Here is a 63,120-nt window from a genome sequence, read left to right on the forward strand (position 1 = left end):
TTTGATAGTACCCAGTAGAGATAGACAGGAAAGGGGGAGGCAGAGAGAGGGGGAATGACATGCAGGAAAGGGGTGCCCGACGCGGGATTCGAACCGGGGCCACCTGCGGCGAGGACTGCAGCCTCTACATGGGGCGGCCGCTCTAACCACTGCGCCACACACCGCCCCATTTATGTTTCCCTTTAAAAAAAAAAATTAAAGAATTGTTACCACTTTTTGCTTTTGTTTTTGAGAAATTTTACTACTTTTCTCTGGAAAAATTTAAACTTTTTTTTCTATCACTTTTTTTCTAGAATTTTTAAAAAATATATTTTTGTTTCAGAATTTTTACCACTTGTTGTAGAAATGTTTAAATGTTTTTAGAGAAATTGTACCACTTTTTTCCAGAAATTTCTCTATAATATTTCCAAAAATTCACGCCATTGGCCCTAATTTGAACATCGACTCGTACATTGACTAAAGATGTAACGTTCTTCAGTCTCAGAACAAATATTTGTGTATTTCTGACATTTGCTTCAAAACTTTGTCCAATGGGGGTCCGTGGTCTAATTTGTGTCAATTTAGGAGTCCTTGATGTAAAAACCTTTGAGAACCACTGAGTTATTGGACCAGTTGCATTTCAAGTGATGCTCTACAGACGGAAAGAAAACTGCTGATATTTCTCCTGATCTTATCACCATTCAAACCTTTAGAACAGGCACCACACTGAGACAAATATGCAACATCCCAGGAACAGGAGCGGCTTAAAAGCTGGCATTGGGCCAGACTGCAGTGGATGATCAATGTGAGGACATAGTTGAAAACTGCTGTCGAGCCACTGCTAACAACTGACATTTCAACATATTTATATTCTGCCTGGTGTCAGCTGGTTTCAGTTCTTCATCAGTTTGCTCCTCTCCTTCTATCTCTGCTCATATGCTATATTTTATTAATAATACGTTATTAATTAATACGTCAGTCAAATCAGTCAAAGATACATACAGTATAAAATACAGGGTGAGTTGTCATATTCTTTTCTTTTCATTTTCTATTTTATTTGAATTTTGCTAATTTCCTCCCCAAGCTCAGACCACTGCTTAATGATGTATGCTGCATTGTTGATATGTAAATTCAGAAAATAAAATAAAATCTGATGATTAAAAAAAATATACAGGGTGAGCAGTGATAGAAAAAAAATCACACACATACTACACCTACTTTTATCATGACAGTTAAAATAACTGTAAAAAGAAACGTCTACCTTGAGTGGGGTGTTTGAGAAGACACTGACCTTTCTCATGATCTTCCGGCCATAGAACATCACCTTGTCTCTCTTCCTGAAGCGATAATGAGGAACTCCAGCCTCCTCCTCTGAAACACAGCAGGCATGCTCTGTAAGAATGTCTGGCCTGAGTAAATCACCTTTCTGTCTACACTTTCCATCCCATGGAATAATTGAAGTTCATGCATGATTTATTTTCCTTTTGCATGAACAGAATGTTTTAATATACCATCCAACGACTGTGTTGTAACTGCAGAATGCAGAGTGGCATTGACAACTTTTCAAAGAACAATGTTCATATAGGCAGTGTTGTGGTACTGAGGTTTCAGATCTTGCTCTTGTATCGGAATCGATTACATATTTACTCTGTCTAACCCTAACCCCCTTGGTCTTGGTCTTGGTCTTGACTTGGTCTCGAGTCGACCCCCTCAAAGTCTTGGTATTGTCTTGGTTTTGGTATGCTTTGGTCTTGGGTTAGGTGGTCTTCACCACAACACTAAGTGTGAACTGAGCTGTGCCACCGTGCATCTGAAGCTGCAGAAACAGAGTGTGTAGGTGTGTTCTGTACAGCTTCTGTTGTCTGGAATAGAGCAGTGTGTGTACAGTGTGCAGGGCACTGACTTGACCGTTTGTATCTTCTGTAAAGAAGGAACACGACCACTCCAACCACTGGAATGACGGTCACAGCTGCCATCAGCACGGCCGTCCACTGGAAAATAAATACAGGCAAATTACTTTCCCCCTCTGTTCCGTTCAACCTTCAACAGCCTGAGCACTCCCCCCTGGTCTGGTTTCATCATATCAGCAGCAAAAAGTGTGAACAGTTTTGAGTTGTGTCTAAGCAATGACATCTGTGCTGTAACTGTGCATCATGGTGCACAATGTGTTTTAGTGAGTGAGAATGTGTTTGCAAAAGAGTGAAATGAGATCTGCAACTTGTGTGTATCTGGTGAAAATTGTTTATGTTTTTGCCAAAAGAGGGACTGATTCATTCAATGTGTTCAGGCCAGTGAGGATTTGGTTCAGACAATGGACATCAGTGTTTTGGCAATTCAGAAAAAACTGTCGTAAAAAATCTTAAATACTATGCAAAGTAATACAACATGTTTTTGGTAAATTGTTGTGCTAAATGAACACTTATATAAAACTAATGAACACTTATGAACTCGTGAACATTTAAATATCATTCCAAATGGCAAAAAAATATATTTGCACAGTCAATCGATTAGACAGGGGGTCAGAAATTGATGATTGAGGAATTGATTGCTGGCCATTACCATATTGGCCTCCGTCCTTTCTTCCACAAACTGCTGCATCCTGGCCTTAATCTCATTGCCGAGCGGAACCAGGCTCTGAAACATCAAAAAAGTAAAAGTCATCATCTTTCATCTTGAACGTAAAAACATGGCGACACCACATGGCAGCCAGCACCGAGCTTACCCGCTCCATGTAGATATGAGATATGAACGGCTAATTCAGAGCTGAAAGGAACACTTCAGTTTGTTGATGGGGGGGATTACTGATTATAAAAAACACTTTTGAACCAAATAATCGATTTTCCTGAATAGATAACAGGAGAAGTAACACAATGTCCCTTTAAGGAAGCAAAATAGAGCATAGATCATATGGAGAATGTCTAATGACTTTGCCATGTAGCCTACATTTTAGTTATGATCATTACTGCGTTGTAATGAACTTGTAGGGATTGTTGACAGTTGTTGAACTGTTCTGAGCTTCTCATGAATTAATTTCAACTCAGTGAGTTTGAATCACTGTTTGTTGACTTGTAAATGACAGGGTGGCTGTGTGTCAAGGTCAGTGAGTCTGACACATGATGTTCTGCCATGGCTGAGCAGCCAAGTCAAAACAAACCTCTCAGCACTGTGTTTAAATGTTGTAGCTTAAAGCTGTAGTGGCCCTGAGAGCTCAGCGTGCTGCAAATTCACTCCTACAACATAACACAACACAAGTGTTTAGAGTGGTGGGATGAGAAGAGGGAGATGGGGGATGGGGGTGTCACGAAGGCGTAACCCTAACTTCAGCAGCCCAGATTTGAGTCCAGCCCTTTGTGCCACACCATTGTATGTCTCTCTCTCTTAAGTCACAATCGGGGCCTTAAACAACAAGTTCCTGCCAGTTTCATTACTTTTTAGTATCTTCAAACACACTTCTGTTGTGCTTTATGAATTTCCAGTGCACGTGTTGTTTAATTAATGGAGAGGTTTCTTCAATTGTCAGTGTGTGAGTCTGTTTGCATGTTTTCTGAAGTTGCAGTGTGTTGCAGTCTGGTTGCCAGTATAAAATCGACAAAATATTCAGCTAATTTTTATCCTAAAGGAGAACAGATGAACCAATGGATGGAATATACATAAGTCAATTTAACAGTATTTCTTGTTCTGTTTATTATAAGAAATTAAGTAGATAAATTGTGTCTCATGGAAGGTTCTTTTTTCAAAACTCAGGCGTTCTTGCACGAATATTAGGCTATTCAATAATAATAATGTTATTGTAAAATAATCAATATTTTTAGAATACCATACAATACACACAAAAAGCCAAAGGTAAACTATAATTCATTGAACAATATGTTGCAAAGTCTCTGTTCTGTGTTGTAGATGTAATCAGCTTTAAATGGCAATTTAATCAAAGTTAATGTTTGTTTAATCTAAAGTGGTTTGGCTCTGGTCCAAAGTATCACTGAGGAACTGAGAGAAATGTAAAAAACAAAAAACAAAAAAACAAAACAAAGCAGAGCAACTGTCCTGAATGTGCTGAGCCCAAGTGAAAGCGCATTTTCAGACAGTGTAGTGCAGTGAATGGAGGACATACTGGGTAGACACTGCAGCTCTCCTCGTCATCGTCGTCCTGCTGCATGCCTGCAACAAATGGAAATGGAATCAAGGCCTATTTCTAAATGATTGTACATTTCAAATGGGTCCTGAAACCTTGAAGCTCAAAAGCTTAACCTTTGATTAAGCTTGTGTCATATTTCAATAACCGTCCGGGATGTGCTATTCTGCTCAGCTGACCAACAGGTCACAGAGTAAAATACTAACCACATACACAAGTGAGGAGAAAGAGGTCACAAGCTGAGGGTCTGTAACCTGACACTCCCTCCTGCACTTGTGCACAGCTCTGCTCCACAACATGAAACAACAGTTTAATGCAACTGGGACAAATGTCAGAATGACAGGATGACTGTGGAAGACTTTGATTTTTTTCCCCCCCTCCTGATCACAGACTTGTTGGTGACAACAGGGAGCCTGTGGTGGGACTGTTTGTTGACAGGAGTTAACTGCAGCAGTGTGGAGTGGGTGAAGTCCAACTAACTCTCTATACTTTGATAGGTATATTATATATTAAGAAGTAAATCTTAGAGACAAATAGCAGTAAACACTTTAATGTCAACATCAGTCCACGTTAACTTAACTCTCACTGACTGTCTGCGATCCGCTACACAACAAAAGGACAATCCAGCGCATTACAGGAGAAAAACTGGAGAAAGTCTGCACCTGGGAAACAAACACACACACATACACACGAACAGATCGACTATTTCAGAGTTAAAGAGAGCGAACAGATTTCCCACGTACCTTTCATAGTGTGTGTGTGCCTTATAATAGTGTAAAGACTGCACCGTAACAACAATCTGAATGTCCCGTCATACAAAGTAAAACCCTTATCGGCCAAACCGCTCGATGACCCCGCCGTGATGCAAGCATACCGTGTATTTAAAGAGACTCCAGCGGCTGGCTGCAGTGTAGCTCAGTTATTCACCTCAACATTAATTAAACTAATATAAATACGCAACATGTTATTGTTTTGCACATGGGGCGCGTTTACTGATTTATTTTGAAGGGGAATTCGCCTTGTTGAAGTGATCTCTGGCGTAGTGAGCTCGTTGGCCAATCATTGACAGATGAGCTCCAGTATGTCGGGTTTTGATTGGAGGACGACGGAGCTTCTCGGCGAATCGCGCGATATTTCACTGGACGGTCGGGACACATTCGCTGGCGTTGGACTGAGAAGTGTGCTCAAGGTGAGAGAGGAGCCGGTTTTATAAACAATGTGAAAAATGAATGACGAGTTTGGATTGTGAACGGTTAGAGGTGTTTATACTGTGGTTTAATAAATCGATAATTAGCCTGCTAGCCGACAATGCTAGTCTAGCATTGAGTGACCGCTAAAGTTACACTAGCTGCTCAGTTAGCTAGCTAGTAGCATCACAACACTGTCAAACTGCTATAGCTATGTTAGTCCCTCTGGTTTTCATAACTCAATTGCTTTACACGTAAAGTAAATGAATTAAGTGTAAATTAAGATGAGGGAACTGAGTAATAATTAGAATCATGTTGGTACGTGGCAGATAACATTCATTTCTAATTAACAGTTACACAATGCATACATTTTGTAGGTATTTAGTTGATGATTATTGTATAGTAGAAATTAAATATGCATGTTCTTCGTGATGGCATTGTTGCTACGTTCTTTATCACATAGAGCAGGGGTCTTCACAGACACAGGTAAACATGTACAGGAACAGTGAGTATGGGGCCATGCCACTGCCATTGATAAACAGACCTGATACCAATGCCAATATCATCAATGTCTGTCAATTGCATGATAATCATACAGACAAACTTTTCAAATTGAGGTTTTTATTTGTAACATAAATGTGGAAATGAAAAAAGAAGTTTAATCAATCCAAAATGTTGTGAACCCCCTGCAGTACCTCTACAGACCCCCTAGGGATCACGGACCTCCTGTTGAACTGGACCAGCTGGGACATTCAATTTAGTTAGGAACCTAATTCAAAAAGACTTTTTCACCATAGTGATTGGGCTTTTCTCCTCTCCACAGGTTTTCTCTGCTCTGGACGGAGAGAATACAGCAGCACCATGGGTGTGTTATCCAATCTGATGAAAGGTCTGGTCAGAGGAGCGGACAGGATGTCTGAGTTTACCAGCAAGCGTGGATCGAGGACTCATAACAAAGGCAGGGGCTCAAGACCCACCGGACTGAGCCTGCCCAGCAAAAAGTTTCTGTCCATAAGGGCCATGATCCCTGAGTTTGTGGTGCCCCACCTGGAGGGGTTCAAACTCAAACCCTATGTCTCGTACCGTGCCCCCAAAGGAACGGAACTTCCGCTGACGGCGCAAAGTGTGTTTGACGAAGTGGTGGCACCGCAGATAAAGAAAGACTTTGAAGACGGCAATTTCAGCAAAGAACAGCTGGAGAAATATGGATTTGAGCCCACACAGGAAGGAAAGCTTTTCAAGCTGTATCCAAAGAACTATGTGCGCTAAAGATGCGCTTGGTGCTTCATTTGTGAAGACAGGCACTGAGTGTTTACTGACTGTGGAACTTTGAGGAGACTCAGCACACAGGGGACTAGTGATCACAACTGTTCATTCCTTACTGTAAACTTCAGTTAAATTATTTGAGCTGATTATCAAGGGTTTATTCATGAGGGCTCACAATAAAATTCACTGCAACGACTACTTCTGTTTTTTTCTTTTATTACACTTTGATTGAACAAATATTCAACAGTCAAGATATGTACTAGTGATCCTAGAAGCTGTCAATGTAACTGTATTGGTCAGAAAGTGTAAAGATCATAACCAGCAGTAAAAGTGCCTTTGAGATATTTCCATATATGTAGTGCTGTGATGTAAAGTTTTCCAAAATCATTATATGGTGAAGGTCACCACTTCACACTGCCAGGGACACAGAGCCTGGAACAAGTGGAGGAAGCGGTTCTCTACAAGGGAACCTTAATACCATGCAGCCTTCATGCAGCTCGTCTGGGCTGGAATCATGTCACCAGCCACAAACTAGGAGCACTAAGCACCCAGAAGAGCACAGAGTTGCATATAAGGAGAGTTTCAGTCTGAAACTTTAAGCAGCTACTTGTACATTTCCCTATTGCTACACAGCTAATGTTAGCATTAAGCATTAAGCATCAAACTTCATTCCTTTACTCATCAACAGTTGTGTACAGGTTTATGTAGCTGTTTTCTTCTATTGAAGTTAGCATGCTAACTAGCTAGTTTTAGCCTGTTTGACTCATCTTGTTACTCTCTGACTCCAGATCAGTGTAGTCTTTTGTCAAAGGGATATTTCAACATTTTGGCAAATTTGCCTATTGCCATAATCCCTATAGTCTTAGGGGTATGTGCATTACCTTGAATTGTCGGGGAAAGCTGCTTTTAGATCGGCGGAGCAGAGACATGAGCTCTGCACGGTGCGCAGTATTTCCGGCTTTCCCTCATCAAACTCATCAAATCATCACGGCACAATTAAAGGTGATGAACCTACTACTAAGACTATAGGGATTATGGCAATAGGCCAATTTGCCAAAATGTTTAAATATCCCTTTAAGAGGTAGCTGCTCAGACGACATTTCATCACCTCTTCCTTGTAAGAAAGGAAGAAATGAAATGTTGATGCTAACAGTGGCTACGTAAACAACAGGGAAAATTTACAAATGGGCCCTTTAATAGTCATCATAAGCATTCACACACACTGCAGGGGTCCCACTTCGTGTAATAAACCTGTGCTGGTCATCAACATCACATCAAATGCCTTTAAAAGCTGTTACAAATGGAGGGGCTGCAGGTGAATGGTTGTACTGAGAATACACAGTAGAAGACTACACACAATTTGTGTTTAAATATAAGTTTATAAAAATCAGTATAATTATGAAAATAGAGGGTTTTGTTAATTATGACAACTCCAAAGTGACTGGGCCCACGTGATTGCTGGTCTGAATATTCAGCTGTACTTTGGTTGGTTTTAGAATCTGATGGAAGGTGTAGCTGTAGAGTCCTTTCAGCCCGTTCTTCCTCAGGGTCAGCAGCACTCGGCTTCTTGTGGAGCCTCATCTGGAGTCCAGTCCCAGCGCCACACATGGAGCATGTGGTCATAGAACGAGCAGCTCGCGAGCAGACAGGACATAGAGGGGGCGTCGTGGTCAGGGTTGAGGGCAGGGCCTGCGGTAGGAGGGGTAGGTGGCGCTGCCACGCTTTCTGGGATGTATTGTCCGCTGTCGTCCTCCAGGGAGGTGTCGAAGCTGGCGGTGGGAGACTCGTACTGAATCCTCACGTGTCCTCTGCTCTCTGCGAGGGTTTCCTTTGGTTCTGTAGCTTGAGGGGAGCAGGGGAGGGGACTGTCCAGGGACAGCCGGGACCAGTCGGCTCCGTAAGCTAAGGAGTTGTGGAGGATGTAGGAGGCTACGACGGGACAAGCTCCTCCGCTGCCACCTGGACAACGACAGGGAGGAAACACGGTTACACAGGCAGAAACAAACAGTCCTGACCACAGGTTTGTTCTGCAGGGTCTTTGCACATGCATTTAAAATTTTAAATAACATAATAAATACTACAACATAACGATATTAAAAAAACAAATTTAACAAAGAATGTCAAATAAAAAACATCTAGTAGAAAACAGGGTACTGAGTGTAGATGGAATTCCATTAATGGCAGAAATAAATCTTCTCTTGCTCTACCAACTGAGCTAAACACGTGTGAAAGTAGTAATATACTGTATATAGCAGCAAGCTTGGCCTTCATTTTTTAATATGTGACACTTAAGAGCTACAGTCTGCTAAATCTGACAACTGATTTTAAAGATCCAAGTTACTACATTTCAGAATACAGATCAAACATCTCACCCAGGGCCTGCTGGCAGTGGAGGATGTGGAAGTCGTTGTGCATGCAGGCTGCCAGCAGCAGGTCCTGATGGGCTGGATGCCACTTCAGCCTCCACACTCCTCCACCCAGGGCGCTCTCACTCAGAGGCTGCCGCATGTTCCTGCCGTCCCACAGCAACACCTGCTCATCGTAGCTGCAGACAGAGAGGTCGGTGACACCGAGTCAACCACACGAATCAAAGAGCCACAGCGGTTGATAGGAGTCGCCATCACTAAATTCTTACACAGCGCCGGGGTACGGCACGTAGCTCACTGGGAGATTTACCTGCCGGTAGCCAAGATGTGTTCCCGGTGTGGGCTGCTCTGAATGCTGCACACGCCCATCGAGTGCCTGCAAGAGGAACAGGCCAGATGTCATCGCTGGCCTTTACGTAAATGGACAGTCCAATGGAATGCATCATTCCTCACCTTTTACTGGTCATAGTGGGGCAGGAGGGACCCACTCTGAGATCCCAGCCTTTCAATTTGCAGTCGTCACCACCTGGTCAGGAAAGACAGATGGTTTATAAGAAACTCAAACTCACTAACTACAGTTGTTCCAGAAGACGAAGAAAGACAAACTCTGTGTGTGCGCACACTTCTATGGAGAAACACAACGTGATTCATGGTGAAGGGCTCATGGAAAACAAGGACAGGCAAGAATTGCTGCTACAGAGGATGTCAACAGCACAATTACCATCAAATGTATGTATCTAGAAAAATAAATAATAATATACTGGAAGTATTATATTATTGCTATGTTATGCAGGACCTATGTAAAGACCACAGTGAAAGAATAAATGTGTGATTATAATTATTCCTCTGTTGTGCAACAAGTGCTCACTGTTGTTGACTCTGTAACTGCTGCTCTTTGACATTCAGCCACAGTGGCCTGTGCTGCTGCTGCTGCTACTAACCTAGTTATTATTCCAAACCATTTGTGAACAGTCCATTTAGTTTCTAGATAACAATTTATAACATTTGCCATCTGTAAGAAAATTACTAACAACAACCTGCTGCACAGGTGCATCTCAATAAATTCAATAGTAGTTCAATTCAAATAGGGTTGAAACTCATTTATAATATAGATTCATTAAACACAGACTGAAATATTTCATGTATTTATGTCTTTTAATTGTAATGATTATGTCTTACATTTAATGCCAACCCAAAATTCATTATCTCAAAGAATGAGAATATAGTGAAAAAGTTTACTATTGTAACCTAATGGTGTCACACTCTAATCGGTTGATTAACTCCAAACACCTGCAAAGGTTTCTGAACCTTTAAATGGTCTCTAGGCCGTCTTTACACTACAAGGTTCAAGTGGCCCAATTCTGATTTTTTTCCTCTAAAGTGGCACGGATCAGATCTGTAACATGAACATGTAAACGGGGAAAACCTGCATGGAATCGGATACTGTCAGATCAGATCCAGTCCCGTTATATGTGAAAATATATCAGATACAAATCGAATATCTGCCAATACATCTGCAGTCTAAACAGACCGATCGGATCTTTCCTACTTTTCTTTCGTACATTTTTGTTGGTCTTTTTCCTCCAACATTCATTTCTATGCGGATCCAGGGCAGGCGAGGGAGTGTGAAAGAGAGAAACACCAGATTTCACGTTTGTCTACCGGCAAACTGAAACGAGCCAATTAGAAATCAAAAGGAGAAAAACAAACATGTACACATATGTGTCCAAGAAGGCAAGGCAAGGCAAGGCAATTTTATTTGTATAGCCCGTTTTAGGGCGACGTGGGATTGCACAGTGTCGCTGTCAGCTGCTCTGCTCCACGCCTCACCAATGTTTATAATTATTATGGAACAATAACGTGACCTAATAAATCTCCGGTCTTTAAAAAAAGTTCACTAGCTTCGTTCCTCTTCAGCAGGTTGTTTCATGCAGGCAAAGCAGGCGTAAAAGCAGATATCAGATATGGGTCATTTCTGATAGAACATGTAACTAGACAGTCAGAAAAAGTGGATATAGGCAACAAATGGGAATTGGGCATCAAGGCCTGTAGTGTAAAGACAGCCTTAGTCTGGTTCAGTAGCTCCGCTGTCATGGAGAAGACTGCTGACCTCCATCAGATTCTACTTGTGGAGCAGGATGTTGTTTTTTTGTTTTTTTAAAGTGTAATACAATGGAGAGGAGTGGAGAATTTGATGGTATATTAATTAAGTACCATACAGTGAGATGGGGGAAGTACAGACTGTTACCAGAGTAGATGAGCTGTGTGTCCCAGTAGGAGAAGGCTGAGATCCAGGCCTCAAAGTCGTGGGCCTTCCACTGTGCCACGGTGCTCAGAGCGCCGTCAGCCAGAGACAGCACGCTCACACATCCAGCAGAGTCGCTGCACACCACGCGCACATCGCTGCTGCTGACACAGACAGGGAGAGGGTGGGGACACACGTCACATGACCACGGTCACTCACTCTTCATCCAAACTTTGACACTGTTGCTCTGGCTCTGGATGACGCCGAGTATCTCACCTGTCCATCCTTCCGGTGGACCAATCCAAAGACAGAGCCAGCCGCTCCGCCCCCACCTCCAAACTGCTCAGAGTCTGCAGACTGCGGCTACCTTCCTACTGGATACACACATCTTTGAGTGCACAGTGGCTACCACAGCTACCACAGTCACACCCTAACACACACATCCTGCACTGGCCAGACCTCATCAGTTTAAACCTCCAGCCAACTAACCCTTAATCTTGCATTCCTCTGAACAACCACAACAATACTCCTGAGGCCTGTACTACGAAGCAGGATTTGAGCTTATCGAGGTAACTTCAGGGTACAGGCCCCCTGTCTGTGTACAAAGGTTTTTCTCAACACTTGAGTCCAAATATGATTTGCGAGATGTTTGTAAATTTGTTGTACAAAAAGCTAGAAAAGAGACTAAAAGGAGATGTATATCTGTTGTTGGAGTTAAACTATGGAATGACGCTAACATGGATTTACCAATGTGTAGTTCATTTTCTGTTTTCAAAAAAGAAAAAGGTATGCAGGGCAATTTTTGAAGGTTACAAATGTTGATGTTTTTTTTTTCTCTGTTTTCTTTTCTACTCTATATTTAAAGGGACAACGAGGAGTTTTGGAAAAGCGTTTTCACACTACATTTTGAGCCTCCGCACGCACTGTGAAATTCTTTGACCGGCGCAAGACAGACTCATGTTTTCATTCATCAAGAATTAAAGTCAGAGGTTCGAAGACGATCACATACCGTCGTAGTTCCGACCATAAACGGCGATTCGGCGTCATTATTCTCATGACTCGCCGCGAAACCGAAAGTAAGGAAACACTGGTCGGCTCGACCAACATTTCCGCCACCACTATAACAACCAAATAACGATAGAGACAAAACGATATATTTATCAAAAATGGGCCCATTAACAAGTGTGGGTAATGTAGATTCATCCACATTAATATGAGACTTTTTTATTGTCGCGGAATTTTTCGTTCTGCCGATGGAGAAACTCCTCGTTGTCCCTTTAATTACTGTTAACTTTGTTGGTTATCGTTTTTTTTCTGGTTTAGTTTCGTTTTTATGTTTGTTTGGTTTTTTTTATATTGTAAGAATGCTGGGTAGCTTCATTTGCTATGTAGGACAGGCATTAATATAACCATTATGCTTCTGCCTGTGCCTTTTCAGTCAATACCTTGTTGATACTGTTTGTAGAGTTGATAGTTGTTGTATTATGATGACTGAATAAAGAATTTCATCATCATCATCATCATCATTTTCATACACAACTACATATTCACCTCGCAAATACATAAACATATTCTATGCAGCACAGAGCAGTTTGATGTCTCCACCACAGACTGTTTAGATGTTTACTTATTTTTATAACCAAAAGACAATTTAATCCATATAGCACGTTTTATATATTGTAGCTGCTTAGTTCCATAATGAAATAAATAAGACAGGATTCACAAACAACACCTGTGTTAAAGAGACATTTAGTATAGTCTATGTTGTACCTCAGCAGTCTCACATTAAGCCAGTCTGTAACCAGGTGCAGCTCTACAAGACAATGGCACATGACTGATTGGAAGGTTTTCAACTGAAATACCTTGGAGACCAATGATATATTAAATTACCGTATGTCCTGTCAGAAACTGTGCATGCTGACTGTGTAAAGAAAAAGACATGGATGGCTGACCTGACCATCTGACATAGAATACAGCTGCAGCTCCCCTGTGGCAGCTGCTATTCCCAGCAACGCCTTCCCCGACACCGGCACATGGCACCTGAGAGCATGTGAAAGAGCCAGTGAGACAGAAGCTAAACTAAAATAACAACAACAACCACACAGTGAAAGCTGGTTTCTTACCATTTCATATCTAAGATGGCCACCGTATCAATGCACTGCAGCTCAGTGAGAGGAGGACCCATCGATTTCTCTCGGGAAAAGTCAAAGAGGTACAAGCGACCGGTCCGGCTGGGGGCGGCATCCTCTACCCCTGTCTACAGGGGAACATGGTAGAGAGCAGCAGCTTCATTAATATGCAGAAAGTAAAGTCACAAAAACTCATGAGAGACATTTAAAAAACACTGTTAATTCTTGTGAAGTTGTTTTAATCCACAACGACAACAACAACACTACTACAGCTATTGTACTGGAGATAGATCCTAGAAAGGTGCACTGCTGAATGAGTTTTAAAGTAAAGAACATTGAACAAGAGCATCCTGTTTTTAGGTCTTTTTTTTATTTTTAGGCCTGCCTGTGGAGAGTCAAAAACAATTGAAATATAATGTGCAATGATTTTATTTTCTAGAGGGACACAACACAGAACCACAGGTTCTAGTAGCTCAGGGTTGTGCCAACTGACCAATGGTTGCAGCCCATTCTTATACTCCATCATGCCTCTGGTTATCTCATTCCCAGTCATAAGATGAGCTCTCTGAGGCAAAAAAACAATCTTGGTGCACTATCAATGGATGTGTGTCCCACAGGTGATGTTATAATGACCCCATTTGTTGCTTTAAAGGACAATTCCGGGCAAATTCAACCTGGGGTTATAGTTTCCTAGTATTTTGGGTCTAAAAGAATTAATCTGAAGATTTCCTTTTTAATGTCTCATGTTTTGCAGTAGTTGTGTCTGTCGCCACAGCAGTGTATAATGGGAGCAGACCGATCTTAGGCTGTTTACATCCCACAAAACCACTTTTTTTTTCTTCCACAGATAGCGTCAGATGGCTTCAAACATACACCGAGGGGTTTGTTTACTTCAAGAAAGAGGACATGTTTGTAAACGGAGCTGTAATACAAAGTCTCGCCAAGTCCTGCAAGATCTCGCGATGTCTCGCGTGAGATTCGAGTTGACCTTCTCAGTATGTTTACAGGTCGTCTGAAGATCCTGTTTGTTTTATCAACAAAGGAATATCAACTCAGAGCCACAACGTCTTCGTAGCAGTAAGAGTAAGTCTGGATATTGTTTATTCTACCTATAAACATACTGAGATGTCAACTTGACTCTTGCATGAGACTTTGTATTACAGCTTTGTTCACAAACACGTCGGCTTTCTTAAAATAAAGAAACCCCTCGGTGTATGTTTGAAGACATCTGACGCTGTCTGTGGGAAAAAAATGCAGTTTTGTGAGATGTAAACAGCCTAAACAGAGTAAGATCGGTCTGCTCCCATCATACGCTGCTGTGGTGATGCAGAAACAGACATAACTACCGCAGAACAGACATTAAAAATATCTTCAGATTCATTAGACCTAAAATACTAGGAAACTATAACCCCAGGTTGAATTTGCCTGGAATTGTCCTTTAACTATAGGGCTTTACAACATAGTTTAGTCTCAGAAAGGTTCATCCTGTCGTCCTTACTCTTTCCCAGGTTTAGTACAGTCAAGGTTCAGTAGGTTAGACTTAAACAGGTTGCCACAACGCTAAAACTACAGAGACTACTTCAAAGAATAATTCACTTATTTTAAAGAGAATAATGCTAATGTCCACCACACATGACGGTTTAGTGTCTCAATATTGTGTGGTCAGTACTGTCTGTTTTTAATTACACTATAAACATACTGACATTAATCTGAGGATCAGTGACAGTCCATATGACAGCTGATGGATGGGTGTTGGGGGGGCTGCTGCTGTGTAACCTCACCCCTTTCTGTAGCTGGTATGTCCCGCAGGCCAGGATACTGTGGTTGGGGGCAACAGGACACCACTCCACCGTGTCAGCGCTCTGCTCCGTGTCAAACACTTGTAGACTGCGGGTCCTCGACTTCCAAGCCATGGCCAGCTGCTCCGCATAACATCACCGCGCTGGTGCTGCAGCTGAAAACACAGTCCCCGGAAGTGAACCCACATAAGTCCGGATAAGTCTATAAGTAGCACGTCCATCCTGTGTTATCTAGCTAACTTTCTGTAGGCTAACTGAGCTAACCGAGTCTGTTTGACAGCTAGCTAGCTAGCTAGCGAGCAAAGCTATGATTAACTGGCTGCAGCGCTGCATCGTTTCTGATGCTAAGCGGGCTTTAAAATGCGTAGCTCAAATGTCCGGAGTTAAAGTCACGTTAATTTAATACAAAGCAAACACACAACTCGCCGTTATCAACAAAACTCACATGGAAGTCAGCCCGGTGGAACCCCCGCACTGCTCGGGAGTAGTGACGGCAGGTCACGTGACCAATTAAAGCCCACGTCATGAGCGCTCCAGCAGCACGGTGGTGTCAAACGGTTTTGGTCTATATTTCTCTAAATTTTTAGATATTGAGAATCCTTAACTCATTTATTCTTCCACTGTGCTCAATCTATCAACTTTTGGACTCAACTTGAACAATATATAGTGTGTAAAATCAAGATAAACATTATAATTGACTGCAAAAGTGTGATTATGTTTTTGTCCATGAAGAAAAGGACATCACCTTTATTATAAACTTACTCATTTTGTACGGCAAATTTCACATTTTTCATTTTCATTAGCCTATATCATATCATTTCACATACATAAATGTAAACACTCCAAAACCTCACCCAACTTCAGAGGTTTCTTGCATGAGTTCAAAGAATACATGAAATCCCTTACACTAATTGACACTAAACAAAGCATCACATCCATAGATGTTTATGAGAGATTTTTCAAAGAATAAAGTAGAATATTAAAGCTTACACATTATATTTCCCTTTTTTTCCTTTTTTTTTTCTTCTGTCATATTATATGTTGTTGTTGTTCATTTATTTATTATATTTTCCATGATTTTATGTTTTCTAACATTGCTTAAAATAACTTTATTTCATTTAGATGTATTTATTATTTATGTTTATTGATACATATTGGAGCACCTGTCTGATGTTTCATATTTGATTGTATGCACAACCTTGTTCTCTGTACATCCGTTTGTATGTACAATGTTTTCAATAGCTAAAGCTCATTGAAAGAAAAAAAAAAAGTGTCAAACGGTTTTGGTGTCTAAAAGAGGTGTTTCGCCGTGGATGTAGGAGGCTGTGACAAGAAAAGGATGAGTCAAAGAGGAGTCTGAGGTTCAGTGATAGGCTACTCCTCCTCCGACTTTACACACACCACGTTAAGTAATGAAAGTTTCCGTAGAGACGGACCTCCCGGGGATTTCTATGAGCTCAACTCAATTGCTCATTAGGCTACTCAGTTTCTCACTATGATGGTTCAATGAGTCAATCGTAGGCCTAACTACTTCACTACCAGAATGCAAAGGGGATTTTCCCCATAGAATAGCATCCAGTATCTTCTTACGATTGTTGTAGGATTTACCAAGAAAATGTAAATAATATAGTCTCTGTGATTGCAGAGAAGCAATCTAGATTCATTAAAACACACACACATCTGAAATATCTCCAATAATTAACATAATTGACAGTGATGGAACAGGTAGCTACTCAAGTGTCTCAGGAGAGTTGGCTATTGACACTTAGAGTAACATTACTGCCTAACATATAGTAGCCCTGCTAAGAACCAAACCCCATACACTCAATGTAGAACCTTTCCAGCCAGTAATGTTATGTATGCCTACATTGACACATTGCAAATCATCCACTGCATGAACACCATAAAAAAATACACAAGTTTTCATAAATCCCTATGTTTACAATATTTGCAGGGTTTTTTGTTTTGTCACTCCGTTGTGTACCTTTAATTTTTTGCCTGGGACTTATTGGATCAATAAAGAGGCTGTGCTTTTCATGAGGATAATGATCTTTGGATTTTTGGAGGAAAACATGTTTCAGACATTCTATTTTACACCTTTCCTCCCATCAGGCCTGATCTTGCCACACAGAAGACTATCCGGTGGTCTCTGAAGGTGAGGGGTCCCACACTGCTGCTGAGAGATTCTAATGTAACCAAGGGCGCAGTTTCCATGGGGACAGGGGGAACATGTCCCTCCCACTTTACAATACCCATCAGACCAGACCAACAGCTCCACTCAACTCCACTCTATAACCTCTAGTTTTTAGCAGAGGAATGAACTTCACAGTCAGATCATTACCTTTTTATTTTTTCCCCTCACACAATCAATTATATGGAGAAACCAGACCTTAAAACCACTACAGCAGCAACTGTAGGCTACATATCAACTTATCCGACCAGGGATCAAGAATAACAGCGGCTTCAGTTGGAGTTTTGGCCTCTAATCCTGACTTCAAACTCAACTGAACCCTTTTTTAAATTAATTTTGAATAAATTAAGCTATAGATTTTGAATAATTGAATACATTTCTTACAAAACTTTCAGTCTATTCAGCTGTAACTGAAATATGTTTTTGATTAAGTTCATCCCCTTGCCCTCAAGCCCATACCAGTGTAACTCTATCAGCCAGACTTGTGGGCTATTTTGCATCATGAAGGTTTCTCAGCTTCACAGCTTTTGATCACTGTGGTCTGTTTGGGCACAGATTTTTATTTCTGAACCTACATCTTCTCTAAATATACACAGAGTGTCAAAAACATGCAGTGTTTGTCTCTGTTATGATCTGCACTACTTTCTCAGTCATAAAATTTCCGCGTTGCTCATACTGATAATGAGGAAGTGAGAAGTGCTGCTGAAAGCCCCAAAGAGCTGCACAGTCCACAGCATTATGAGAGGGGAAGTGTGAGCAGCAACACGGACTGAGACAGAGACAAAAAAGTTACTCTTCTAAACAGGTAAGACAAGACGCTTTATTTCTTCTTCAGTTTTTTTTTCTTTTCTTTTTTTTTTAACTTTCAATAAGAATGTTGTGAAGATCATCTTCTACTTGTGGTAGATTCTTTTTCTTCTCAACATTATATGTTAAGAGAACACTTTTGGTTAAAAAAAAAAGAAGAAGCAGAAACCAAAGTTTTGCCTTTGTAAAAATAGTTTAGTTAACTTAAAAAAAAAAAAACACTTTAAAATGAACAATCATGACATCCTTCTTTATTTATCTCTATTACAGCAGATATCAATTGTAAATAGATTACATAACATTTGATGTTTGATATATAATGAGATGAATGTAGACACACAGATATAGAGTTCCTAACTTAAACGTGTTATTTGGTCATTAGTTAAGAAGAGTTTTATTTTTTAAACTCAGAAGTGTTCTTTTTATATTTTGAGGAAGTTACAGTATTTCCACAGCCGCCCAATCCCCTGTGATGTCATCGGCAACATCACAACTAGCTACACAACTGACACTGTGGTTAACAGACAGTACTTAGATGCACTGTCGGTAAACTGAAACCAAACACAGGAAGTGAGATGTTTCACCAACGTTCCCCCGTAAGTGTGACCCACACGGTTTGTCACCCTGGAGACCCCCATCCACCATCCACCATCCACCCCACCCCCCACTGTTGGTTCTTCGCCTCCCACAGAAATATGATGGTAGAATTGTTGTTTGTTTGTCATTACAGGTCTGATCAGAGGTGTTGCACCATGGCTCAAGGCTGCCTCAAGTGTTTAAAGTACACCATGTGTGTCGCCAACTTCCTGTGTTTTGTACGTATGTCTCAATCATCCTCCGTCTGGCTCAGAGATGAGCCAGCGTTTATTTTTATCAAGCGGGGGCATGTGGAGAGGTTATGACAGGCCGCATCACTCATTATGATACACTTCACTACTAGCAACAAAACACAGCTTAAGTCTTAAAGAACAAGCCTCTTCATGTTTTTTCCCCCCCTTGATATACTTTTTATTGCAAGGTGCACATTGCATAGAATCCATTACTAACAAAGCAATCATGGTTTTACAAGTTTTTTTTTGCAATAGACAAAGATAAAGTAAAAATATGAAAGAAAAAAAAAAACGGCTGCAACATCGAACATAACAGTTGATTGGGAATAACAACTTGAGGGATTTCTATGCAAAGTGGGTACTGTAGCTAAACAAAGAAAGTGCAAGCCTGAGCTGGAAATTATACACTGCAAAAACTGAAAATCTTTCCAAGAATATTTGTCTTATTTTTTGTCGAAATGTCTCATTTCTAGTCAAAACTAATCTCTTTCCATTTAGAATAAGACTCATCGCCTAAAAATTAACTTGTTTTTAGATCATTTTCACTTGTTTCAAACAAATTTTTACTTAAAATAAGTAGAAAAATCTGCCAGTGAAAGCAAGTGTTTTGTGTGCTTGTAATAAGAAAGAAAAACTTGCCCCACTATTGGATGATTTCAAGTGAAAATATGCTTGAAAGAAGTTAGAAAAACAGGCTACTTTTTAATGTGATGAGTCTTATTATAAGTATAATCAGATTTGTTTTGACTAGAAATTACATTTTGACTAGAAATAAATATTCTTGGTAAGATTTTGAGTTTTTGCAGTGTAGGACACCGACAGCAGCAAAAACTAAAAGACGGATCTCCATATTAATATCCACTGTACACAACAGTCTGATCAACACCTGCCAATGTCTCAGAGTACCAATCTGTCATTCAATTAGTAACTCAGCTGGTAATTTATGTGATGAAGCAGTAGGTTCAAAAGCTGGATGATAGAGAAACAGAGAACTGAGAAGTAACTGTACAGGCTCACTATTTGACAGTAACAGATGACAGCTGCCTTTATTTATCCATATTATAACAGTCTAATAGTCTAATTATGAGAATTAAGTGTACCATTAGGCCTAACTGTTAGAAAAGCCCCTGTATCAAGCAGAAGAAAGCTGGATAAATGGTTTAAGTGGTCATGTTGCACCAGGATGACCCAGTGTTAACTTGAACTTAAACAACAGTACAATGGATTTCATATACTTGTTATATTTTAGAAACATGTAAAAAAACAAAAAAAAACAACTAGTAATAGTCCACCACTGGAACAAAGTGCCCTTGAGCAAGTTTTCTGATGATGAACAGGTCAGTTGTATGAACCTGCCTGTGTGTGTGTGTGTCTCTCTTCCTGTCAGATGTGTGGCGCTGCCGTCCTGGGCCTAGGTGTGTACTTGTCTGTGAATTTCAAGATGGCCGCCCTCGCCCCGTCCCTGGCCAGCTTGAACTTTGCCAACATCCTGCTGATCTGTGGCATCATCATCACCTGCGTGGCCTTCCTGGGATTTATGGGCGCCCTGAAGGAGAACCGCTGTCTCCTGCTGACGGTACGACACACTGCTGCTGTTGTTTTACTGTCACCTTAACAGGTTGTGGGTCGGAACAATGGGATGTTACATCATACTCTGATTCTTACTATCTTTAATAACTGATCCAGGTAGGACAAACTGGTGTGAATGTACAGGCTGTGAGTGGAGGTTTTGAAGAGAAACTTTTCTTTTCACATTAACCCATTTGAAGATGTTACCTCCACATCTGGACCAAGCAGACACAAGCACACACTGAAAATCCTCCAGCTGTCAGTCCATAGGGAGAAAGTTTATTTGGGTTGGGGCCGGGGAGGTTTTAATTTTCTCTTGTGCTTTTGATTGTTTTAAATGTTATTTTTCCATTTTGTGAGCAACAGAAAAATAAATTCTGTTCATCTCACTGGAAGAGAGACAGAAATCTCAAAACCTGAACTAATGCCACCAGGAAAAAAACATACATTATAGTTGTAGTCACTAATTTTTAACACCAGCTTGGTACCAAAAAGAAACATGTCAGTCAAAATGAAATTATATCTTGGTCAGTGTTGTTGTCATAAACAGTTCTAGTTCCCAGAGGAACTGTTCTCAGAGGAACTGGGAATATATACGTATATACAGTATATATAGTCATGTATATCTTGTATGTCTATAGTCATATAGCCTATATATTTATATAGATATATACTGTATATATAGCTTGGACTTAGTATTTTTAGGAGAAAGATTGGGGAAATGAGATGGGCAAAGGATGATCTCAGTCGGGTTAGGGTTCATGACCTGCAAGGCTAACAGCACTGTCCCCCAGCCTCAGATCTGCTTTGTCTTCACTGCTAATTAGCACATGTTAGCATGCCATCGCTCAAAGTTAGTGAACATGCCTCTAACCCTCTGTTGGTAATGGTCTGTTGTTCAGGTTTCGGCTTAGTGTGCCACGCAGAAGTATTAGTAGTACAAGTAGTAGTCAGGGTCCAGCGGCCCTGATGCAGTGATGCAGTAAGGTGACAAACTTCTGCTTTTAACAAACCTCTGAGGCCTCCTCTGCTGTGTAGAACTCAACACATCATACCAGCCACAGAGCCTTCAGAAATGAACCACTTGCTTCCCGTACAGCGTAAATAAGACGATGAGCCACCTTTGCTCGGTCTGGCCTGATTGGCTATCCTTTAATTTCTGTAAATATTGTGTGTCATGTCTGGATGTAAACTGACAGAGCTCAGATGTCACAGACTGGTTCAAACCTTTTTTTTTTTTTGCAGTTTTTCCTGCTGCTGTTCATCCTGATGTTGGTGGAGCTGACTGCAGCATGCATCCTGCTCATGAAGGAGGACGAGGTAGGGTTTTATCCATCGGTTCTCAGTTGTGAACACACACACATGCAGTACGGACTCTACAGAATTTGCAAAGTCTCATCTCTCTGTTTAGCTCGGCACTTTTCTGAAGGAAGATCTCAACAAGGGTTTAATCAACGCAAGACAACCGACTGCAAATGCATCTGATGTACGGAGTGAGTGGGACATTCTTCAAAACCAGGTAAGTCTCTCCGAGCAGAGACGCGTTGACCGCTCACATAGCGTGAGGATGCACCTGACCGCTTTGGTTTAACATGTTCATTCTTTCTGTTTGTGCTTCAGCTTAAGTGCTGTGGGATCCATAATTCGACAGACTGGGGGAATAAGGTGCCGCGCTCTTGCTGTGAGAAGGCCTGTGACACGACTGCTCCTATGTACTGGAAGCAGGTAGACACAGTGATTTAAAAGAATAGTTCACCCAAAATTCAAATTGCACTCATTATCTACTCACCCTCATGTCGACCAAGGGCTGGGAGAAGTTTCAGAGTTATCCGTGGCTTCTCTGAGTTACAGGGGGTCTCGGCGTAGCAGTGCATGTCCATATAACGGTTGCAAATGGATACCAACTGTCTTCGTAACAAAAAGACACATCAAAAAACTTAAATATATTTCAAGCTTGTTTGTAACGGCAGCTCCTCTTCCTGGTCCGTCCGGAGCTGCCGTTACAAACAAGCTTGAAAAATAGACTTATTTAATTTTTTTCGGAACAATTTCGCATTTCGGGGCTTCAATACAAGACGGACATTACATACGAGCAGAATGGAGGTATTTGGAAGTTTTTCGGTGTGTCTTTTTGTTACGAAGACAGTTGGTATCCATTTGCAACCATTATATGGACATGCACTGCTACGCCGAGACCCCCTGTAACTCAGAGAAGCCACGGAGGACTCTGAAACTTCTCCCAGCCCTTAGTCGACATGAGGGGGAGGAGATAATGAGTGAAATTTCAATTTTGAGTGAACTATTCCTTTAACTGTAGAAGAGTCAAACTGCTGGTTTTGTCTGTTGGTTTGGTTCATCTCGAACGTTTGCTCTCCATTTTTCAGGGATGCTTGGACACGCTCGTGAAGTTCTTTGAGGAGAATTTCCTGTACACTGGGGTTTCTGTCATCGTCCTCTGCATTATCGAGGTAAACTGATGGTGGAGCCACCTAATTACTGCGCACACTGACAACACAACAGCATCAGTGTTTCTGGTGCATCCTAGCATTGTACATCACTTTTTTCATGTTGCCCTGGAAACACTTCCATTGTGTTGTGAGTCTTTGCACAGCACGTTTTGTCAAACTGATGATTTTCTTTCAACAAGTTTGTGGGGTTTTTTTTCTTCAGAATTATTTTTGATCTTGAAATGACCCAGAGCAACAATGAAATACATTAACAACAACATACAAAGGTACATAGTTAGTACCTAGTAGCCCCCCCTTTGGAAACTATCACAGCATGTAAACAGTAAAATATCTTGTCTGATACCTTGGTCATAGTTATCTGAGAGCTCAAGTCTCCTGGGTTTCCCGTTCTTTTGCAGGCTGCTGCTTTGTTTCCCTTTTTCACTCTAAGATTGTAGAAAACAAAAATAATACACTGATATTGCTTAAAATATTGCAAGAGTGTTTCATGTTTAACTTTGTCTTTTAGCGACCATTTCATCTTCCACTTGATGAACTGTTCACATTAACAGAAATCTTGACCAGGAGTGCCCAAACTTTTGCATGCCACTGTATGTGGTTTTAATTCTATATTTTAATCCACACTCTTCATGCACTGTTTGATTAACAATGTTTACCAAACTTCACAATTTGGAATCAAGTGCCACAAATATTGATTTTTAAATTTCTACATAGCAAATTATTATTATTATTCAGCTTATTAAGCATCTGTCCATTCAGAATACAGCAGATGTTTTATAATAACACTGTTCTCTTTGTTTGTGGCAGGTTTTGGGAATGTGCTTTGCCATGACGCTCTTCTGCCACATCAGTCGATCTGGACTGGGCTACAAGTTATAAACCAGTGTGGCCTGTGGGGCAAATATGGGTCTTCCACTCAAATATGAGGTTGCACCATGAAAGCTACCTTTCACTGTTTGCATTGTTTTTTCCACAGATCTAATGTAAGCAACAATGTAAATAACAATCTGCTGATCAAAAGGTTAAAAAAAAGAACCCATCAAGTAGCGAAAAGGGATATATTTATGTTTTTCATCTGAAACATTTTTTCTAGACTGGGGAGCAACCAGCTGCTACTGTAGCTGATCCTACCTTTGTGGCAACAATCAATACTATAGGAAGCTTCTTTAAAAAAGGAAAAACCTTAGATTACACATAACCTGCGTTAGGTTTGGGATGTTGACAGTGCCCAACCTGTCCTGTTCAGAGATGTTCAGCACTCGGTGACCCAAAAATCTCACCAGGACACCTTACTTGATGCTGGCTTGTTGAGGAACGTTGAAAACATTGGTCCACAATTAACCCTGACTGGTTCATACACAGCCCAGGAGATTATTATTGTACGGTTCTGGTTTTGTCCTTTAAAAAATCCTGTGTTTGACACGTTTGCAGTGAGAAGTGAAACTCAGTTGTCTTCCAGGCGTGGTGGGGCGAGGTCAGGCTGTCAAATACTATTTTAGTCTCAGTTGTAAGAAATGCATTCAGATTTGTGTGAACTGCTCTGATGGCAAGTTTCTTTCATGTATATTTTTTATTAAGTGTGAATATATGTTACTGTAACAAAACTTTCTTCCACAAACTTTTCACTGACAACTTTTAGAAGTCCTATGATGTCCCAATAAAGTATTACTTTTTAAAATGCCACTGTATCCTCCATTTTGACTCTCTTCATGTTTTCAGATCATCATTTCCTGTCTTTTACTTGCAATGTAACCACTTCCTCTTTTGACCGTGCTCAACCATCAACCAGTTCCTCTAAAAACTGACAGCTGTGCTTCTGTTGTTATGGGAGGCAGCAAGAGTCTTTTGCGTAAGGTAAATCCATGGGTTACCATCAAGAAACTCCACACAACCTGTGAACATTGTCCCCCAATCCCACACAAGACTCACACACTCCAGAAAGACGCGAACCAGTGTGTAACACAGAAGAATTTATTTATTTAAAGAATAAATCCTGCATCAATAGTTTAAGACAAAAAAACTAAAAAAATACTAAGATTTCCTTTACACTTTAAAATAATTTTGTTCTTTTCGAAACCAACACACAAAAATAGAAACAAGTACAATTTTTGTAATTAAAAAAATGTAACTGTACACAGCAGAATATACCATTTATTGCAAACTGAATAACCCTGACACCTCATAAACTATGAACACAAGTATTGTAATTCACCTACAGATATGAAAAGACAAAAAACAACAACACATCTACTCTGATACAGCTCTCTCATCCCCTTCTGTTCTGAGACAAACGGCTGCGTTAAGACTGGTATTTCCCCCGCGGGTGGCTGGGTGCCCCTCCCTGTACAAGTCTCCAGAGACAGGACAGTGCCTTGTGTGTGTCATGAAGCCATTCAGGTGCATTGGACTTCCAGTAACTCCTCCTTTATATAGCACATGAGCACAGTCCTCTCTGGCCTTTAACAGTCCACACCTACAGAAAACTGAGCAGAGTGGCAACGCAAGCTATTTGTAAAACATTCCTGTTGTTGAACGATGGAAAAGTTAAAAAAGAAAAGAAAAAGACATTCTGCCCTTGCTATTGCTCAAAGGTTTTATGAAGCAGCTTGTTGAGAACAGGTCGATTTGTTCCGTTCAGCAGCCGTGAGGCCATTCAAAATACTTAGAAGCTACTCTTAAATATCACAGGACGAGGCTCAAGTTTAAACACACGACTCACCGAAATAACACGGTACTTTTACAGTATTCAGAAGTGTTGCCATTCATAAACGCTATTGTAGTGAAACCCTATGAACAAGACGTTGCTAGAAAGTTTGATAACTACTTTGTGCTGAAGATGTTTGAAGGTGCTGCATTGTATGTTTTCCTCTACCACCGAACATGGTGTCTCGCCAGGACCGGACGCCAGAGTGACTCGCTATATAAGACTATAGGGGGCTAGCTCGTTAGCATGCTAACGTCAGCAGAAGAAAGGAATAGGAACAAAAGAGTTAATATTGATGTTGCTTTTGCTGAGGGAAGGAATGAAGTTTGATGCTGAGCTCAACATTGCTTGGAGACTGGTTAGTAAAAACAGCTATTAATGCTAACGTTAGCTAGGTAGCGGTAGCAAAACCTTACAAGAAGCACCGTTAAAAGAACAGCTAGTACAAATGCCCCTGCAGTAAGTGGTACTGGAATACAAGTCGTCTGTAGGAAAAGACAGTACCGTGCCTAGAAGAAAACATTCTTATTAGAGACAGTGACAACATGGATCTCTCTCTTAACATTTAATCCACCTCATAGAGCTGCTGTTGCAGATGTTAACATCTGCAAAAACATCAATAAATAAGAGAAAGACAGAAGAAACATTTCCCCAACCTTGATTCAGAAACCCCCCACCCCCACCCCCACCCCCCCCAAAAAAACCCACACTCCTTAAACCAGAATCCCTCTAATCACAACCCACCAACAGAACTGGAATGAGTAAGAACATTTAGGGTTCCCTGCCCCTAGTTTGACAACTATTCATCATCAAGATTCTCTGACTGACACAAACATTAACATCTGTTCCACAAAGTCTCATCACATACAGTATACAGAGGTCATCAGCCAGTCACAACACCCACCACCACTGCTGCAGAAACCTATGACTCGTTAGCATCATGAAGCTAATACTCCTTATTAGTCCATATTGATCGACTCCAAAGCCACTGCTGTGAGCGACGTTCATGGAGCAAACAAGCTTGTTCTTTTTATAGGTTACTTTTCTGTGGAAATATATTTAAAAAAAAACTAGAAAAACATGTGTAAAGAGGATGTTATTTCTCCCATTACTCAGTGTGTGTTTCTAACAATCATGCCAAAAAAGGAGGGAGAAGTCTTGTGTTTTTAATAGAAACAGAAACCGGAAGATCATTCCAGCGAAAAATGACTTCTGTCGTAACCAGAAATGGTCTTCAACACAAGCTCCCAAAGAGATTCTTTCTGGAGTTTGGCGCTGATGCTCCCTAAGGCATGAGAGGTCCTTAAAGTGCTCGGAAAAATGAAAATCTGAACATCTGAATATCCACAACCCAACAGGCCAAACCGTCATTAATAATCATCATTATCCAAATCCAAAGCTCTGAATCTATTTAAATCATGTGAGGGCCTCAGACTCTATTGAAAGCTTTTCTGAAAAGACAAAGCAGAAGTCAGATGACATTGTGTTGACACAGTACGTCCCACTAGAGTGACAGATTAAAGAAGTTGAGAGGAAAAAGCCACAAAGGCCCGGCTCCATATAGACATGTCAATGGTTCTACACTGGTGGGATTATCTTTATAATCCATGAAAGGGATCAGCCCTGTCCCCAAACTGCTAATTATTCCCCGTTATAATTTAAATCCCATGATGCATTGTGCTCTTAATGGGAGCGGTGTTACACAAGAGGCTACACCCCCACAATCAACAAGGCACAGGTTGTCACATCCAGGAACTGGAGCAGCAAAGCCAGGTTAGCTGAACCCTGATGCTTTCCATTGTCAACCCAGGTTCATAGTCTCTGATGTCCAAATTTACAGCTGCACATGAAGGCACCACACACACACCGGTATGGCCTCCCTATCACCAAAGCCCGCCTCTGCTATCACTACTTAGATGGATCTTTCTGCAGATCTATCCTTACTTTGACCCTATCTGACAAAAGGCAGCTTTTTAAATTCATTTCAGTTGAAGTTATAAAACATCCACATTCACTGGAAAGTTATTGCATCATGAAACTGTTCGCACCTGAGTATCACCTGATCCTGAAACCCAAAGAAACTCCAGGAAACAAAATCCATTTACCAGGTTAGTCAGAGGACAACAGCCACTAATTACATGTCTAACCCCCAATTTCCACCGACTCCGTCTCCGCTCCGACATGGTTTAGCTCCGTTTGACGTCTGGGATCACGAGAGAACTACAAACTATCGTGTACAAAGTGAGATAAACAACAGGTCACTTTGCCTCTCTGAGGGTGATTTTCTGTTAGGCTACTTGTTGTATTTTTTAACTTTCTGTTTGTGTTCTTGTAAAGTGGGTGTGTTGTATCATAAAATATTGCAAGTTTTCCAACTCCATGATTAACATTTTTTCATCCATGGCGATTGATTGATAAGTTTTTGCTTGTGCCAGCCAGTGAAACTGATGTTGACAAAGTGATCATTTATGGTCGGAAAGTTTGTGGTTTTATTTTTAAAATTTACCAGATGCTCTCTGCGTTTTAACTTCCTGTGTGGGGCAATCTAATTGCCATGGGTCGGTGCATGATGGCTCTGTCATCCGGCAGAAATAAATACACCTGTTGCGTATTTCTGCCAGACCGCTGGAGCTGTGACGGACCGGAGACGGGCCGTAGTGCACCCGGTGGAAATGCTTTGACCGAATTGAATGGGAGCAAATTACTCAGGCGTTGGAGTAGGAGTAGGAGTCGGAACACAGGGGAGATGTTGGTGGAAATTGGGTATAAACCAAAGACTTCTCTTTGACTTGCAGGCAGATCACTGCTTGGGTCCATGATTCTTTTTCAGAGGTGAAAGCAAGAAGAGGTGTACTGACTGCAAACACAGAGTTGCCATTCCTTTACTGCGACACCGACTTCTCAAGATGATAATGTTTCTGTTCCAAAGATGATGACATGACTGCTGACTGCTCAACTGGCCAAGTGCCGCATGACCCTTATACACAGAATGTTTAAAACTCCCTTTACAGGAGTGGGTCATGCAATTCTCAAAGCGCTCTGACTATCACACTGGGTTGACAGCAGCTGTAAGGGTTTGAGCTTCTCTTTCAAGCTTGTTTCGTTCTTCCCAAAAATACTTTCATCGCATTTCAGGTTCTATTTTAATAAACGAGACTGTCAGCTACGGGGAAGAAGTGCAGTTCAGGGCGAGTTTGTGTGTTTGATGGCGGAAAATACAGTTGCTGCTCTGGGGTTTTGTATGAAGTACGTTAAGATGTGCAACAAACCCATGACAGGGTCATCTGTCTCCCATTGCCTTTACAAGCCAGGTGTCGGAGGGAGGGGGTTACTGTGAAGTAACAGCACAAATCACAATGCTCCAAATATTTGATGTTACATGAAGAGAGAGTGGAAATAAATCTCATAATGAAACAGTGGACAGATGTAGTCGGGGTATGATGGGAAATGTAGAACACTCAGCTTGCGGGTTTTGCTGGTCGATCACTTCTCACCGTTTAAAAATAGCAGTCCACAACCTACCCAGACCAACGCAGCCACAGACGGACAGACACAAAGTTATTTGCGTACTTAACATTTGCCTCGGTCTGAAGCTCACAGAGAGAAACCTGCACTGTGCTCACATAGAGCCCTTTTTGATTTCAGGCATGCTGTACAGTCTAGTTGATCGAAACCTTCCTGAGCCCTTTAGTGCGTGCATCATGCCATAAAGCCTCCACCACAACCAGAGTCTTTAAAAGACACAGACAGATATCTAGTAGCTAATCCATGATGGGATGTTTAAAGGAAATTAAGAATACATTTTAAGAGAGGGCTGCGAGAAACTCATAGAAGCTGTGGACTCCACTGCAGATCTGCCGTCACCGTGGTGTGGAAACAATCTGAGTAGAAAACTCATTCAACGTAGCAGCAAAACTAACCGTTTCTATTAAGACTGCACCTTGCTGTCAATTTCTCATCAGGCTGAAGAAGACCATTACATCAGTTGGTAAACAACGCGAGTACAAACCGTCTCATTTGCAATCCTGCAATCTAGAGTGTTAGGACATTCTGATTTAAAACTAGTGGAAAGGAATCTGTGGAATAAAGAGTCTTCATTGATCGGAAGCTGGTCTTTCTTTCTTGTATGCTATTGTCTTTGTGCTGGGGGTGGACTGACAAATGGGACGGTGTGTTTTAGAGCCACTCATCTGCATTTTCTTAATCATCTTATTGACATTTTACTATTCCACCAGGAGGTAAGAGACCTGGGCCGACCTCACTAACGTTAACAAAGGGTTTTCCAGCACTAGCGTGACTTGTGTGTGTCGGAAACACAGTCCATTTATGTTGGGGTTTACAGCAAATCACACCACATCCTGCTGGGTCAGCTGCTCAACTTCCACATGTCAAATGCTCAAATAAAGTCAAATATGTCAGCCCACTGCAGCGCCGGTGGAAACTCTGGTCGGCTGCTTGATGACATTTATCCCCATAAGTTTTTCCCAGCGCTGGAAGACGAGGTCTTTTGCAACGGCTCACTTCTGCTTTTCGGGTGCTTCGCTGCTGTGTTTGTATGTACACAGTTGTATGACTTAGCCAACTTATTTTTAGGCTTCTAAATGTTTAATTGCGTGCATATGAAACCTGTGACCTATTGGTAAAACGCAGTAAATACAGAACGTCCCCATTAAGACTGAGACTAAACGTCCTGCACACTCTCAAACAGGCAAACGCTCTGCTTTAAAATAACTCGCAGTCTGAGAGAGGGGGGCGCACTGAGCATTTGAAGTATGTCAGCTAATCAGGTGACCTCCACCAACAGCCCCTACAGGTCAGACTAAACTGATTAAATACAACTCCACATACCACCCAGTGGATCAGATGGATCGCCTGTTATGAAGGATTCTACCAAACGTCCATGTACAGACCATTCTTACACCTAATAAGCAGATTACTGTCCCTTGAATGAAGGAAAAGAAGATTCTCTATGATAGAAACTGACCAGAAAAAAGACAAAGACTCTGAGCTGTCCTGCGCTGCGTGGGACACAGGCTACTGTACGTCTTCTGACATTTAGACAGCAACATGTCTTGGGGCGTTATGATGGAAGTTGCTTTGGATAAAAGAGCCGGATAAGTAAATGCGAATGTCTGCCAAATGAGTGAATGTAAATGTGAAGGTGAGTGAGTTTGGTGCTGGGTGGTGGTGTGTCAGGGCAGCTGGCTGTGGCCTCTCTGAGGCACAGGAATGCTGTGGGTTTGGACAGGGTCACGCTGCAGGGAGCTTAGAGGGGCATCAGCCTGGTGGTGTGGAACAGGAGTGGGTTGAGGTCCTCTGCGTGAACGGCCCGATGGAGCGAAGGCTCTGAACGACTCCGCTCGATTTTTGGCAGCAGGTCTTGCACCTGCTCAATGGCCACCAGGATCTAATGGAGGGAAACCAAATGTAACAGAACTGTCAACAGAAGATTCAAGTGTGGTGCAGCTTTGATACTGTAATAACTGGAATTTCTGCGTTTCTGAATGACAGGTCTGATCATGAATATAAATCTGATACAGTCTGTATGAATTGAAGAACACACCATTAACAATTAGGTTATAGTAACTTTACATCATTAACCCTTGACGGTATAATACAGCTGATGGTGTTTGTGCTGCAGGCTGCAGCAGACAAAACACACCTGATACAGGTGACAGGTGAACGAATGAACTGGTCAGCTGGGAACTGGACATTTGTCCATGCATGTAAAAGTCTTTGCACACTCCGTCCGTTTTATTCTTATGCATTTTTTTAATCCGTCAACCGACAAAAATTGTTACGCACAGACGCCTTACACACCGAGTCTGATGCGTTTTATTTTCTGCTCCAAACTTCGGACAGGGAGATAAAAGTCAGCACGCAGTGAGAATGATTTTGTGGTTGTTTCACTTGTTGAGAAATCAAAAGAGAAAAAGAAAATACTGAGTGAGCATGTGTGTGTGCTGTAAGGTGCGCTATAATCAGAAACGGAGATGGTAAGATAAAATGTGTCAGAGAACCTTTTCGTCACAATAATAAAAAGGAAACCTGATGTCAGAGCTTTTCTGATACTCTGGTGGTTAATGTTCTGTTTAATACTGAGTTTCAGTGCCTGTGCCTGAACACAGCAGTGAGCTACACACCACTCACCTGTGGAAACAGGGGCCTCTCGTCACGTTTGAACTTCAGACAGTCAATGATGAGTCTTTTCATTGACTTGGGTGAGGTACTATACAGCTTACTGAGGTCTGGAGACAAGTAACCACGTCCAACCATAAAGATTATCTGAGAGGGAAAAACAAAACAGAGACAGTTACTGAAATGTGACAACGCCATTCAAGAAGGGGAAGAAAGCCAGAGATGTTTCAGCTTAGGTTAAGCTGCTAGAAAGAGAACAGACACACATGTTTGAGGTCAGAGCTGCTGAATGTAAGTGAAACATCACGTACTGTGATGACACAAAGGAGGAATCATGATGATGACTGTGTTGCTGCTCTGACTTTGCATCTTCTGCCACCATGAAATTAATAATAATGCTCTCTCCTCCAGACCTTTCGTCATGCTTGTCAGAATAACATTTGCAATTGTTCATACAACATTTCAAAATCTTAAAAAAGGGTGTGAAGTTGGCACCTTGCAACTGTATTAAGTGAAGTCATTGTCTACTCTTCATCCTCTTTTGCAACAGCAGGGTTCGTATACATTTTAGCCAACAAATTTCCATGACTTGGCAGCAAGTTTCCATGACTTAACATGACCCCTAAACGGTAAATGTATGCATGAAATATAGGAATAAAACTATGTAACAAAAAAAACAAACAAACAACAAAATCCTCTTGACAGCCACCCTCTATTAAATATAAAAAGAGGCTCCCACATACTTGAGCTTTACACTGTGGACTTGTATCATCAGAACAGACATGTCCTGTGATTTTCAGCCTTCTACCCATTATATTTAACCTACCCTTTACAGCTGAGGGTGGGGGGTGGCTGAGAATATTACTTTCTGCTGTTGTCCACCCTCTATTAAATATGAAAGGTGGCTGGAAATCACAGGACATGTTTCACTGCGTAAGACACATTTAGCTTTCCCTGGGTTCTCTACCTTCTCCAGCCAGGACTTATATTTCTGTGTGAAGCCATCACTGTTAAATGAACATTTTCCTGGCATTGTTGTAGGATGTTGTCACTTGATCCGACCTGAAGGTCTTCATAGCGTACTGTACCCTGCACCGCACATCATACGTGGCTGACTGATCAGATCAATGCGCGGGATTTGTCGATACAAAATTTGTATTTATCAATTTTAAATCAACCACATAGGCTGTTATTACTAAGTGAGAAAAAAAAATCCACAACTTTTCCTAAACCTTTGGGGTGTACTCAAGTTTTCAAGACTTTTCCAGGCCTGGAGAATGACATTTCAGATACACCACTGATAACAGCCCTAACACTGTGGTGTCTATGGTATGACATGACACTGAGGCGAGTTCAATCATCACGTAAGGTGAATAGGATAGGATGCATGGGACTGAGTGAGTGTTAACACAAAGCACAGTAGAGTGTGAGGTCACCTGGTCTCTGTTGTTGATATTGGAGTAAGGCAAGGTCCCTGACATCAGCTCAAACAGCACTACTCCATAGCCATATACATCAGACTGGAATGTATATGGGTTGGTGTCCTGCATTCGAATGACCTCAGGAGCCTTTGTGGGAAAAAAAGGAGGAAAGACAGAAGTTAGTTGATGTAATGATTCCCAGTGATTGCCCAACACTGGGTACACTTATTAGGCTATTATGTCTTAAGGGTTGTATACAGTATGTTTATCTACGTGGATGTGAGTTGTAAAGCATATATGCAGGATAATAATATGTTTGTCCATATTTACAAGAATATGTTTCCAGTATGGAGTCTAATGAGGTCATCAAATGACACAGATAAACAGCAAAAATAAAATTGTAAAAAAGAAGAAAAACAATCGGATGACCCAATGACATTATCAATGACGCATCAAATCAAACAGGCCAAAGAGACCACATAACACATTTATGGAACTGGTGAAATTCCATGCAGCACAGTGAACCTTTAAAGAAGCATTTACCATAAGACTTTAATCACATGGTTGTCACACAAAATTTAGCTAAACATAAGGAGCAAGTAAGGAGCGTTACCCAGGACATATGAGAACAAGTGGCCAACTGCTGTGACAAGTCACATTTGAACCACTTTTTCAGCAGTATGCAGTCTGGTTGTTTCTATAAAGGCACACTGATGTGGTCATTGAATGAACTTAATTAAATGGTTGCGTTAATGAAAGTAGCAGCGTTTTCTTTGGGACGTATGTGGGCTGAGCTGTAACCTGTGAGCTACACTGCTCAGAGTTTCTGGGAGGATTTCATACACTTGTAAATGACTCTAAACAACTCCAAACAAAGATCATGTTGGATGCTCACACAGTGGTCAAGTAAAATCATTTGAAACCCACTGAAATTAGTGCTTATAATCTAGCAGCAGCGGCACAAAGCTACTAAATGACTTGAATGATGATACCAAATAGAGGATATTAAACTGCAACTTTTTTCACAAGCTGTGAAGTAATGGATTTATGCATGTTCAAACATTTTCATCATTTACCATCCACAGAATGGATCCACTCGGCTGCTCCACCTGTTGAGAACCACTCCACCGAGACTTCACCGTGGCCAAGCCAAAGTCACCTATTTTAACAGTCCAGCCCTCGTGAAGAAAAATATCTAGCAGGAGAGCTGAGGAAATGTTACCACAGACAGCTGCTATACATACAGAGTACTACCGCCATTAACTAGCTCAAACTACTTCAACAAGCCAAACAATACACCAAGAGCTGTAGAAAGGAAACTACACAACACATTTGGTTTCCCTATTATACACATTTGTATCAAAATAGAACTAACATCTGACAAAACTTACGCTTACACTGTTGACCCAATATAAACACAAACAACTTTGGAGGTCTTAAAAAGCCTGAAGTCAAAATTTGAGCCTATGAGTTTCATGTCAAGTCAGAATGTCATTGACGGAGCCTGGAAGGGTCTCTCCACTGGCAGTGGACTGAAAGGATACTGTTGGATTTCAGATCTCGATGAATTATGTTCTTTGCGTGAAGATAACTGAAAGAGAAATCATAAATGCCATTGGTTTCATTTCACTGATTCTAATTGAGGACACAGGAAGAGCATCAAACTTATTGTCAACAGCTTTCTAACAATAACACATTTACTGTTACAGACCAGTGTGAGGCAAGTTAAACAGGATTTTAACAGATTAAGGTTTGAAGTGAAATGTAGTGATGCATCTCACTGAGTAATTTATTTGTACCAATTTAACTATTATTACAGATTTCAAGTTGTGTATTGGAAACAAAACAATACATTAAAGGAACAGTATTCTGAAGTGGGGTTGTATGAGCTACAAATGCCCATTAAGTACACTAGATGCAGTAGAAGGTCTCTGCTCTCTGTATTCCTCCACACAGCCAGGCTCCGCAACACGCTGTATCACTCCGCCTCTTCACACTGCTGATCCAAACAGCTGATAGGTGGAGTGATACAGCACGTCGCAGAGCCTGCCTGTGTGGAGGAGACCTTTCTACTGCATCTATAGTGTACTTTGTAGCTCATACAACCCCACTTCAAAAAAGCTGAACTATCCCTTTAACTGACAGCTGATGTGTTAGACACTTTGAAAAGTGTGCTGATAGTGAGTCTGATGGTGAAATGGAAGCGAGCGGCAGGTCTTACTCCATGCCCTGTGCTGTCTGTCTGGCTACGTCGATGCGCCTCATAGTGTCAAACTTGGTTTCTGTGACATGCAGATGGCGGTACAGGCTGCTGCCTTCACACCACTGTGTGATGATGGCAAAGTTGGGTTTAGTCATGTAGCCCATGAACAGGAGGATGTTGACGTGGCGGGTCTTCCTGTAGAGGAGAGAAACAGCAATAGTTAAAGTGGTGCCTGTACAGTTATTATGATGATCCGCTAAATGTTTAAAACCTTTTTTATACCAACAGCAAAATGAGAAGGACCCTCCAGATGAAGAGGGTGAAGACTATGAAAATCAAAACAAAGCGGCACTGACCGTAAGACCTGCATTTCGTTTTTGAAGGCCTGTAGCTGCTCAGGTGTCGGCTCAGTGACTTTAAGGATCTTGATTGCCACGTCTCCGTGCCACTTCCCCTTAAACACCGTCCCAAAGGAGCCAGCGCCTATTCTCTTCTGAATGCTGACTTCTCGAGAGTGAACCTCCCAGTAGTAACTCGAGTCTCTGTAGCCCCCTCGGTGCTGGAACACATGAATTGAATGTTCTGAACTCTTGGTATCTTCACTACAACTACATATTCGGTGAGTAAGGTGACCTACCACTTTCTTTTTGTCGTCAGATGAGGAAGGCTTGCGCTCTTTGTGCTCTGAAGGTGATTTTGGAGGTCTCCTACCTGGAGAGCCAAGAGTAGAGGGCGGGCTGGTGGAGGGCTTCGGTGACGGCTCAGGACCTGTGACATCCAGAGACAGCACAATAAAATAAACAACTTAGGACAATAAAATGTAAAGGATTGCAAAATGCATCAAAAAGATGATACATGCCCAAATAGGCAAAGGGAAAAATAATCAAATACGCACCCATTGTGTTGTTGTGCAATTTTAGTGCTTCCTAAGAAGAGGAGAGACAGAGAAGACTCACATTAGAAAGCTTAATACATAGATAAATTAAGTGTTACAGTAGATTTCTGTTCATTTCTACTTCATAAATATCACAACTTTCAAGCACACTTTACAGATTTTCCCCTGAGTTATTTCACTCTGTTTAACACCGTGACCATTTGCTGCAGAGATATTTAACCCATCGTGTTTCCTGTGACTGAATGGATTATGGATAGAAATACGTGCAGCAGTGTCCACCGTGTTTCCTGTAATGACTAAACTAAGTCAACTAATGGGGAAGCTACTCAGACTTTTACAGAACTCTATTTCCCCTGCTAGACAGCCGATCAGAGTATGCTTGTTGAGCAGTAACTAGTTAGTTGAATGGTCTCTATCTTAGAAACAGGGCCAGCTTGTAACAATAGCAACTAAATCAGAACATGGGCAAACACTGACCTCTATGATGTTGACGCCAACGGGGCCCACTGTGCTGACCATATGAACGTTGGGAGTGGAGGTGGAGCGATGCCTCTGTAGAGACTGGCCGTCTCCACCAGGCATGGGGAAGCGAAAGGCCGAGGTTGGGGACAAGAGGTCCATCCTGTGGGACAAATTTAAATAGTTAACAGATGGCACTAGAATATCACGTCTAAATACTAATAAGACTATGCGGTCACTGTGCGGTCATTTTAATTGGAATATAATTTGCTCTGTGTGGGAGCTCACCCGGAAGGTTCAGGGGTTAAGGCTAGGTTGCTCTGCGATGGGGAATTTTCTGGCAATAGTATCTGTGGGTACTCGTCTGTGCAAGGATTAGGATCACACCTGGGTAAAACACAAGGCCAAAACGTGAGGGGATGAAACTTCAAGACACACAGTCAAACAAACAGGGGCCAGACGAAGGAGTTCATGTTGGTGAAGCTCTGGTAATGTAATATTCCTGCGCTTTTATCTCCACTGTCTTTATCATTTATCATTATCTTTTTTTTCAGACACACAAAATCATTTTACGAGGCAAATGACTGAAAATCGGTTCTTGTTACCATTATGTAGAACAAACAGAAGACATTGAACTACAGGGCAATGGCGGCATGGAACAAATTACCACTTTTTTTGGTCTTGGATAATAACATTGCATGCTTTAAGAAGAAGCTAAAATTGTTTTTGTTTACCCAGGAAGGATAAATCTGTATGGTTGAACTACTGCTCCTGAGTATGAAGAGGTGCCACAATGTTGGCTGTAGTGCCTTTTTTTGTTTTTGTCTTTAGAACTGTCTTTTGAGCAAGTGTCTTTGTGTTCTTGTGTTTTCGTAGTCTAGAGTGTCTATGTCAGTGTATTTTGAATTGTGTTGTGAGATTGTTTCCTTGTCTTGTGTTGAGATGTTTGTGTGCGTGTGTGTACTGTATGTAATGTATTTTAATGGTTGTGAATATGTATGTCAATGTATTAATGAAAATATGTATTATAATTTCAGTGATCAAGACCCCAGGGAGAGTAGCTGCTGGAAAGTCCAGCAGCTAATGGGAGTCTTTAATAAACATAAACATAAACACTCAAAAATGTAAGCCAGCTAACAACCAGAACACAAACCACTGATCAATTATATATAATGTATATATATATATATGTGGTATAAGGACCAGCTTTTGTACCAGCATCCTCATCTGAGGCTGTTGGTCACCGGGTAAAGACTGGCTTTTTATTTTGATCTGAACCAAAATGATCTCATTGTAGCACCTGCAGGCCAGATTTTCACCATGCTCTACTACTTTTGGTGTCTGCTCATCATGTCACCTTTTAACAGCACTGTGAATTCTAGACAGGAGTGAAAAATCCTGAAAAGCTGAATGCGTTTCTTTATTTCAAGAGAATTCGTCCTCCCACCTCTACCAAATTATCTACCTTACCTCTACCGTATGGCTATAAAGGCAGTTGGTGTCCTTCTCCGACCTACTCCATCCATTAACAAACAGACAGAATCGCTTCATGATGATGAATGCTACTTTTCAACTCACCGTTTGCTCACGGTGTCCATGTCCACACACACAGTCGGGACCTTGCTACTACAGTGCTGGTGAAATTTGTAGCCACACGTCTGACATCTGAAGCCATTAAAAAGAAACTTGTGGCAAAAATCACAGTAAGCTAGCTTGAAGAAGGTTTTCCGTACCTGCAGGGACAAAGAGCAGTAATTTCAACAGTAATTCAATGATTAAAACACATTTATGCAAAAACACTTTGCACTGTGAATATGAGGCACTTCAAAAGGCCACACATGGGCACGTGAGCCAGCTACTTACAAAGTTGTGCATGGTGAGAGGAATATCATCCAGGACCTCCACTAACAGCTCTTCTCCAACCAAAGGAGTGATGTCCGTGTCCCAGTCTGTCAGTCTCTTACGGCTGGACAGGCAAAGACATGAAAAAAGAAAACATGTAAATGGAAAAAGTCAAAATAAAGTTTAAACATATTGTCAGTTTTGGCACATACATTTAAATACAGGGGTTCTTATATGAATGCTTTGCAGGCTTTAATAGAGGCTGGAGATCTTGCAGGGTAGATTTTATTTTTAGGCCATACTGCCAAGCCCTTATATGGATTCTAAAACTGTCACTTCTGTGTAAATGTCAATACACATTATGGAAAATCATGTGTCTCTGTTTTCAGTTGTTGTTGTCTCACTGTGTTCACATGGGACACAGAGGAGTGTGTGAGGTGAGAAACAGGCCACAGGATGACCCATATAGACTTGAGGCTTTCAGCACGGCCAGGGAGGAGCAGAGCTGGAGACTTGTTCTACACCCACGAAGGCCTCCAGCCCGGCTAAAATGACCAACATTCCTTTGATGAACACAAAGAAATTCATCCCAGGACAGGAAGGAGAGTGATTTTTACTACCAACAGGGTAACTGTGTCTTTCGTTGGTTCTTAAAGCAGAAGTAAGCGGTCGTTTTGGCTAACTTCTTATCAGCCGATGGAGTTAGCAGTCCCCGCCCGCGTCCCTACATCACCACATTCACGCGCATCCCTTGGCTGCACACACAGAGAGGACCGCCCCTTTATGCCGTTCTCTCTCCTCATTGGATAAAGGTTGTAGGATACAAGCAAAGTTTTCTCCTCGGCTTACAGCAGAGCAGAGTGACTGACAGACCCGTGTTTCAGACCGAACACTCTATGTAAGTGATTGCCGTCGTAAGATATAACTATTTAAGACTTATATTAACACAAAAATTCCGCTTACTTCTGCTTTAACATACTGTAAATTCTCAAATAAAAGCCGACGTGGCCGGACTCACGAGCATTAATTCTTGGCCTAAATGCGACCAAAAGAAGGAAGTCCGTGGTCTGACCCGACCCGAGTTACTTGTATGTTTTCCAAGGAAACGCATTTATTTAGAAGGAGTTTAATCGGCGCCGATTGAACTCAGATCCGGCTCTTTCCTTCTATGCTTACTCTTTTAAAGGTCATAGCTGCAACTTTTTCATCAAAACGATTCATTTGTCAAAAATAATACAGCCACAGAACGTCTAGAGCGATGCAAAATAAAAATATTAATTTTATTGATTTTCTTTTTTTTTAAATAGCATATAAATAATTGTTTTATAAATTTTGACAGGTCCAAAATATATAAATATTTACATCTGGTTACGTTGGCAACGGGGGCACAGGGGGTGCTAGATCATGATATCTCTGTGGAGAAATGGCATGGTCAGCCGGTACTGTATCGTTTCCGGTGCAGGCGTGATGTTGTGGGTTTGTCGGGTTCGTCTGCAGGTGAGTTAGTGTGAAATGATTCAGAGGTGTTTGCAGTCAGCTGCTGCTCGATAAATACGGTTGGCGTTAGCTTAGCTTTAGCTACTAGGCGCTCCCTATGCTCCAGGGTGTGAAACTGCCTTCAGCCGTCGAATTCGAGGCTGCACTATGGGCTGCACAAGCGCCACCCTCAACCGCAAGCGGCAGAGCGGAGTGATTCAACCGAGCGGCAACGTAAACAAACTGCTTAGCAACACTGCGAACTGCTTTAGCTAGATATTTAAACTGTTTGATTCGACAAATACAAACAAGAGCTAGATTTTCAGAGTATTTTTGTAAATAAACTGGTTAGTTGTGCTGCTCAAATTTTTTAATTACAAGTGCTAACGTGAGCTTAGCTAACTTTGTTTATTTGTTGATACAAAAGGCATCAGCATGAAAGGCTGATAGCAGAGATTCCTTGCAGGCTGGCCATAATGCTATGATAATTTATCATTATTCAGTCATCAGCCTTCAAGGTTGATTGTAGAAGCTGCCTTGCAGGCTGATTATTAGGTTAATGCAGATTTCACATTGCATATATTTTCATTATTGCCTTAGCTGCCTTGAAGGCTGATTGTAGAAACCTAGTGCCTTGCAGGCTGATTATTATGCTGCAGGTTTCACATTTCATTATTGCCTTTGCTGCCTTCAAGGCTGATTGTAGAAACCAGTGCCTTGCAGGCTGATTATTAGGCTAATGAAGCTTTCATATTGCATATATTTTCATTATTGCATTAGCTGCCTTCAAGGCTGATTGTAGAAACTATGTAGTGCCTTGCAGGCTGATTATTAGGCTAATGCAGATTCCACATTGCATATATTTTCATTATTGCATTAGCTGCCTTCAAGGCTGATTGTAGAAACTATGTAGTGCCTTGCAGGCTGATTGTTAGGCTAATGCAGATTTCACAATCCATTATTGCCTTTGCTGCCTTCAAGGCTGATTGTAGAAAATAGTGCCTTGAAGGCTGATTATTAGGTTAATGCAGATTTCACATGGCATATATTTTCATTGCCTTAGCTGCTTTCAAGGCTGATTGTACAAATTATTGCCTTGCAGGCTGATTATTAGGCTAAGGATAATTTCATATTGTATAATTGTCATTATTCAGTCAGCAGCCTTCAAGGCTTCAAGGATACAATATAGCCAAATAATCAGCCTGCGAGGCACTAGTTTCTACAATCAGCCTTGAAGGCAGCAATGGCAATAATGAAATGTGAAATCTGCATTAGCATAATAATCAGCCTGCAAGGCACTAGTTTCTACAATCAGCCTTGAAGGCAGCTAAGGCAATAATGACAATATATGCAATGTGAAATCTGCATTAACTTAATAATCAGCCTGCAAGGCAGCTTCTACAATCAGCCTTGAAGGCAGATGACTGAATAATGATCACAGCATTATGGCCAGCCTGCAAGGAATCTCTGCTATCAGCCTTTCATGCTGATGCCTTTTGTATCAACAAACAAACAAAGTTAGCTAAGCTCACGTTAGCACTTGCAATTAAGCTCAACTAACCAGTTTATTTACAAAAATACTCTGTATAGGCTCGGTTAGCTATAATAATTTGTAGTGAAAATCTAGCTCTTGCTTGTATTTGTCGGATCAAACAGCTTAAATATCTAGCTAAAGCAGTTTGCAGTGTTGCTTAGCAGTTTGTTTACGTTGCCGCTCGGCTGAATCACTCCGCTCTGCCGCTTGCGGTTGAGGGTGGCGCTTGTGCAGCCCATAGTGCAGCCTCCCAGGCTGCGCAGCCTGGAAGTCGACGGCTGAAGGCAGTTTCACCCTGGAGCGCTCCCTATAGGCGTACCTGGTAACCAGTACAATTGAAGGAACAGAACAGAACATTTTGACAGTATTTTCCATCTTCACTGATTATAAGATTTGTTCAGAATTAAATAAAAGCCTGTCCCTTATTGACGCCTGTCTCTAATATAAGCCTGGTCAGTTCAGCAGTTGAAGCAGATAAAAGTCTTTATCGGTATTTACAGTAAACTGGTTTTTATGTGGGTGACTTTACTGCTCTCACTCAACACACACAGGACTAGCTCAGCAGAAACCAACATGGCACCATCTCTCAGCCTGGCGAGTCAAAACTCATACCAGGAACAGTGAGAACTGGCACTGTTACAAGGCAGAGAAATATGAGCTGATTTGAATTTGAATTGATTTTGAATCTGGAGAGACAGAATCACATTCCAAATGTGAAAATGATTTTTTTTACAGGCCACAAAAGCTCTTTTATGTGGCCAGTGAAGCATGCAGGTCTTGTGGGTGGACCTGGAGACGGTGAGACAGTCTTACCCTTCCAGAAGACGGAACACAGCACAGCAGTCTTGACTCAGCCCTCTCACTTTCAGCGCCTTGTCTAGACTCTCGTGCACCGTCTGTCCTTGGCGAACATTCACCTGAGGACCGGAAACAGTGTTTGAGCAAGTGTGGCTTTTGGAATGTCATTCACACAGGTGACACAAAAACAAAACAGTGATAAACCAAAGTGACAGCCACATATTGCGTTAATGTTGATACTACAAATTATCCATACTGTGACCAGGGTACAGATTCTTTTTCCCCCTCAGACAATGTTCCTTTCCTGTTCCCACCTCAGAAAAAGCTCTCGAGTAGGGCTCTATGGTTTCCGCGATGATGGAATTGGCCATTAAAACGGAATCTATTTTTAACACGGAATATAGCAGAATTTGACTGAAATACTGTTTTTGTGTGGAAGAGGAACGTATGTCTGGGGAAAGCAAATCTGTGTGACACTGGGTGCAGTGTTATGTTGCATCATCAGTGTTTCCCACAGGATTTCAGGAGACCATTGCGCGACGGGGGGGGGGGGGTGATGTGATGATGAGTCGTTGGTCCGACGGGGGGGGGGGGGGGGGGGGGGGGGGGGGGGGGGGGGGCTGGGGGGTGGGGCGGGGCGGCGATATAGCGCCGCAGCTGAGCAATTAGCGCGATATAGCGCATTTAGCGTGCGCCCCTGTCTGTGTATCTATGTGCAGGCACAGATCAGAGATGGTGTTTTAAATAACCATACTACCGTTTCACCAGCTCTCATCTCCGCCAGTCAGCCTCTCAAACTGTCGCCTCGCTCGCGTGCGGGCGCACCGCACGTAGACACACGTGGAAAAAAAAAATTTTGTGTGGCGGGCCGCCACAGTCTCTTTAATTAATGGGAAACACTGATCATGCAGTAGGCCTATTTGTTCTTAAGGAATGGATGAAAAGTAATTTATATTTAATTAGTATACATTTTAGTCATTAACATTAGAAACACACTCTTTTTGGTATTAAAAAAAGAGGGGGCGGCAGTGGCTCAGGTGGTAGAGCGGGTCGTCCAATGATCAGAGGGTTGGCGGTTCGAATCCCGCTCTGTCCCGGTTGCTGCCGTAGTGTCCTTGGGCAAGACACCTTACCCACCTTGCTCCTGATGGGTCGTGGTTAGCACCTTGCATGGCAGCTTCCGCCATCAGTGTGTGAATGTGTGTGTGAATGGGTGAATGTGATGTATGATATATACTGTAAAGCGCTTTGGGTATCGTTTCCGATGGAAAAGCGCTATATAAAATACAGACCATTTACCATTTAAAATAAGAGAAGAGCTAAAAAAAAAATGGTATTCCCAAAAATGAAAACAGAAAAAACAGAATTTGGAAACAAATAAAACAGGTAGGGCCCTACTTAAGGTCAGCAGACAGTCAACCAAAGCTGCTGGTTCCATGGTGATATTACCACACAAGATGTTTTTACAACTGTAGAGCATTTACTATGTTGTCCTGCCAACAACATCACAGTCCTGTGTGATTACAGCCCTATCTGCTGGCAGGACATGGAAGTGGTTCAGTGTCCTCTCACATCTTCTTCATTAATGTTTACAATCTTTAATGTCAGCCTGGTTCTCCACACTGCCTGCTGCAATGCTCTCTGTTCACACCTCTGTTGCCTGTCTTTTTCTCTTCAGTTGCTCTTCTCTAGTTTTCTGGCATGTTCTTCATCTGATTCAATGGTCTCTATCAACAGGGATTGTTGTAATACTGTGCAGATTATTATGACTCTAAAATTGTGATTAGTGAAATTGGGTAAAGGCAGAATCCAACTTCAAGCCCACAACTTGGATGTCCTCAAATTTGTTTTGCAGGATATAATATTGCCAGTGTTTGAGATCACCAGTAGCTGCTATATCACTTCTTTCCACCAGATGGCTGCAATGGAAGTGTTGAGTTTTTTTTTTTTTTAATATATGCAAAATATTGTCTTTTTTTCATTCATTTGTCAATTTGTAGAGCTAATCATACGGCCTCAACTTTTTAGTCCCTCTCACAAACACAATGACCATGGACCTCTGTCAGTCAGAACAGGTAAAATTTCAACAAAATTCCACAAAGTTGTCAGTCTCTTTCCCAGCTCTCAGTCTCCCTGTTGTGTGAGGTACACAGAGTGTTACGACTTAACAAATTGCACTGTTTACAAATAAAGTCCTGTCTTCACTTTAGTAGCATCATCAACCACAGATACAATAGTGATGGAAAAAACCACTCTTCATAACCCGTTTCGCAAATACCGCCATCTTGGACATCCCGCAATGCATTGTGGGTACGCACCGATGCACTCTGGGATTGAAAGCGTCCAAACAACACCGCAGCACCGTGCTCCGCGGCTTTGACAGACGGGCCACGGCCGCAATGGACACAGAAGTTAACTTTAGTAATATGACGGTTAGTCATAAATGTAAACGGAATCAAAATAAAACTAGTGAAACTAGTAAATCAACTTGGAGCTCGAGCGTTTATAAGAACCAGGCGCATATTTGCAACAGGCTACTTATTTTTGCCATGACCAGCACCCATTATGCACAGAACAAGGAGGTCACTGCAGGAACACTGGAATAAAACTACTTTAACCCCCGACATATCTTTATTGACATCAGACAATAAATACGACAGCTTGTCTGTGTTACCACGACACAAGGAGCTGATCAGAGCTTCTATTAGTCCAGCACAACCTGTCACGCTCCCGTGTTTGTGTGTCTCTGTGTCTGTGTGCACCTGCAGGCGAGAGAGCGAGCGGGAGGAGCCGCTGACTGACAGGTGAGGACGCTGTAACACAATATTATTCTATTAAGGGATGTGAACATGTACTAAAATATGTACACGTGTAAACTGTGCAATGCTTTCCGTTTTAAACGTGTACACGGTACGGTTGCCGCCCTCCCGACACATGACAGCTGTAACCTGTGGTTCGTAATCATGGCCGTAGCCGCTGTAATATGACGAACCCGTGTAAGTTACATATTTTAGTTCACATCCCTTGTATATGACCAAATAGTAATAGGCTATGCGTTATAGCGTCCTCACCTGTCAACAGCGGCTCCTCCTGCTCGCGACACAGACACACAGAGACGTGACAGGTTGTGCTGGACTAATAGAAGCTCTGATCTAGGAGTGTCAACATCTACACGTGTAAACAGGTACACGGATAACAAATCATAACCGTTTAGAAAAATCAATAGTCGTTTACACGTCTTTTCCCCTCCTCCTCCTCGATCATTTCTCACCAATATATATTTTTAGGGGTGATAATGTTGCCTGAACTGCGTGTCAATTCCCCCTCACTTTATCTGCGCGTAGCCTACCGGTCTCTTTCCAGCTGTCCCTTCAGAATAAAGGCCGAGGGGGGAAAAAACAACAACAACACCGACTCCTCCGGCCTGCGAAGGAAGCTCAACATAGCCGCTTTGTGTTCATGTTCCAGCTTAACAAAACCTCAAGCCCCGGTCCGAGTTAACACAGTACGAAGCTGGTTATCAACTTGCTGCTGACGCTCAGCTCAACAGGTGAGCAGCGTATTCCCTCAGCTGAACATCTGCAGGCGGAGACGCTCAGAGAGAAAGTAAACAGCAGCGGATCAGCTGATCTCTCCCTCCGTACAAACGCAGACAGAGGCGGCCGCCTCAATATTTATAATTCAGAAAAAACCCTGGTAGTAAATGTTTTCGATCCGAACCTGTCCGTGGCCGTACATTTATTCAGAAAAGGTGTAGGCTATTGGTGCAGATTAAATTTGTAAATGAATGCTGCTCTCGATCCGACCCTTCCTTCTATTCTGACTCTTTTGAACAGTAACAACAACAGAGATTATATTATAGATTTTCTGTGCTGAGCATAAGAATTGTTTGAAATTAATAATAAATAAAAAGCCTTTGTTAGACACAAAAAAAATTGTAAACGTTGACACCCCTACTCTGATCAACACAGACAAGCTGTCGTATTTATTGTCTGATGTCAATAAAGATATGTCGGGGGTTAAAGTAGTTTTATTCCAGTGTTCCTGCAGTGACCTCCTTGTTCTGTGCATAATGGGTGCTGGTCATTGCAAAAATAAGTAGCCTGTTGCAAATATGCGCCTGGTTCTTATAAACGCTCGAGCTCCAAGTTGATTTACTAGTTTCACTAGTTTTATTTTGATTCCGTTTACATTTATGACTAACCGTCATATTACTAAAGTTAACTTCTGTGTCCATTGCGGCCGTGGCCCGTCTGTCAGAGCCGCGGAGCACGGTGCTGCGGTGTTGTTTGGACGCTTTCAATCCCAGAGTGCATCGGTGCATACCCACAATGCATTGCGGGATATCAAAAATGGCGGTATTTGCGTAACGGGTTATGTGTTTATCATTGCCTGCATACTGACTTGTCTTAAAGGGATATTCTGGCATGAGTTTAACCCATGGTCTAACACACCATGACACCAAGTTAGACCCCCCCTCCAGAGATCAAGTCTGCCGACCACAAACTTCTATAATTGTAGCAACTTCAGCAAAGACCACACGATAGCAAAACACTGCAGTCTGTATCTCCACGAGCAAACTGCCATCAAAAAAGCCACTCAGCCACAAATAATGCTCAGAACAGCACCAAACTTCAGCAGCAGTTGAATCGACTCGTCAGGGCTTCCCCACAACGAGCAAGTGGCTGGAGGAGAGTGGGTAAGTTTTGTTTCTGTCTCTTTTCAGGCAAACCTAGTGGGTGTTTGATGCCTCGTATTATGGGCTGGGACCCTATTTGTACTGTTGCTGAAGTTTGACACTGTTCTGAGCATTATTTGTGGCTATGAGTGGCTTTTTTGATGGCGGTTTGCTCATGGAGATACAGACTGCAGTGTTTTGCTATCGTGTGGTCTTTGCTGAAGTTGCTACAATTATAGAAGTTTGTGGTCGGCAGACTTGATCTCTGGAGGGGGTGGGGGGTTTATGTCTTATGTGGTGGTACAGTGTGTTAGACCATGGATTAAATTTCCACCGGAATACCCCTTTAAGACAGTAATGAAAAGATAGCGGTTGTTAGGGTTATATGCTAATACCATTCAAGCCTATGGGTTATATTGATTACATTTAACTTACCATGACAATGTATATAACACAGTACCTGGTACAAAGTGTTGTGTACTTGTTTTATACAAAAAGCAAAGAAGAAAAACTAAAAGGGCTCAGTAAAGTTTTGATTTGTCAGGAATTAATTCAGCCAGCAAATCTTAATGGCTTCTTAAACCAACATCTAGAAAAAATGCACTTGCACTTCTCTGTTTCTGTCTGTGGTGAATGAGAATTCTATGTTAGTGCATTCAACTGCACGTCCATTTAGCCACATTTTCAACAACGGTTTGTATGCAGCGCTGCAAAAAAAAAGATGTGAAAATAAAAAAAACATTTACTTCAAGGTATGAAAATTGGACTTGTGCTGTATGTTGACTTCTTTGAGGTATATAATAGTTCTAACATGAAGAACACATTGTCTTTCAACACAACTCAATCAACATTATCTTTAACATTACAATTAATCACAATACCACCATGACAAGATTTAATAGTTATTTTGTAAATTAATAGAACGTGAAATCTATGATAGGATTTATAAAAAGTGATTGATGGCAGCAGGCACCATCTGTGACACCGTCTAGTGGCTTACTCATTAACACGTTGTGAAAGCTGTCATATTCTTTGTGAACAATTACACTTCCAACTAACGGTGCTGGCAATTTTTTTTCACAGGTGGTAGGCTAACTGTCAACTAGAGCTGCGACAATAACAAGATAACCACGATACTAGGATCTACCGCATGCTGCAATCAGTGGGGATACACGACACGTCATTTTCAAGAAGAAAAAAAAACATTACCTTACCGTCAACAATTTCTAATTGATCCAATTACAGCCTAATCATATTTTATTTACTCAATGTATTGAACGATTAGAAAAGAGAGAGTACAGAACCAATCATCTCACCACTGTCCTCTGTTTGTTGGGGAGGTAGACTCGGATGGTGCCCCCACCTCGGGGAACATCCTCCGGACTGGTCTCCCCCGAGGAGGAGTAGGAGGAAGAGGTGGAGGACATGATGAGAGGCAAGAGGAGCTGGGGGGTGTAGTACTTGCACTGCAATACTGCAACCTCAGGACAGCTTCATGCACACAGTGGGGTCCAGAAGAGTTGGCTCTTTACTTGGAACCTGTAAGAACATGGACACAACATGCCTTGTGTAAATATATGGGAGGTATTTGCTAGGGGAAAAGGGTAGTACCTGCCTTAGATATTAGGGGCTACACTGATATAGGCTATTCTTTTTGCATCGTCATCACTGTCCAAACATCACAGGACATGCAAAGGCAAGTCAACTATTCAAAATCACAATCATTGTTGATCTGTGAGAAAAATAATGTACAGAGGTGTGTGTGTGTGTACCTGTACATGCATAGCATTAAGCAGGAATATTTATTTCAGATTTTGTCTTCATTAACACTGTCCAGTTTATTCATACTACACTATTACGATGTAAAAAAAAGTAATCAGATGCAATCAAATTATTTAGAGAATTAGTTGTTCATGGCTACTGAATTATGAATAAAGGAAAATTCATCAAATTAGAGTGGGGTGGAACTACACAACACTGTCCTATTTATATGGAAAGCAGGTAATGTCAGGCACCACAGGTACATATCTCAGATAACAAGAATCACTGCGCTTGAGGGGAAGCCACAACGGTCACTACGAAATCCTGACTCCATATCGTTAATGAAACTACTTTGTTTACTTGATACACCATAAAGGGTTAACCAGATGCAGTCGTAAAAATGTTTTTATGATTGTCACATAGGTAATAAGCTTTGTCCCTGAGGAGGAAAACGTTTAACCAAATTACACGACTTTTTAGATCTTGTCCATACACGAGAGAATGACACGTAACGTTGCAAAGTATTAACGTTACATCTGTGATATTTAGCGGCGCTGACGACAACGCTACTTCCAGCTCTTACAGCCCACAAAACAAATATTAAACTTTCCTCGATGTAACCTACCTACGTTAAAGAGCTGAGCATTCATTTACTGCAGGAATGAGGCTCTGACAGTCAAAGCTGCAAACTTGCTACCTACTCGCGTGCTGCTAATGCTAGCTGACGTTAGCCAGTTAGCTCCCCATAGGATTTGACTTGCTATTGCAATCTGACATTTCGAGTATAAGGAGGCCTCGTTTCTGTCGTGGAGCCAGTAAAAAGTCTTTCGCCGACTAGTTACCTGCTTTAAAAAAGTAGTAATAAGCAGGTAAGAAGTGACAGATTGGCGATGCGATGCTAACGATGCAAAGTTATCAGAGCTTCTGTAAACTCCTTTCGGCTCGACTTACAACTTAGCTAGCTAGCTCGTTAGCCGGCTAAGAGCCGACGGCAGCGCTGGAGAAGATTATCTTGCTAACCGAGTGGCTAGCCTACTTTAACATTAACCACTGTGTACTGCTTTAACGCTAACGTTACTTCTAACCAGCTAACGTTAGCCAACTTATGGAAGGGGGGGTGGGGGGGTTACCACCGCGTCAGTTCGTTGGCTACTTCTGTGTCTTCCTAAAAGTACACAACCGTGACTTATTTACCTGACGTGCGTGACAGAGCACGACGTACTGCTAACCGCACATGCCATAATAGCAAAAACTCTTCGCACCGGTGTTTTATATCAGTTTGGATAGAAGATACACTCTTACCTGTAGCAGCCATCTTGAATTCTCTCAATCTGAAGTCGGATCTGTCAAGAACTTCGGGGAAAGCGGAAAACCTCCGAAATGCTGCGTCTTCATTGGTTAACTCCCCGTGGCTGCGCTCTGTCATTTGACAAACGGCAAGGGGTCTATAACGAGTAGGCGCTCTGAGTGTCGTTCTGTAATACTGTATGTACATTAACTACACTATGCACTTGGCAAAAGCGAATATAGTGGTGGGTGGATATTCATTCACTTCAGTGTATATTTGACAACACAAAATACCACTGATACACACAGGTCCTTAGAAACAACCTTTAATACAAAACAGTAGACAGTTATAATACAGTCCATATAGTATGTATAAGGTGAAAAAAAATAAAATACAAAGAACAGAAAACAAACCTTTTTTTATGAAATGGTTATTTAACAAAAGCTGACTTTTTATTGAACAAACTGCATGTTTTAAGAATGTTATTAGTCAGAAAATAAGAAATCACCGTTTTGACAACAGTGTTGTTAAACTTTCTCAGAGTCCATGAATATCTCCTATTGCACACTGAGGAACCTCCTTTTCTTTGCTGTGTGTGTATACGCATGGTGACGCCACTCGATGTCTGCCGTGCCCTCGTTCTCCAGGGTGCCCAGTTTGATCATGTACACTAAACAAAAGAACACATGTTAACATTTAGCGCATCCCAAAATAGTCGGAACAGAACAGAGGAATATGTCTAAAAACAAAAATTCTAATTTCACACTGGCTCCTTTTCTTCCTAATTCCTATTTTATTTGATGTTTTTTTTTTTTTTTTTACACTTCTGTAATGCATTTTCAGAAGGACAGTTTGTAAACAACAATGCTTTTAAACATCAGACTTGAAGTGTTTTCACCAAACTTTCATTGGTCCTTATTTTAACCACCAATGTAATTGTTATTTCTGTACATTCTTAGGATAATTAGGCCTGGTCTTACTAACTAGTTTAAATCACAGTTTCTAAACTTTTTTATAAGGCCGACATATAAGTTATATCAATACATTTGTTATATGTTCATCATCAGATAATATCAGTTTATAATAACACAGCCCATGTGTGTGTGAACAAAATATTATTGATGTTACTGTGGTCAGTGGGAGATGTTGTGATTTTAGCCATGATGACGTTCCTTTGGGATGCAACATCCTGTCTCATACTAACTGTTGAGCAATGTCTCTCAGGCTATGTTTGGGCCACAACTGCCATTAAGACCAGAGAAGAGGTGCAGAGAACTACTGAAAAGATTCCACACAGAGGAGTATTATATGTCATGCTGACAAGTTTGTTACCTATAAATCCAAGAGCCATCAGGATTTTGTTCATGATGAGTCACAAACCTGTGCCCCCTGCCTCTACCTCTAGAAGACTTATCTATCCATACTTACATTTCATTTCAAACCTGGGTCCCACTTCTGTCAACTCAACGTTCTTGTGGTCTGTTTTCTTGTAGGTGTGATGCCTGTAATGAAAAGGAATACTATTATTACTGTTCCAGTAACATGAGGTGTGTAGGGCATTTACATTGAGGGGGTGCTTTCTCGCTGACCTGAAAGAGATGAAGTCCTCTTGGTTGGCGAATGTCATGACACGCTTACTGTCCTCTTTGGGCACTGGAAAAAGATACTTGAGGATATTCGATACCTGTGCAAACACAATTAATTAGCTGTATTACTCAAACGAGCGCTGAAAGAAAATACCGATGGCATGCGTACAGTGCGCGGTCCAGCACCTACCCTCTTGCCAAGCTGTGAGGTGAAGTTGTGAAAGATGAGGTGGGGGTAAGCCTCAGACATGGTGCCTATGTCTGGAACATCGTGCCTCATGACCACGTTGTACAGTGTGAAATAAGCAGTGGGTCCAAATGGTAAGTGGCACACCACCAGGCCATCTGTTGATGCACAGGAGAAAATCAGATAGTCCCATGGAAAAGTTCTTCAATAGTGCACATAGAAGTTCACAAAAACACACAACTTGGTGTTAAATGCCATACATTTTTAGATTTTGGAGCTCAGGTCAGACACAGTGTAACAACGGCACTGCTACACTATGAATCCATTTATTCCAATGGGTTTAAAGCAGAAGTAAGTGGTCCGGTCGTTTTCGCTAATGCTGCGTTCCAGGCAGGCTTTTGAAATCGTAAATTACAGCTTCAAGTCACAACTTACGACTTTGTAGCGTTTCAGGCAACCCACTCGTGTTTTTCCGACCTGTTTTACCGGTGAAAGTCACTATAACGGCCACTCGTAACTTCCGACCGGTGAACTCGTACCAGATCGAACTGGTACCACTTCACGGTCGGAAAAATACGAGTTTCCTTGAACGCACCATAACAGTCCTCGTCGCTACGTCACCACATTCACGGCGTTCCTTGGCTGCACACACAGCCCTGCATGCCGTTCTCTCTCCTCATTGGATAAAAACTGTAGGATACGATAAATGTTTTCTCTTCGGCTCAGAGCAGAGCAGAGTGACTGAGAGACCCGTGTTTCAGTCCAAACACTCTATGTAAGTGATTGCTGTCGGAAGATATAACTATTTAAGACTTATATTAACACAAATATATCACTTACTTCTGCTTTAAGTTTAATTTGTTCATATAGCACCTTAAAAGCAAAGAGCATTTGCACCAAAGTGCTTCACAGGCAACATGTTACATAGGCAATAGGCAATTAGGCATAAAGACATGTCACATATAAACCAACATCAATACAAACCAACATCAATTCATCAAAAGAAGAAATAAAAATGTTGGTTTGTATTGATGTTGTGGTAACGAATCTGGCCAATTTGCCAAAATGTTGAACTATCCCTTTAAATCTGTTTTTACTATCCCTTCTAAATTTGTGGAATACACTTTTCCACATCATCAAGTACATCACCTGTATGCCTAAACTATTTTGGCTTTCAATAGCATTTAATCTGTTTCTACACTCATCTGATCACCCTGGGTTAGGGTATATAGAATTAAATGTGTTTATTTGGGTGTTTTAGCTCAAAGAAGCAAATGACATGATGAATCAATGAGGGAAAAAACAAAATGATTCGACGATTAGTCTCTCTAAAGGCAAAAACCTGACCAATCAGATTCAACTATGAAAATTCTTAGTCGGGTTGGGTACACCCCTAATATCTACAGTTTAACATGTGAAACACTGCAGTGGATGAAGACAATTCAGGGGAGAAGACATGGAGAGGAGAGTTATTAAAAATGCAATGAATCATAATGATTAGGACCTGGTTGTAGAGACAGAGACAGGCCCAGTGACTGATTATACCTGGCTGTCCTCTGGTTTCATGCATGATGACGAGGTCTGTGACGTTGTTGGCTTTGCAGGCTCGCACCAGCGCAGCGATCTCGTGGTTTCCTCTATTCATGCGCTGGGCACCAGGGAACATCAGCTTTACCTCCTGCAACCAGTTCCACAATGTACATCAACTCAACTGATTGTTGAAGGGATAGTTCAACATTTTGGCAAATTGGCCCATTGCCATAATCCCTATAGTTTTAGGAGTAGGTTTGTTTCCTTTAATTGTTGGTGCAAGCTATTTTTAGAATGGCGGAGCAGAGCCGCGAGCTGCTCAGAGCTACGCTACGGAGGCTCATGGGATTTCTTGGTTTCCCTCATTAAACTCATCAATACACAATCCAACAACTCCAAAACGCTCTGGTGGACAAGTTGTGACCTGCACATTCACCACGCTAATAGATAATAACAGAATGTTACGAGACGGAGTTGTTTTAGAGGTAAAGCAGTCTCTGCTTGCCGAAAAACAGCCTCCGACGGGAACGCACATCAGCGGTTTTGCATGAATTTACCGCTAGAACAACTCTGTCTCGTAACGTTCCGTTATTTATTATCTCATAGCGTGATGAATGTGCAGGTCATAACTTGTCCACCAGAGCGTTTTGGAGTTGTTGGATTGTGTATTTGATGAGTTTGATGAGGGAAACCAAGAAATCCAATTAGCCTCCGTAGCGTAGCTCAGAGCAGCTCGCTGCTCGGCGGTTCTAAAATTATATTAACAATTAAAGGTAACAAACCTATTGCGATGACTATAGGGATTATGGCAATGGGCCAATTTGCCGAAATGTTGAACTATCCTTTTAAATAAAGAACAAACTGAGAATGAAAACAAGAAGTTTGGTGAAACTTCCCCTAGCTCTTTTCTGACAAGTCCCTCATGTGAATTTATTCTGACTCTAAATGTTTCAGTCAAATCCAGGAAAATGGGTTTGTACAAAAAAAAAAGAGATGTCTGCTGTTCTTTTATAAAAACAGCCTTTAATGAGCAGCATTAGCTCTTAGCGGCTAACAGTGAGGTTAGCACACAAGTGCTAAGGATTGTGAGCAGAATGTGCAGTCTGACGTGACTGTAGGATTATCTGCCTGTGCTGGGATGAGCTTTAGTCTATCTAAGGCCCTGAACAAATGAACAAACTGTTACTGTTATGGATGTTATTCAACTAAATTAAGCACCATCATCCCTCCAGGCCTGTCAGTAAAAAGTCTATTAGTCCTTCTAATCTTTCTAATCTGAATTAAATGTACTGCTACTCATTCGTTTGTGAGATATCGAATCTTTCTGCAGACAATTTCAATATTTTTTTTTTATCCGTGCTGTGATGTGCATTTCTTCTGTGCAAGAAACAACAACACATAAAAAATAAACTATGGCCAGTTTACCACTTGGTTACTAGTTAGGAACAACAACAACTTACGGTAGAGACTTAAAAACTGAAGGGCTATGTATGTCTGCTGTCCTTTCATAAAGACTTCCATCATACTCCCTGTGCTCATACATCCTACAGGCAGCTTCCTGTCATTGGCCTGTCCTTAATTTACAACCTCTAGATTAAGTCACAACACAAAAGCCGTCCTGACCTTTGCAAACATTTTGAGCCTAGAACTGGGGTCTCTGGATGTAGTGACCATGACTTTAGGATCTTCCACTCCAGCCCATTTGTACTCATCATCCATGTGAGAGCTGACGCCTGCAGGGACAAAAGAATTAATGATGACTGAAGACAGAAGATAGAGGACGGAGGACAGTCTGTTGACAACAGTGAGAAACAACACCACCAACCTTCTGCTCCTTCGTCTTCATACTCCACCAGTTTCTGTAGCTGCAGAGCATCTTTGCGAATCTCAGTTGGCAGAAGAGCATTTTCTGCAGAGAGAAAGAGAGGGAACTGTAATACAAGGACCAGAATGTGTACAGCAATTTGTGTAGAACAGAATTTCAGCAATGTGCCATGATCCTACCATCGAGTGCTTTCTTCAGCTTCTGCTTTTTGTCGTCTATTGTTCGGAGCCTGTCCTCCTGTGCCTTCCTGTACAGGTACTCTCTCCTCAGTCTCACCTCCCGACGAAGCTGGAGGTTACAGAGACCGTCAGAGTCAGACCAAACTGTCTCAACAACAGACGCAAGCTCTTAATAGGCCTAATGTTCATTTAGCAGGAACATGTGGGTAATCTCAACGTCTCAGAGATGAGATGAGTTCTTAGATGGCACCATCACTTTTGGAGGTATCAGGGATGGACAAAACTATCATTACCATTACTATCATTAGTCTGGGAAACTGGTGCATCCAGTCTCCATTAAGGGCCCTGATGAGGAGGATGTCTGGACCTAGACGTTCTATAGTCTGGAGTTGGATGACAAACTAGACACATGTGCCCACCAGGGGTTCTAAACGTTGGTAAGAAACTCCTGCAGTTTTTTTCCTGTGCCCATGGCTGCCAGTGTTCTGCTCCACTCTGTGAAATGCTGTGGAGGAAGGATTTAAGGGATAGTTCCATTTTTTTGAAGTGGAGTGGTATGAGGTCCAAATAAGTGATGGTTAATTGTACAGCTTTGTTCATCTTGTAGCTACATAATCAGGGCTGTAAACTAGCTATTTTAGTCGCCAAATGTGACTAAAATATTCCCCTGGCGACTTCATTTTGGAGGGCTACATGCCACGGGGCGGGTAAATGTTTATCCTGCTTGTCCTGTGTTGTTGTTGTGTGTCGCACTGAAGTAGCTCCCCCGCTGTAGGAAACAGTTCCCTCAGAAGCAACGTAGTAATAGAATACAGTGTGAATATTCTATATTACTGAGTAATAGAATATATAGAATAGAATAATAGGAGTGTTTCCTTTGGTAGTTTCCCAATTTCAGTTTCACCCGACTGTCGTTCCCCAAGTGGCACAGGACTCTAACGACTGTCACATGGGACCCCAACAATGGTCAAGTGAAACCAGTACCTTTGTAAACACACCCACAGGTACTCTGGTGACCACTCCCACAGAGGTTAAACACCTAGGTCTTACTCCACTGTCTTTTTGTCTAGCTAGTGCGGACTAGTGAGACTTGTTGTGTACGAACTGATAAAGCCCCTTGGATAAGAGGCAAAACGTCTTCCCAGACAAATACAAGTCCAGTTGCCTACGATTCAATTTGCCCAGAAAATAATGATTGCATTATATGTTATATTACACTAAGCAGCTTTATACCTCATACAACCCCACTTCAAAAAACCTGAACTATCCATTTAAGAAAGGAGGCATGATGTTGCAGGACAAACTGATCAGGTGAGCTGCTTCTAGAGGCAGAACACAGCTGGAATCTATGATGGAGGTGGCAGGAGAGGGACTGTGAGACAACAACAGAGGGAGTGAGGTTGAGCACCAGGCCTGATATTACTCCTTATCAAACACTACACATCATCTATACTTCACCAACAATCTCATATACATACAAGTTTACAACATTTTACGGGGTGACGTATTAAGCTGCTTTTATGTTTAGTCATTGGAGAGGTAACAGTAAGAGGCAGTGTCAGGCAGCTGGAACCATTATAAACTCATTTACAGGTTAAATGTTGTACAACAACTCGACAAAAACCATGATAGATTGTATGGGTGATATGACACGATAGTAACGCGTGTTCATGTATGTGTTGTGTATTAAAACCAAATACAAAACCTCCTGTTCTCCCCCAGAGAAGTCCTGCTAGCTGACTGACCGGGTAACAAGTCGTGGAACAGTTTCACGTTAACGTCAGTGAGGAAGGATATCAAGCCAGCATTAGTTAACGTCAGCAGTCCTGTTGAAACCTAACGTTTCAACATACAACACACTTCACAGACACAAACAAAGCCAACTTACCATGTTTTCTTGTGTAGCTGGTTGTTAGCAGCAGGCGAGCAGCACGACTCACGTGGAAACACAACGTCCATACAAGAGCTTCTCTGATTCGCTGAACAGGGGAGCCAATAAAAGTGCTCGATACTGACTGTTTCCTCGCAACGGTTTTCAGGGCGCTTTACCGCCACTAGGCACTCTAACCGCCACCTACTGGTAAACTGCGGGAGTGCTGGAGTCTAGATGAGTTTCCTAGTGGGCTACTGTTTTCCCTTTTCTTTTCCTGCTACCGCATTCCAGCCTGGAAGGTGGCGCAAATGCCAGCCGCCAATCAAATTCCAATAGAAGAAGAAGAAGGCGGTGTCAATCGTCCATATTGACCAATGTGGAGCGGAGCCATTGTCCCGCGTATCTGTAAAAATCTGGAGAGTGCACTGCGAGCTAGTAGTGAGTGTGTGGAAGAGGACACGAAGAAAACATGGCCATGATGATGGAGGACAGCAAAGCTACCAGCGGGCCTGATCTGGTGGAGACATGGATGAGACCTGTGCTTTCTTCCTCAGACGAAGAGGATCTCATCCAGCTGCACACCGACAGTGACGACGACCCAGACTTCTACAACATGGACGACCCAGACTATCAGATACCACCAGATGAAAGGTGTGTGTACATTTAGCCTACCTGTTAATACAATGCTACGTCGCAGACGTTTAGGATTAAAGCCCCAGCAACTTTACAGAAGGAACAGCGCACATCTGTACGTGCATGTAAACAATCAACGATCACAACGTGCTATAGGGCATAAAACTCCACATAACAATACTGTTATAACAATACTCTTATGTGGAGTTATATGCATTACACTCACTGTGTGTATGGACTACTATATTACAGTCCTCCATACCAGAGACGTTGGACTTTGTCCATACACACAGTAAGTGTAATGGCGTCCGAGTGTATTTTTCTTGAATACCCAGGGGCGTATAGGATTTTTGAACTGAGGGGGGGACCAAGCTGTCAGTATATTATTTCAATTTAATTAGTTATTTTTGCCTAATTTGGGCTTTAACTAGTGCTCCAATGGCCAATGGTTTGCACCAAAAAGCCATTGGAGGATTCTTTTTTGAAATCAAAACAGCAAATAACCTAGGCTATATGTGCAAAAAAGAATAGGCTAAAAATAAATAAAATTGCAATGATTCACACTTTATTGTACTTGTGTAAACACTAAAACTAGGGCTGACCCCCCTCCCCTTTTTTTTTCAAAATCATATGTTTCACGGTATTTGATGTTTTTCTTTTCAATGCAAGAGTGGGCTTATCCACATTTTCTTCTAATGAGAAAATAATTACTGAAGAAGATGTCTATGCGCACAAGAAGATGTCTATGCGCGCACACACACACAGGCGCCGTCTTCCTCACACTCACCCCGCCCCCCCGTTCTCATACACCCACTGCACCACACACACCTGCACGCATGTAAATACACCAGTACAGTTGTTTGCCAATATATATATTCTATAATATTCTCTCTATATATTTATTTCAGCAGTGACGATGAGGATGATGATGATGATGATGAATATAAGCCATCAAGGTCCTCCTCTGCTGGGTTAAAACATGGACAGCGCTCTGGAGGGGCCTCTGCTCCCCCTCCCCCTCCCCGTTCCCGTCCCCCTCCAACCCCGCTGCTGAGTTCACATAAGCGTCGTCGAACTAGTCTGCACGCTGCTCAAAAGGCGGAAGAGGAAGGACAAAGGTGGAACAGCAGAGAGGAGGAGGACAGAAGGCCCGACCCCCTCAGGTTCTGTCCAGCCCGGAAACCCGGCCCCACCTTTGACACCACAGCAGCATGGACCCCTCTGTCGCTCTTCCAGCTGTTTTTTAGCACATCTGTTGTCAGGACGATTATCGACAACACAAATATCAATGCATCTAGGAAGATTGTAGCTGGCTTGAAGTTCAATTGGAAGACTCTGACAGTGGAAGAGTTTTATATCTTTTTGGCCATCATCATCTTCTCCGGCCTCGTGCATGTCCACCACAGAGGAGACTACTGGAGGAGACGATGGCCGTACAACTTTATGTTCCCTGGCAATAAGATGCCGCGGGACCGATTCGAGGCGATCCTTTCTTCGTTGCACCTCAGCAACCCCAAAGAGGATGAGGACAACGATAGCAAAAAAAACACTCCGGACTACGATCGACTCTTCAAGATCAAGCCCCTGTACTCGGACATCGTGACAGCCTGCAAGGCTCACTTCCAGCCGTATCAGAACATCTCCATAGATGAGAGAATGGTTGCAAGCAAGGCCCGTATAGGTATTAAGCAGTACATGAAGAACAAGCCCACAAAATGGGGATACAAACTTTTTGTACTTGCAGATTCTTCTACAGGCTACACTTGGAACTTCTCTGTGTACACGGGGAAGAGTGAGAAGAGAGAGGGCAGCGCAGCTCACGGTGTGAGCTATTCTTCTGTAGTAAATCTTATGCCATTTTCGTTGCTTGGTGGGGGCTACAATTTATATGTGGACAACTTTTACACCAGCCCTACCCTCTTTAGAGATCTCCTCAAGAAACACATTTCCTGCTGTGGGACCATCAGGAGAAACCTGATTGGTTTTCCACAAACAGAAGCAAATGACTTACCAAAAAAGGCAGACAGGGGGGATATTCGCTGGATGAGGAAAGAGAACCTGCTGTTTCTGAAGTGGTTGGACACCCACGTGGTGACGATGTGCTCGACATTCCACAAGGCCTTCAGCGGACAGACCGTGAAGCGCAGGGTGAAGGAGGCGGGGGAGTGGAGCATAAAGGACGTACCGGTTCCCGATGCTGTGGTGGACTACAACAAGAACATGGGCGGCGTCGATCTGTCCGATGCTCTTATTGGATACTACACCGTCCACCACAAAACCCAAAAGTGGTACAAGACTTTTTTTTATCACTTCATAGACGTAGCTGTTGTCAACAGTTTCCTGCTGCATAAGCAGCTCTGTAAGATCAAGTCTGATCCTGCCATGAAGGAGTGCACCCAGAAAGTCTTCAGGGAGCAGCTTGCTGCTGAAATGTTGGGCTTCAGTGAAGGCTCAGCGGAATGGGTAGCCCCGGCCAATACCACTCCCAGACTCTCCTGCATGCCGCGTAAAGACTCAGAATCTAGGAGGTACTGTAGGAGGTGTAAGGACGCTGGCATCAAGAGGGTGAAAACTCCTGTTTACTGCAGAAACTGCAACGTCGCCCTGTGCTTGACATCAACCAAGAACTGTTTTGAGCAGTGGCATGACCAGCAGTAAATTGTCTGACATGGATGGATTCTGTAAATATTGTAAATAGTTGAGTTTTGAAGTTTCTTTTCTAGTTATCTGTTGATCTTGATGATGGTTATTCTTATTAGGGTAGAAACCTAATATGTTTTTGGCCAGGCTTATCGTTATTATTGTTTGTTGTCTGACACTTGGGTGACTTTGGCCTCTATTATGCTCAAAATATCACTACACATGCTTTGCAACATCCACCAGTGCCTTACCACACAACACTGACTGTGCATAAACTCCGTTAATATGAGAAAGCAGTGCTACATGTGTGTTTTTGTCATGTAGCTCTGTTACTGTCGAGCTCAGGACTGTTTCCATATCAATGAAGACTGCTCCTCATCTGTTTTGTTCTGGTTCGAATAAACATGCACAACCATCAAATTCAAAATGTTCCTCTACCTCTTCAACATCGGATCTGGACATATTCTCCTTCTTCCACTTCCTGCACCGATGCAGACTGTCAACACTCGACAGTCGACTAGTCGGGTCTTTTCCTATGGTAGCACTCAGGGACCTAGAGCTGTAGAGTGTTATTTAGAAAATGACCGGAATTCTCCTTTAATGAACTGGAATGGACTTGAAGTTTAACACTATGATTGTCACGGTCTGACGGACCATTCGGGTTTTTCTTACGTAAATAACTTGGTTGACGTTAAAGCTGCAAGCCTTTCAATCTATACTTTCCCAAATATATATATATTTGATGTTGTCTGAAGTTTACAACATATTAAAGCAACAAAAACACGCGATGTCTGAGCATTTCTTCTAATGGGACAGCATGTGTCCTGATTAAAGGGATAGTTCACCCAAAGCTCCTCTTCCCAGTTCGTCCAAATTTGACGAACCGGGAAGAGGAGCTTCGAGAAGCTTCCGCTACAAAACAAGCTTGAAATATAAACGTATTTAATTTTTTTCGGGACAATTTCGCATTTCGGGGCTTCAATACAAGACGGACATTACATACGAGCAGCATGGAGGTATTTGGATGTTTTTTGGTGTGTCTTTTTGTTATGAAGACAGTTGGTATCCATTTGCAACCGTTATATGGACATGCACTGCTACGCCGAGACCCCCTGTAACTCAGAGAAGCCACGGAGGACTCTGGAACTTCTCCCAGCCCTTGAGTGAAATGAGTGAAATTTCAATTTTGGGTGAACTATCCCTTTAACGCTTTGTCAAGTCATCATAAATCTTGGTCGCTATCTTCACAATAAGATTGGGAATATGCCTACCAAAGCATTTTGAGATCAACCCATAGGGGGCGCCACAAATGTGTATGTAAAAGCCCAGTGGACATCATTTCACCAGAATTGGTGTTTATACTCTGGGCTCAAGTATTAAAGGGGAACTGTGCAAGTCTGTTTGCTTTTCCGCTGTTTTGCTAACCCTACTCTCGGCCATGTGCATTTGTTTGTTTTCAACGAAGCTGGCAGGAAAGCAATCCATGGAGCAGTGGATAACGCTATTTATCATATATGTGTTATGATATGCGTATTTGTGTAGATGTATCTGTCATAAACAATAGATTACAGTTCGGGTGTTGCGGTGCCACAGAAACGAGAGGCAGTGGCTCTGATCTTACAAGGTTGGTTTTCAGCCAAGAGACACTAGGTGGAAGGCAGAGAGCCTCCATTCTCCCTGGAACTAGTTACAAGTCATTGATTTAACTGGCACTATTACCCCGAAGCTGTTTAATCAAGGTAAAAATGTAGCATAGTTAAGGTATAAATCATGCATAGTATCTGGAGTGCCACATGGTGCAAGTGGGCATGGCCTATCACATAATTGCTCACAAATCAAGATGCCTTTGAGCAATCCTGAGTAAACTCACTGGGGAAATCCAGTGGGACTCAGAGTGTGCAATCATTGGCACGCTGCAGGCTTTCTTGAATTTCCCAACAGGGGGATGAATAAAGTATTTTTCTTTCTTTCTGTGTGATTGGTCTCAGTCCCTCTTAAGCATAATATATTATGGTAGATAAGATATGACCACTTACAAAACCAAAATATTTGCATAACTGTCAGATCTTTCTTTCATAACAACAATATGATACATGATAGGTTCAAACAATTTTATTTAAAACATTGATAAATTACCTGTATTACATACAGTGTGCATGTTCAAGATCTGTCTGTGAGCTGAAACCGTGTGAGAAATAAACTCATGGCTAATACTCAATACGCTTCCTTCCTGTAATAGTTACCAGCAGAAAATTATGATCCAGAGGTTGAGCTGTAACTGTAGGGGAGGAAATATCTAGAGGTGTATGACAATATCTCCCCAACACATATCTTGTCTTTCCGGTGTTAAGATTAGGTTTTCAAAATAAAGTAAAGTAAATATTTATTTAATCTGACTCCATTTAAAAAATACTTTACTCTTAAATATTGGTGGTCATTAAATTAAACCCTTTAAGAATTAAATTCTATTGTTAAGATATCTAACATTAGTCTTAGTTAAGG

At 41.9% G+C, this 63,120-nt stretch overlaps 6 protein-coding genes across 8 annotated transcripts in view; 2 read left to right on the forward strand and 4 right to left on the reverse strand.

The window, feature by feature from the left end:
• pnpla7b (patatin-like phospholipase domain containing 7b) overlaps nucleotides 1-5,115 on the reverse strand; it is a 26,228-nt gene extending 21,113 nt beyond the window's left edge. Inside the window, exons 1-5 of one of the 2 annotated variants that reach the window (XM_085787609.1) lie at nucleotides 4,855-5,115; nucleotides 4,091-4,137; nucleotides 2,539-2,613; nucleotides 1,883-1,970; nucleotides 1,271-1,350 (exon numbers count right to left, since the gene is read on the reverse strand). In XM_085787609.1, the coding sequence (XP_085643735.1) occupies nucleotides 1,271-1,350; nucleotides 1,883-1,970; nucleotides 2,539-2,613; nucleotides 4,091-4,137; nucleotides 4,855-4,861 (297 nt within the window). In that variant the 5' untranslated portion in view covers nucleotides 4,862-5,115. The remainder of the gene's footprint in view (nucleotides 1-1,270; nucleotides 1,351-1,882; nucleotides 1,971-2,538; nucleotides 2,614-4,090; nucleotides 4,138-4,854) is intronic. The other variant, XM_085787610.1, reaches the window with a different exon arrangement.
• A 74-nt stretch (nucleotides 5,116-5,189) lies between these two features.
• Nucleotides 5,190-6,762, forward strand: mrpl41 (mitochondrial ribosomal protein L41). The gene is made up of 2 exons (XM_085787612.1): nucleotides 5,190-5,300; nucleotides 6,122-6,762. Exon 2 carries the CDS (start codon nucleotides 6,160-6,162, stop codon nucleotides 6,565-6,567), a length of 408 nt encoding a protein of 135 aa, XP_085643738.1. The 5' UTR covers nucleotides 5,190-5,300; nucleotides 6,122-6,159; the 3' UTR covers nucleotides 6,568-6,762.
• A 1,161-nt stretch (nucleotides 6,763-7,923) lies between these two features.
• dph7 (diphthamide biosynthesis 7) lies at nucleotides 7,924-15,589 on the reverse strand. The gene is made up of 10 exons (XM_085787611.1): nucleotides 15,549-15,589; nucleotides 15,086-15,258; nucleotides 13,299-13,432; nucleotides 13,128-13,215; nucleotides 11,452-11,546; nucleotides 11,179-11,336; nucleotides 9,384-9,456; nucleotides 9,241-9,306; nucleotides 8,937-9,109; nucleotides 7,924-8,523 (listed from the first exon to the last, which is right to left on the reverse strand). Exons 2-10 carry the CDS (start codon nucleotides 15,215-15,217, stop codon nucleotides 8,114-8,116), a joined length of 1,329 nt encoding a protein of 442 aa, XP_085643737.1. The 5' UTR covers nucleotides 15,218-15,258; nucleotides 15,549-15,589; the 3' UTR covers nucleotides 7,924-8,113.
• Nucleotides 15,590-17,855: 2,266 nt separating this feature from the next.
• Nucleotides 17,856-24,644, forward strand: LOC146982034 (leukocyte surface antigen CD53-like). The gene is made up of 8 exons (XM_085787613.1): nucleotides 17,856-18,099; nucleotides 18,832-18,916; nucleotides 20,319-20,507; nucleotides 21,746-21,820; nucleotides 21,912-22,019; nucleotides 22,121-22,225; nucleotides 22,885-22,968; nucleotides 23,776-24,644. The coding sequence occupies exons 2-8, from the start codon at nucleotides 18,854-18,856 to the stop codon at nucleotides 23,845-23,847; spliced, it is 696 nt and encodes a 231-aa protein (XP_085643739.1). The 5' UTR covers nucleotides 17,856-18,099; nucleotides 18,832-18,853; the 3' UTR covers nucleotides 23,848-24,644.
• Nucleotides 24,645-30,815: 6,171 nt separating this feature from the next.
• araf (A-Raf proto-oncogene, serine/threonine kinase) lies at nucleotides 30,816-50,345 on the reverse strand. 2 transcript variants are annotated; one of them, XM_085787614.1, is made up of 16 exons: nucleotides 50,180-50,345; nucleotides 48,433-48,655; nucleotides 42,454-42,557; nucleotides 38,652-38,754; nucleotides 38,367-38,521; nucleotides 37,077-37,175; nucleotides 36,807-36,951; nucleotides 36,330-36,360; nucleotides 36,072-36,202; nucleotides 35,791-35,993; nucleotides 35,453-35,629; nucleotides 34,776-34,822; nucleotides 34,308-34,426; nucleotides 33,247-33,378; nucleotides 31,823-31,957; nucleotides 30,816-31,079 (listed from the first exon to the last, which is right to left on the reverse strand). In XM_085787614.1, exons 2-16 carry the CDS (start codon nucleotides 48,541-48,543, stop codon nucleotides 30,939-30,941), a joined length of 1,833 nt encoding a protein of 610 aa, XP_085643740.1. In that variant the 5' UTR covers nucleotides 48,544-48,655; nucleotides 50,180-50,345; the 3' UTR covers nucleotides 30,816-30,938. The 2 variants fall into 2 exon arrangements, with proteins under 2 accessions (XP_085643740.1, XP_085643742.1); XM_085787616.1 differs by lacking the exon at nucleotides 50,180-50,345 and adding an exon at nucleotides 49,503-49,524.
• A 130-nt stretch (nucleotides 50,346-50,475) lies between these two features.
• On the reverse strand, nucleotides 50,476-57,587 carry imp4 (IMP U3 small nucleolar ribonucleoprotein 4). Its single transcript, XM_085787617.1, has 9 exons — nucleotides 57,361-57,587; nucleotides 55,473-55,581; nucleotides 55,294-55,377; nucleotides 55,092-55,201; nucleotides 53,484-53,616; nucleotides 51,942-52,096; nucleotides 51,755-51,849; nucleotides 51,594-51,667; nucleotides 50,476-50,835 (listed from the first exon to the last, which is right to left on the reverse strand). The coding sequence occupies exons 1-9, from the start codon at nucleotides 57,361-57,363 to the stop codon at nucleotides 50,723-50,725; spliced, it is 876 nt and encodes a 291-aa protein (XP_085643743.1). The 5' UTR covers nucleotides 57,364-57,587; the 3' UTR covers nucleotides 50,476-50,722.
• Between the last annotated feature and the right edge of the window lie 5,533 nt (nucleotides 57,588-63,120).

Source organism: Trachurus japonicus, chromosome 9 (genome assembly GCF_045865225.1).
Source record: "Trachurus japonicus isolate A0001 chromosome 9, Traja_1.0".
Lineage (NCBI taxonomy): Eukaryota > Metazoa > Chordata > Actinopteri > Carangiformes > Carangidae > Trachurus > Trachurus japonicus.

What these genes read in the sequence shown, in the direction of transcription:
- mrpl41 (XM_085787612.1), top strand. Translation starts at nt 6,160, where the DNA reads ATGGGTGTGTTATCCAATCTGATGAAAGGTCTGGTCAGAGGAGCGGAC.
- dph7 (XM_085787611.1), bottom strand. Translation starts at nt 15,217, where the DNA reads ATGGCTTGGAAGTCGAGGACCCGCAGTCTACAAGTGTTTGACACGGAG. An exon ending in CATACCAGCTACAGAAAGGG is followed by an intron (nt 13,433 to 15,085) that starts GTGAGGTTACAC and finishes GTTCCCCTGTAG; the next exon opens with ACAGGGGTAGAGGATGCCGC. An exon ending in CACATCTTGGCTACCGGCAG is followed by an intron (nt 9,110 to 9,240) that starts GTAAATCTCCCA and finishes CTCTGTCTGCAG; the next exon opens with CTACGATGAGCAGGTGTTGC.
- LOC146982034 (XM_085787613.1), top strand. Translation starts at nt 18,854, where the DNA reads ATGGCTCAAGGCTGCCTCAAGTGTTTAAAGTACACCATGTGTGTCGCC. An exon ending in ACCGCTGTCTCCTGCTGACG is followed by an intron (nt 20,508 to 21,745) that starts GTACGACACACT and finishes TTTTTTTTGCAG; the next exon opens with TTTTTCCTGCTGCTGTTCAT. An exon ending in TGCTCATGAAGGAGGACGAG is followed by an intron (nt 21,821 to 21,911) that starts GTAGGGTTTTAT and finishes CTCTCTGTTTAG; the next exon opens with CTCGGCACTTTTCTGAAGGA.
- araf (XM_085787614.1), bottom strand. Translation starts at nt 48,543, where the DNA reads ATGTCCTCCACCTCTTCCTCCTACTCCTCCTCGGGGGAGACCAGTCCG. An exon ending in TTAACCCCTGAACCTTCCGG is followed by an intron (nt 36,952 to 37,076) that starts GTGAGCTCCCAC and finishes TTTGTCCCACAG; the next exon opens with GATGGACCTCTTGTCCCCAA. An exon ending in ATTGCACAACAACACAATGG is followed by an intron (nt 36,203 to 36,329) that starts GTGCGTATTTGA and finishes TGGATGTCACAG; the next exon opens with GTCCTGAGCCGTCACCGAAG.
- imp4 (XM_085787617.1), bottom strand. An exon ending in GCTGAAGAAAGCACTCGATG is followed by an intron (nt 55,378 to 55,472) that starts GTAGGATCATGG and finishes TTCTCTCTGCAG; the next exon opens with AAAATGCTCTTCTGCCAACT. An exon ending in GAGGACTTCATCTCTTTCAG is followed by an intron (nt 51,668 to 51,754) that starts GTCAGCGAGAAA and finishes TTTTCATTACAG; the next exon opens with GCATCACACCTACAAGAAAA.